At 37.2% G+C, this 60,948-nt stretch overlaps 4 protein-coding genes across 4 annotated transcripts; 3 read left to right on the plus strand and 1 right to left on the minus strand.

Moving 5' to 3' along the window:
* Nucleotides 1-13,543: 13,543 nt before the first annotated feature.
* LOC137725760 (uncharacterized) lies at nt 13,544-15,278 on the minus strand. The gene has a single exon (XM_068464541.1). It carries the CDS (start codon nt 15,104-15,106, stop codon nt 13,826-13,828), a length of 1,281 nt encoding a protein of 426 aa, XP_068320642.1. The 5' UTR covers nt 15,107-15,278; the 3' UTR covers nt 13,544-13,825.
* Nucleotides 15,279-16,932: 1,654 nt separating this feature from the next.
* Nucleotides 16,933-23,298, plus strand: LOC137725795 (uncharacterized). The gene is made up of 13 exons (XM_068464588.1): nt 16,933-17,096; nt 17,224-17,319; nt 17,417-17,500; nt 17,785-17,859; nt 18,069-18,149; nt 18,422-18,561; nt 18,980-19,180; nt 19,909-20,083; nt 20,460-20,543; nt 20,737-20,917; nt 21,044-21,249; nt 22,071-22,282; nt 22,623-23,298. Exons 1-12 carry the CDS (start codon nt 16,968-16,970, stop codon nt 22,263-22,265), a joined length of 1,647 nt encoding a protein of 548 aa, XP_068320689.1. The 5' UTR covers nt 16,933-16,967; the 3' UTR covers nt 22,266-22,282; nt 22,623-23,298.
* A 959-nt stretch (nt 23,299-24,257) lies between these two features.
* LOC137724713 (uncharacterized) lies at nt 24,258-26,495 on the plus strand. The gene has a single exon (XM_068463431.1). The coding sequence runs from the start codon at nt 24,258-24,260 to the stop codon at nt 26,493-26,495; it is 2,238 nt and encodes a 745-aa protein (XP_068319532.1).
* A 17,545-nt stretch (nt 26,496-44,040) lies between these two features.
* Nucleotides 44,041-49,284, plus strand: LOC137722237 (NAC domain-containing protein 21/22-like). Its single transcript, XM_068461195.1, has 3 exons — nt 44,041-44,292; nt 47,439-47,713; nt 48,663-49,284. Exons 1-3 carry the CDS (start codon nt 44,127-44,129, stop codon nt 49,176-49,178), a joined length of 957 nt encoding a protein of 318 aa, XP_068317296.1. The 5' UTR covers nt 44,041-44,126; the 3' UTR covers nt 49,179-49,284.
* The last annotated feature ends 11,664 nt before the right edge of the window (nt 49,285-60,948 follow it).

Genomic DNA, 60,948 nt, shown 5'->3' on the forward strand with positions numbered 1-60,948 from the left:
GATGAGATAAATAGAAATGCCAGGAGACCCTCTTAAAGTAGAATTTTTCATAGATTTTTTGTTACCTCACAATTTAACGTTAATTTCCGTGTCATCATTATAAAACATGAGAAATACTAAAGAGTCTTGATAGGATTTTTACCATTTGCACAAATAAAGATAAAAATACTTGTAAGAGAACAAGGTAATTGTAGTACAAACGGTTCAAGCAATATCTTTTTCACATGGATTGAATGAAAAATTTGTATTTAAAACCAACTCTTAATCAATTATTTAAAACAAAGTTCGAAAAATGTTGATTTTAGAATTTAAAATAATAAAAACGAATTTAATAAAAAAAATCAATTTAAAGAAAATCAATTCAAAGAGACACTATTTCTAAAAGCACTAGGGTTCCGCCATCACCTTAACAATCCTACGTAGTTCTTCCAATTACTTATAAATTACCCATGCATATTTTGAAGGTTAGATTTTCCTAATATATATCTAACATACAACCTGTTCGGACGTTCAGATCAAATATAAACATGAAAAACTCATTAAGTTTTATGAAAAACACTTTAAAAAACAATGCAACCCTTAAGACGTGGTGTTCATTCTAAGTGAAATTACAATTATTAACCATAAGCAACCAGCGCCAATTTTAGGAACCTTCCAACCAAAATTGCATCAAATTACTTTTTTAAATATCCTAATGGTCGCAAATCACTTAGATACTTAGATAGTTTAAAACTGTAAATTGAAAAGAAACTATATATTCTTGCTAAGGTTTCTCCCTAGCAAAAGAAATTAGTTACGAACAATCATAAAACATAATATTATTAAGAACATGGAAAGAAAACACCTTAAAAATAAACTTCAAAAGCTCTCTAAAGTAGTGCGCGTGTTCTCCTCCTTTCTTTCTAAAACCCTAATGGCTAAACAACCTTATTTATACTACTGCAAAATAAAACCCTACCTAGTAAATGTCTTAGAATAAAGTTAGGAAACATAATAAAATATTAAAACAGCAAATAAAAGGTTTCCAATTTGAACTGAAATTTGGACTTCTCAGAAAATCAGACTTTTGACTGACCAAATCAACTCCGATTTGGTCCTAAAAGGTCTCTTTTGAAAGCTTAACTCATCCCCTACAAATCTTCAAAATGAATCTTCCTCAAAATAGCCATCTTGACCTCCAAAATACCCAAAATGTCCAGAAACATCAATCTGTAAAAGATGCACGCTGAGCCTTTATTTCATTGCCACGGTCAAACGGCTCAGTAGAAAAATCTGAAACTTTGATACAATCATCTTGAAAGACTCATGAACATCCTCCAATTGGAATTGCTCCAAAATTCGTTCGTTTGATTACTTTATGCTCAAGAGGAAGTCGAATCTCTTACATTAGAAATATAATTCAAAGTATCAAAATTCACCAAAATAAACAATAAATTATAACTCAGAATAAGGTCAAATACATAATATAAAATCGATTCATTAAGTCTCTCTCAGAGCGGACTCTGCATGGACTATCTGCCACCTCATCTTTTTGGCACAATGCTGTATAATGTTGGCATGAAAATTGTGCCAAAAATATGAGGTGATGGAGAGTCTCACTTTTAAGAGAATCTCCTTATCATTTCTCATAAAATGTTGTGGTAAAAACATGAGTGGCAGCGAGAATCACTTTTAAGAGTGTTCCTTAGCATTTCTCATGATGATAAAATGAATGAACATTTCCAATGAAAAATAAAGTTCATATTGTAAAAGTTAACCAAACTCGTTCTTCATTCGATATCTGACAATTAATAACAATTTTATTGTAATTCAACTTATAGGAGTACGTTTTTTTGTTTCATGCGCACTCTAATTCCTTCATAACCCTGTTAATTGCTCAGTCCAATTTCTTCTTATGTCAATTCCATGTACGTAAATCTAACAAGGATTATATATTATGACATATAAGACAATCTTTGAACCTCATTGTCACATTAGAAAAGAAACGCCACTACACCAAACTCTTATTAGAATTTAAATATGTGTTGGCTCGAAGCCTCGAGCACTCAAACGACAGGACAACACAACTTAACAAGAGTAATGTCATTTTTGTTGTTTCTATATAGGAGGCAGATTGTCTGCCCTCCTAATATGGCGCCCTTCTCATGCTTTTCTATTTTGTGCGGTCATAGTTAAGCCATGTCAACATTTTATATTTATTTTTTTATAGAGATAATAAGACAAAAAAACAATAGGAATATAAAATATTGACGTGGCTTAACCGTGACCGCACGAATAGGAGGGCATGAAGAGGGCACCATAACAGGAGGGCAGACAATCTGCCTCCTTCTATATATCCTCGTGCATGAAATTAAATCGGGTCCTATGCACGTTGGATTTTAAACATTATTATACAAGTAGAAATACTCCCGATCCAAGCCAAACCAAGCCAAGGGCTGCAAGTGCACCTGCTATTGCTAGTGCTTGCTTACCTAGGAGTCATCCCCCAGCTGGAGGGTGATCCCTACAAACCCTTTGGGTCGAGCAGCAGTCCTTGGTACCATCTCAGAGCTGAAACATATACGTAGTCCTACCACTGTTGCCCATAGTCATCAATCGGGGAATACCTAATCTATAGATACACACCTCTTGAGAGAAATAGAGATACTTAACAGAAACCATGTGGTTCACTGAATATGTAGGCGAGGATGAGTATTAACAAATGTGTGCAAACTTTGCTATATATCCAACATCACCCAATCATTGTTCAATTTGTATGATCTCTCCACCATGTATTTAACTAGCTAGCTACGTACGTGTTTTTGGTTCTAAAAAGTTTTATTTTTTTTTCTCAAAAGTATGTTATCATATGAGTTCAAATCTCATGAATGATATTGTTGATTGATAAATAAAATATGGAAAATATGCTAGATAGACCATATTTTTTTATCATGTTTTGTAAAAAAACATGATGTGATGGTTGATAATTGAATTCCTTATATTTAACCATTAACCGTCGTATCATGTGGGCTAAAAAATATGATTCAAGTAATGAAATAGCACACTTCTTCTCAGTTTCCTACATCTGTTAAGCTGGTTGTTAAGTCAGTCGTTAACTGGTAACGTGGCGCCTATGTAAACAATGATTGGGTGCCACGTGTCATTAAGGGCTCACATGGAAATTAAAAAATTAAAAAATGAACAAATATGCGGCCGTTTCTGGGGACGAAGGTGAATGCCATATACAGTGCATCGCCTCTTCCTTTCCTCCCGTTTGCAGCATCTCCCCCTGCGTTAACCAGCTCACACGCACATCCCAATAAAACCTGATCGCAAACTTCCTTTGAAACCCACTCGCAACTCACAGTTCTCTTCCTGTCTACAACATCTCCCTCGCCGTCGTTCGCAGCTCATGTGAAATTGGGTACTAGGCGGAATATCCGGCAAATAAAAATTTAACTTTACACATTAGACTAGTCAAATGAGTTAGTCAACTAGTTATAAGTTAGTTAGTGATATAAAGTGCAGTTGCAAGAACAAATCCTAATTGACCAATATGTTCAACTATTCAGAGTTTGCCCAGATTAGTTACAACAATAATTCCTAAATTTGAACATGTTTACATATCGGTTAATTATGCAAATAGCAATGACAAAGCAATTGTGAATTAAATTATGCTGGATTGACTAGTCAAGCTCACAAATCAACTAAGTACAGATTTGTCAGTTAATTAAATGCAAACCTACAAATCAAACTTGGTTCACTACAAGTTATCATAGTCAACAACAATTCAGTTCATTGCTTATAATATGTAGTGTAGTCTCTAGTACATATCAAATAACAATTCATAGGATGCATGAAGCATGTGCAAGTAAATAAAATATGTGGATAAGTTTAAGAGACAAAGAATGCAAGAAGTCTTTGGCCGGAAAAACCCACCTCTAGGTTAAAAATTGGGGGACTCACCACTTAGTCCAATCCATAAGTGTAAACAAGATTCTTACACAGCACCACACAAAGCTCAATTCCTAGACCTAGTCTATAGAGTAGCTTTACCTCTGTGCAACATTGTCTTACACGAGACAGATTCCTTCAGTCTTCATGAAGTGGCAGCTTCTCCTGAGCTTTTCACCTTATGGCACTGAAAAATGTGTTGTCTCTAGTCTTCACAGAAATGGCAACTCCTCCTGAACTCTTCACCTTGTGGCACCGAGACCACCACCAACAAATGCACATGATATGGAAATGATGATAGTGTGCAATCTAGATTCAATGACTAGTCAATTTCTTCAGTCCAACAATTGAAAGAAGAAATTGACAAGAATCCGAAAATGGGGTCAGTTTAAATATTTGAAACTTGAAGAACTTGACCACCAAATTAAAACAAAACCATGAAGACAACCTAATATGCAGTAATTGGGTGTTTGATGCATGAACATGGTTTTGTGGCTAGGGTTTCAATGAAGAACACAATAGGTAGCTCAAAACTAAATCAACTTTTTTCTGATGTAGAAATATTTGATGAAGAACATTACCCATAAAATATGCTTAATACTCCTAGGGTGCGTTTGTTGCATCAAACTATCTCGGACTGGACTAACTTCAGGGACTAAGTTAGACTGGCTTAGACTAGACTAAGCTGGACTGATTTAGTGAAATGTTTGGTGCAGCGTCGGACTAAGAAGCAGGACTGCAATATTATATTATTTTCATATTAAATTAATATATATAATTAATATTTTACTATTACTTTATCTTTTTCCTTTTTTTTTTTTTTTTAGAATCCTATTCTTCTTACTTCTACAATCTTTGTAACCATTTTTCACCCCACCTCTCCATCCCGTCAAACCTCTCTTCCTTCACCCTCTACCTCTTTTCCTGTAAAACCCCACCTCCGCTTCTGACGAATCACAAAACATAAGGCCCAAATTTTACAAGTTTCTCACAGATCACAAAATTCAAATACCAAATTTCATAAGTTTCTCAGCTTATTCCCCACCATCGACGAAAACCCCAATTGGTACTTAGGCATTTGGTATGCTTTTGGTCCCGACTTGCATCTGGGTCACGTAAGAATGTGGAGATCGATGGCGAGCTTATGGTGATGGTCGTCTGGTGATTGCAACCATGACGATTTTGCTGAGAAAGAGAGTGAATTGAACGAAAAAGAAAGGAAGAGAATCAGTGGATTGTTTTTCAGTTTTTGTTTGAGGTCTGGGTTTAGGTTTTTGGGTGGGATAATGAAGGCCCAAGGGAGTGGGTGAAGGTGCAAATCAGAAGGGAGTGGGGGAAGGAGAAGGGTGACAACTAGGGATCAGTGGCGAGGGAGAGAACGGGACTAGCAGTCCACTTGAAATCGAGGGGTCTCCTTAAGAACGTTTAGCGAAACGTTTAGTCGGGGCGAGTCCTCTTTAGTCCCATTAAACCTAATCCTTGTCCAGACCAAACAAGAAACTACAGTCTAGTCTAATCCAGTTCCTCCTAATCCGGTCAAACAAACGCCCCCTAGGAGATTTGAGATGAAAATGAAAAATAAAGCTTTCAAAAATTTTCCAATCTCAAACCCCCAAAAACCAAATGGACCCTAGATTGGTCTTTATAAAGAGGGTTGAGTTTCAGATAAGAAATGGGACAAGAAAAGCCACATGTCATGTGTGAAAGCAATCTGGAAAGATCTAGGGTTGAAAACGTATTTTTGGGAAAAAGCTGTCAGATGGCCCATGTGGGTTATCTTAAAAGTGTGTGCCCAACTCATGTGAAAGCAGTGAAAAATTTTGACGTGATAGAACCACTAGACATAATGTATTGGAAATAATGGCATGAAATGCATATGAATGAATAAACTTTTGACGAGAGAAGTTAAGCTCTTGAGATGATATTTCCAGCAACCATATCCCAAAGTAGCATTTTAACCATAAATCTAACTGGAGCATGATGGTACAATTTACAACATTTGACAAGGGAAGCCAAACAATAATCTAGACTTCACATCTTGTCTCCTCTTCCTCTTCCGATTTTGTCAAGACCTGCTGCACTGGCCTAAGAGTTGGCATGTTTGCCAACAAATTCCCCTGCGAATTCGCCGCCACTTATTTCACCCCCTCTGACACCCAGAACTCCTGCTCCACCAACAACTCCAACGTCCTCATCGAGTCCGTCGTCAAGATCCTTGACACTTGGCTTAACACCCTTTTCAAATCCCCCTGCCCCGCCTCCGATTCCAAACTCTGACCGCCCGAAATCAAGTCCTTTCGCGACAACTCGATCCAAGAAATGACCAAAAATAGGAATAAAATTTGTGGGGAACAAAATTTTGGGGATTAGGGTTGGGTGTAGGTTGATGTAGGGAGAGAGAAGGGAAATGAGGTGAAGATGGTGGAGGAGAGAGAGGAGATAGGTCGGGGAGGTGAAGAGGGAGGGGGAGGGATCAGAAATCAGCATCAAGAAGACGAAGAGAAAAGTTTTTTTTTTTTTTTTTTTAAATTTTTAAATTTTTAATATCCACGTGGGCCCAAATTGACACGTGATGTTCAATCATTGTCGAGCACCGCATCATCAATTAACAAAGATTTTGACAGAAAACTTAACAGATGTATGAAAATGTCTCATAATTATGACTTTATATACCAAACTAGGACAAAAAAAACTTCATGTATCAAATGTTGAAAATCACAAAAATTTAGAGTAGTGAATTGACATTAACCCTAAAATATGATAACAAACCATCCATCCATCCAAATGAGGATCCCTTCCGAATCCTCTTTGTGAGGATCCTAGGGATCCTTCAATCACGTCTGTTCATCGTACATCGTGCGACTAATTTTCATTATGTATTGTTTATATTCAATTTTAAATAAAAAAAAGTTTATAATGATTTCTGACTGCAAGATATATAATAAACGGACGTAATTAAAGAATCTCCGAAATTCTCACAAAAATAATCCGGAAAGGATGCTCATTCCATCCATCCATCTGAAGTCTAAAGTGAAGTGGAGTAGCTAAGATAGATACGATGATGTGACCTCAAGTAGTTCACTTGCCCCCACACTGTGTACCAACTTGTGTGATCAACTTAAAATATATATGGTTGTCAAGCTTAACGATAAGGGCAGGAATATATCCAAGTCACCCAACAACAAATGTTGGCCCTCCATCCCCAAACCCTACCCTACACTTTCCCCAGCCCTACCCTATACATTTGTACACACTTTGCCTTCTCTCATCCTCTCTTTCTCATCTCTCGTCCAACGATTCACATGGAACGAATTCATTGTGAGTTTTACGTTATATGATATTACATTATTTGTTTGAAATATTCGTGTACTAGCAACCCGTTGTACGTAAATTGTTCTATTTTACGAGAGAGCAGCTCAGCAGCATGCGAAACAGAAGAGGGTGAATTGGACTGGGAGATGGGGAATCTATTCAGAGGTATGACTGTCCATTAGCACGCTCTTTCTTTGATTCTCCATTTCCAGCCTTTTTTTCTTCATTTTCCAATGGCACGTTCTTTTTAATTATTCACTTTCTTATCCCGCACAACTTTAACTTTGGGATATTTGTCAATCTTAAGAATTTAAAGAAAAATTTTGGGACATTTTTTCACTAAAGAGTAAAAAGGTGAATGATAAGAATAGTGAAAGTAAATTTTAGCAGCAAACCATCACTTGGCAAATGCAATTTCCATTCCATGGGTTTCATCAAATTAACCTATATATCCCATCCTGGGAAATTTTTTCAATATACCAGTAATATAGCACGGTGCACAAATTGTAACAAAAATAATTGGTTCAAAGTTTTTTTTAAGTATCCAGTGTATTCCGATACACAAAAAATTTCTCCATTGACGTTGTCTGAGTTAAATGGGCAAGAGTGAAGGACTTGTCCAACCGTCAAGATTTAGTCGATTCAAATTTTGCTACAAAACCCTACGACATTATGAATACATGTCATTAATGTGGTTATTAGATCGTTAAAATGAAACAAAATCTCGTATTCTCTTTTTTTTTTATCATTGGAAAATGGAAGATTTAAATCATTTCAACATTAAAAAGAAAAATATAATAGCTGAGTCTGCTAAACGAACTTATTTGGTTGGTTATGATTTGAGAAAGTTCTTGTCGAACCTAATCGATTTGGGCCCACCCCTAGTCTGCACTCTACAAAGATAGGCAAAATATCGACACGGGAATAATTTATCATTTTCTACGTCAATTTTGTATATTCTTAAAAATATGCAATTTTGAACATCTTTGTAATTATCTATTGAACATAAATAACACTTATTTTTTATCCATGCCTCCTGAACTTCACTTCAATCTTTACTTTGATCTCTAAAATTAAATTAAGCCACTTTCCCCCTAAAACTAAGTTTTTGCATCACTTTGCCACATTCTCCTGTTCCGTCACAATGTCTGTTATGTCCACTAACATGACATGATTAAGTCCCATCTATTTATAATTACAATTGACCACAACAAGTAGCCTAACGTTAAGGGCGCAGACTGCAGATTCCCAAAAAGATAGAAAATGTGGGAGGTTCCAGATTCGATGCTCCGAGATAGTAAGTTTGCTTGACTGTGGTCTGGAGGCAGGGTGGAATTCCTCAAAGCCTCTACAAACCCAAAAATGGTAGATAACCGTAGTTTGCCATATTTACAATTACACTGCCATGTGTGCAAAAATAATATTAAAAAGTACTCTGTTGTTTTGGGCCTAAAATACTTTTGTGAAGTGGTTTTATTTTGGGTTGTTTGATTGAGTTTAGTACAAGTAATAGTTTGTGTTCAAAACTGGGAAGAATGCTGGAGCCTGAGTTCTGTGCATGTCGGATGCTATCGCCTTTTCGCCGCGAAAGCGAGGATGAGGAACTTTCAATTCCACCCAGGCACTCCAAGGTCATTGTACTGGAAACAAGGAAACAATAAAACAAAGTCTGGTTTGGTGGCTCTTTACGATCCTATGAAACTTTGGTTTCTTGATTCAAATTTTCAAATGGGTTTAACAGAGAACGAATTTTTCTGGAAGTTGTTAGAAAGAAGTTTGATTTCGGTGAGTGGGTGGGTCGTTTGGATCATGGCAAGTTTAGGTAAGGAGGTGCGGAGGTGAAGGGGAAGAAGGAAGGAGGATTTTGATTTTTTTTTTTTTTTTTTTCCTTTTAGTTTCAAAATATTAAATATTTTCAATATTATTTTGTACACTTCAAATCTCAACAGAGATAAGTGGGTCCAAGTCATGCCACATCATTAAGTTTGTTTGAACGATGCAAAAATTGAGTTTTAAGAGCAAAGTGGTATAATTTTAATTTCATGGACAAAGTGAGACTGAAATAAAATTATAAGGGACGAGATAAAAAATAAGGTTATAAATAACTACAAATTTGAATTGCATAACAATTTTTTTTTTTTATGCAATTATATTGTACTTTAAGGTAGATTTGTGTCACCTATACAATATACTATTCATAGTCATTATCAAACTCATCATTTTTAATCGAACTCGATATCTATTTAGTTAGAATAGAGAGTCAAGTAGATTAAAAAGGGGGTGGCAAAAATACACTCTTTAAAGATCGACTTAACAAAAACCAACCAATTCAATTTCGTTTGATTTGTTCAATTTTCAATCATTGGATAACTGTTAAGTGACTGTACGATTTATATTTAATTAATTGTTTGTAATGAGTATTAATAAAGCTCAATATATGATTTGAATCATTATGGCAGTGTTATACAATGATAACGAGAAAAGAAGAAGTTGAAGTAAAACGTCCAAGAGAAATGCTAATGAGACTCTCTCAAAATTGGAACTCTCCATAAATTTCTACCACTTCATGTTGTTGGCACAATGTTTATAATATTGTCATCAGAACTGACGTTAAATTATGAGGTGACAGAGAGTCCCACTTTGAGATAGTACACTTAGGATTTCTCAAAGCTCCAATAAAAAGTTGCTACAATTGCTTGAAACGAAAAATTGAGGAAATTGTAGCAATGATCATTTAACTTTAACTGAATTGGAGTAATGATCCATAGACTAAAAATATGTGATCATTGGTCCCTCAACTCATCAAAACGTGTAGTTATAGTCATTTTCGTCCACTCTGTTAGAGCTTCCTTCAAAACGAGTCGTGTGCCACACATGTGAGACTGAATCAATGGGTAAATATGAAAGGCCAAATGAGAAAAACTATAACAACTGTCTCTCAACTTTAACCTAATTAATGCAATGATCCCTCATCCTTAGTCCAATTAAAGCAATGATCCCTCATCTCTAGTCTAATTGTAGAAATAGTCCTTTCAATATGACTCATTTTAATTGAATTTTGATGGAATTAACGAAAAGAACTATAGTTGCACGCTTTGATGAGTTAAGGAACTAATAGTTGTGAATTTTTAGTTGATGAATCATTACTTCAATTAAGTTGAAATAAAAAGACTTTTTCTATAATTTCTCTTAAAAATGAAGTAGAAATTTTTTTATTTCCATGGAGATGTCGAATAATAAAATGCAAGTGGGTTTTGTCACAGGAGGAAGAGGGGAGGGAGGAAGGAAGCAGGAAGGTAGTCGACCCAGACAGGACATAAAAGATAGGTCCCAAGAAGGCCGGCGAATCCTGGTCAAACACCCACATCATTCGAAATCTAAAATTCCGGGAACGGCACCAAATAAAGTATAACAATAAAATCCAAGAAAATAATATAAAATACTATGAAATCCTAGCTAGGTACTTTTGAATAGGGTTTAGGCCGTAGGGGTGTTGGCGTTGGTGGGCGGGTGGAGATCCAAAGTGCCGAGACAAAAACCAGCCTCTGATCTGAACCCAAAAAAGATTCCGAGCAGGCCTATGACCGCCTTCAACGTCCTCTGCGCCGCCCTGCCGTGGGAGGCGAGCTATGATGAGTTTTTATGAGACGTGACTGCCTAACTAAAGAGACGTGGAAACCAAAACCTCTCCTCCTCCTCCACGCTACCACTTTCTTTCTCCCTAGTCTTCTCTACCACTGACTCCATAATTCCATATACAAGCCCTCTGGACTAGAATTACAATTTAGGCTCTCGTTTCTTAGGCTTCTTGCTTGCACCATTTGGTTGTTAGAATTTTGTTATAGCACAAAAGTGTGACTAATACATTTTTATTTTTTGCGTAACAAAAAATTTAAGGGGAGATTGATTTATGCATGACATCTAACTGTTAACTGATGTTATCGGTATGAATTTACGTAAGAATTTAGAAATCTCGCATCAACGAGAACGGCTGACAACATGAATTAAACTTTGCTTGAGAATTAGACACAAGCATGCTCTTACCAACTGAACCAACCCTCTTGACATGTGTGACTAATACTTTGGTTGCCCTAGATGTTAAAACTTTTTTTACTTAATCCCAAATTAACATCTAAACTTTATCACTTAGTACTACGGTATAATGATATTCCTCTTTACTTATAAGTGAGTGGTTTTATATTCAATTTTCACCAAAGGTGAATTTGAACCACATTATTACTAGTCAATTGTGAGGCTAAGCCTACCCTTTATCCTTTAGTGTAAATCATATTGTTTGTTTCATATTGTTTGTTCAAAAAAAAAAAAAAATTGAGGAGGGTGTATCCGATTAAGATTTTGATGAATTTTGAAAGAATTCATAAATCTAGGTGTATTCAATTCAAATTTTAAATGAATCTGTTAAATTCTAGTGGTATTCAATCTTGATTTTTGAAGAGTATCAAAATCTGATGGTATTCAATCTTGAGTTTTTTAAAATGTTGCAAAATATGGATGTATTCAAAATTCAATGAATTTGTAGGAATTTATGAGTTGAAGGATTTTGGTGGATTCTAGAGCGGAAAATATCAATACCAAAAGCTCTCACAAATCATGCCTCTACCCCTAACACTATATTTGGATGAAAAAATTTAAGATTACTAAGAAATTTTAAAATTATAAAAATTGAATTGAAGGGATTTTATTTTCTAGAATTTGTGAAATTTCTTGTTTGGTTAACCTAAAAGAACAATAGAATTGATATGAATTTTGTTATTTTTAAGCTCTCAATCATAGAAATTAGGAAATGACATCTATTTACATGAAATTAAAACTTGGGAATTGGAGATCCCAAATTCCAAGTTTTTTTCCACACAAAAATTCTAAATTCCTATGCTTATGAATTCAAACAAGTGAATTGGTGTATGTCAAATTACAAATACAGATTCTGTCTTTTATCCAAATTCTAAGTTTATTTCCCTCATCCAAACATGGTGTAAGATTTCATTGTGATTCCTCAATATACAAAATATGAGCAGATATGGATATGAACGAACTCTTCTTCTAAGCAAACATGTAAAGGTAACATGCAAAGAAATCTACAAACTTCTTTTTTGATTTTTTTTGTCTTCTTTGTATGGCCAAATCTGTATCTTGTTTCTTTTCAAGGAAGACAACTTGTAATCAACAATGTTCTTGTCTTCTCCTTATGGCCAATTTTGTTTATTATTTGTTTTAGAGAACCTTAAATCTTGATTCAACTCGATCGAATTCTAAGCATCAATTTCCTTGCTTGATCCATTTTTTATTTGTTCAATTTCCTTGCATAATTGGTATCTCATAATCACCCAATGTACGTTGTACTTGCCAACACTACTCCCTTTCATCACCGTAGAAATCTTCCTTTCTTTTCTACTTTTATTTTGGCATCCTTGTTGTGACCTTTGACATCTTTTGTAAATGTTATAAAAGCTCCATTAATATTCATTAAACTCCATAAAAAAAATTCGTATAAAATTCCTTTTAAATCCACGTGAAGTCTATCTGAATCCATTAAAATTCATGTCTAGTTTATATGAATCTATTAAAATTCATAGACTCCTTGCAAGTCTGTAAGAATTCATTAAATTCTTAATTGAATACATCCCCTAAATAAACTTTTATAATGTGTCAAATTATGGCAACAAACAAGATGAGGGATTAAGAGTTACAACTTCAGAAGATGAAAAGCCTCGATTACCTCACATTTAAGAGAAAAACACTTTATAAATGAAGGCTCGAAAGAATTAGAAACATTGCGTAAGAGCTTTTTTTTGGTTTTTCATGTTGAAGCCTCCCACAAAAAAAAAAAAAAAAAAGAGAATTGTACCATTTTTTATCCGTTGGGGTCCCCATGTAAACCGGAGTCTAAATAATATGGTTTTTAATTTCAGTTTAGCTTCTAATAAAGCATAAAGTGCCCATTTAAGACGTGCCTAACCTCAACCTCTTGCCTAATTTCATGTTACATGCGGTATCTTCAATTGTTTAAGGCCTTAAAATCCTCTAATTATACGAAATCTTAGATGTCACATGTGGGTCTCCACCGACCCATTAAAACACTGCCATAAAACTAATTAAATCCCCAACATTAACATCGCACATTATAAAAGCCTAAAAAAACAAAAAGGAGCTGGCGCCTCTTTTGAATATTTGGCATCATTTCCCAAATTCCGCAAATAATATATATATATATATATATAGCACTTTTAATGAAAATTAGATTAATTAAAAGCCCAAAAAGAAAATGAAAAATAATGCATGGATAAGCTCAACATGTTGATTCTAGCAGCACCAGTCCGCACAGCCTATTGGCAAGTCCTACGTACATCCGACACGCGTGATCTTCACGCACCACAGTCACAGTCAGAAATAGTCTTCCACTAACGAAGATGGTCGGTTTGATGGATTAAACGACACCATCTAAACTCTAACGACATAGCTAACATCTGGGATCAGAATATCAGAATCTGCCTCGTATTTACATACAACAAAACACGATGAATCAAACGACGCCTCCAAAACGGGTTCCCCCAATTGGGATTCAGGCGGTTCGGTCGGTGCGGTTCTTACTTTGACTATGATGGCCATAATGGCCGTGCTGGCCGCGGTTGTGGCCGGAAACGGTGCCGTTTCCTTCCTTCTTCTGGGGGACCGAACCGGAAAATAGCTGCCCGAACCCGAAAACAGACCCGGACTTTGAAGAACCGCGAAGAGAACAAACCGGAACGTTGAGAACCGGAGTCACTCTGACATTGGCCGAGTAGGACCGCTCCATTCCTCTGTGCTTCAACCTGGGCCCACCGTTGAAGCTGCTTGGACTACTCGAGCTACGCTCCAAGCTCTGGAAGATTATTTTCCCCGACGAGTTCATTCTCGGCGAGTCCACTGATACTCCTCTGGTCGCCACTGTACCCGATTCCTCCGTAGCCCTCCGCATCGGGCTCCGTCCCACCCTCGCCTGATCCGCCGCCGATCTCTGCTTCGTGGCCTCCCGAGGCTTCACCGTCCGTACCCGCGCTTGTCTCGGGTTGGTCCGGTGGATAGAAATGGTCGGGTTCGGGTTTGGCTTGTCCGAATCGAGCGAGAGCCTTGGAAGGTCCTCGTGCTCGTGGCCGGAAGACGAGGAGGAGAGCGAGAGGCGCGACGAAATCGAGACCGATTCGTAGTCCAAGTCTCTAAGCAACGGCAAGCTCAGGGAAGCGTCGGAGGCGGAGGGGGAGGAGGACAGAGATTTCGAGCTCCGGTGAAGGAAATGCTTCAGAGATTTAGGCGCGCTTGTGCTTACAGTCGCTGCCGTTTTGTGGCTCTCGCTCTTCGAGTTACCGTTGGTGGTGGTGGCGGTGCTGCTCTGGTAGAGCTTCTTTAGGCCTAAGAGCTCCCTCCACCGACTCGTACACCTCGGGGCCTTGGGAGAGAACAGGTACGGGTCCGCACCGATTATTTCGGTTCTCCGGCGGTACTTGGGCGTGTCCGGCGATCTGATCTCCGTCGAAGTCGGATCGTTGACCGTAGCTTTGACCGAGGAGAACTGAAGCGGCATGAGCTTCCCGCCTGAAAAGAGCTCGTCGGCGGGAAGCATCGCCACCGGATCTTCCAACCGGAACTCAAACTCGGCGCAGGAGACCTCCGGATCTGGACCGTCCGGCTGGTTCTTCGCCGGAGACGAGGCTTTGGCCCCGGCTCCCAGCTTCGAAGCGTTGTCTTCGTTGGGAAACTCGTGGCTGAAGGAGATTCTAGGACTCAGCCATCCGTACGACGGGAAAGTCGCTGGAGGGAACTTCTCCGGCGACACCCCGATGTTGTTGACGCAAGCGGAGGCCATCTCAAAAACGACAATGCGGTTGTGCGTTTGGGGTCGGAATCACATTGCCGGGGAAAATGGGTTGTGGTGGGAGGAGAGATCTAGGGAGGTGTGAGTTGGCGGTTTAGGGTTTGGGAGTTACAAGTGAGATAAGGGGAGAGTTGCTCGGTGTACTTGAATACGGAGCATGCAAAAGATGTGTGCATATATATATATATATATCGCACAAGTGGAAACGCTCCATTTTATTTGAGGCCACGTCGCTCTCTATCATTTCATCTTTTGCTGTACCTGTCTTGTTTTTTGGTGTTTTTCCTTCATCTCTAATTAATGATCAAATCTTGCTCCATTTTTGTGCTTTAGCTTTTTAGTGGTGTTAATTTATTGGAAGTAGGATTCTCTTTTCTTTTGTTACTATCTTCTCCTCTTATTTTTCTTTTTGTTTTATTTTTTATATAAAAATTTCAAAATAAGATGTAAACGTGACGTAATCGCAACAATATAAATAGAAGAGGATGAAAGAGGAGAGAAAAAAGGGAGAGAATCATACTTCCAATTTATTGAAGTTAAAGAGGAGAGATTTGGTCATAGATTTGCTTTTGGAGTGAGATGTAACCAATTTTTATTTCAATTTGGTCAAAATTGGAGGTGAACTATTGGTATTTATCTTTTCCGAATCTAGAGAAAGCAATTTGAGAAGGGTATTTTATATGTGATCACGATCAAACAGATTTACAATCTACAAAGTATCGAACTCAGAGCCTCTCATTATTTTCTTTAAAAAACTGTTACTCGTACTTTTTCACTATGCCACTAGACTCACCCAACTTGGGTTGGCGTCAGGGTAACATCACAAGTATTTATACGCTTAATAGCAATTGAGTAAATATATGACTTACACTTAAAAGAGTAATTGGCGGTCACCATTTTCAAGTGCCATTTCACGTCACTATTGTAGAGCACACCAAACAAAGAGTTAGGGGTTGGACATAATTAAACCTTCAAGCCCAGCAATTGCACCTCTATTTGGGCTCGGACGAACTTAACCCCTTTTACAAATTTGCTTTCCACGTGAGGCATTTCTGATAATGTTTTCGTCACTTTACGCCATATAAACTACTTGGAAAAAAGAATTTGACCAACTGGCGCATTAGTCATGTTATAAAAGATATTTTAGAGGTCCATAAAAGCTCATTTATTGGCCAGGGCCGTAAGGCTATATGAGATCCTAACAACGTCATGACATACTCAATTATCTATTAATCTAGCTATGTTAGGATTTTTAACCATTGTTGTAGCTCACCATATGTACTAATGCTCAACCACAGAGTCAAATTGAGTTTAGTTTGTTTAGCATTTCATTATTGCTCTCAAGCTTAGTAAACGTAATTTTTATTGCCAAGTCGTTTAGATTATGAATGACGAATTGCTTTTGAGAGGAGTTATGCACCAAGTACGTAGCGTGTTTTGACAAAATTCTTAATGGATGGAACATGTACATTTACACCTAAACGCCTATTCAATAATTATTTATTTTTAATTTTTAGTTTTCACTTTTAATTCATCATTTTCCCTAGGTATTTTCACACCGTAACTGAAGTGAAAACCAAAAATAAAATACAAAATGTTTAAACAAAAAGCCCTACAAAAATGAATCTTTTTCCGGTTTAATTAGTTATTCAGATACTGATAGAGGAGTCTGGATCCTCGCCGAATCCTTTTTATGAGGATTCTAAAAATTTATAAATCGTGTTTGTTCATCGTATATTGTGTGATTAGAAATAATTTTATTTAAAATTAAAAAATTATTATTAACGCCCAAAAATCTTGTTGGCCGATAGAGGGAGAGAGAGAGTCGAGTCCGCTTTAGACGTTGAGGAGAATGTCCAGCAATGGCCGCAAGTACACGTGCGAAACGGCGAGCCAGACCCTGGAATGGATCAACGCCATCGTCGACTTCGTAAGACCCTACACTTTCTTAACCAACGCCCACGTCGTCAATTTCTTCAAGGTTCGTTCTTCTAAATCTCCCTACGCCTCCTCCTCAGTCCCCTCAATAATCTGTTTGGATGCTGAGAAAATACCAGACCGGAAAATCAAAATTCATATCCCCGGATAAAAAGTATATTGCTTTTCAGGACCGGCTGTGGGAAGCTGTCGACGAGGAATGGATGGATTGCTTGCGCAAAGAAGCAGTGGAGAATCTCCTGCAGATTCCTTGTGGAGTGATCCAGGTACTCTTTTTCTTGTTTTCTGTGTGGATTGAATTGAATCGTTGGCCATTGTTTGTAGCTTGATGCGGACTATTTGTGTTTGTGCTTGTGTTGTTAGGATCATTGGCCTGCTTCGCTTAAGAATTTTATTGTTACTTTGAGCTCTCTTGTGCTTCCTCGACAACAAGCAGACTTGCAGACGGTATGCATTCATTTCTCAGTTTCGGTTTTGCATTTGCATTCAAATTTGAAGTTCGATAATCAGATGTTGTGGTAAGAAAACCTGAAAAATTCAACATCTCATAATAACAATCATGTGAAAATGTGGGATAGGAAGTCATGGATTAAGATGATGACAAACTAATAAACTATTGTGGTATAGTCAAAATAAAACTGAATCATCGGAATAATTGAAAGTCAGAAGAGCAAATTTGTATCAGTACAAGATACTATTTCCTTATGGTACTTTCATCTCTGTCATTGCAGGTATTACCTAGCATGGACATGACTTCGCTCAATAGCGTTCTCTCCACAGGCATGAATGCGAAGAAAAAACATGAAGTAAGTTGTTGACTTGTTTAAAGAATTGGATAGCGATGACTCTGTTGGTTTGACCGTCTTCCTGTTGTGAAACATTGGGGGTCAGAGAGATGTGTCTATATGGTCTTTGATTTCTAGATAGGAGTTTCTGATTCCAAACTTCCTTTTTGCATATTTGAACAATGAATGCATATCGTTATTCTATTAAAAACATGATCTTGTATCTGCAGGTAGAAGTCCTTTCTGCGGTTGTTAATTCGATTGCTAGCAGTGTCAGGGCTAATGCAATAATTGATGTTGGCTCTGGTCAGGTAGTCCTGCAATCTTCTGTCTGCATTCATTGGTCCGCAGTATCTGCTCCTTTGTCTATTGTTTTGTTTGATTCACATTCACTTTCTTTCACTTATAACCAAATTGCTAAATGTATTTCCTTTTGCCTAGATTAAAATTGCATTATTCAGAAAATATTGGAAGGCAATGACTTTTCGTTTCTTTTCTTTTTCCTCTTATAGTATGATGGTAGCAATTAGTCTTAAAGATTAGTTTTTTTAGTTTTCCATTCTCTTAAAAACTACTTTTTCAGGGGTATCTTGCACAAGTACTTTCCTTTCACTACCAACATGCAGTATTTGCAATTGATGCATGTTCTCATCATGGAAGGGTTACTGATGCACGTGCAGAACAAATCAAGAAATATTATGCTTCTCAAATCCGTAAATCTGTGTACGATTCCTTCTTGTTTTGTTTTCTTGTTGCAGTAGTTCCTTCTTGAACATTATTTGATGTTTTCACTGGCAATTTTGCTAATTTTATCATTCGACCTAAAATTTCCAATAAGGCATATTATTATTGGAATTACCCATTTCTCAGCTCCATTTCCCATATGTAGACTATTTTATTTTTGAAAAGCCCAAGGTAGACATTTTTAGTTTGGAAAGCCTAAGTCAGATATTTTTTTCTTTTGAAAAGCCTAAGTTAGACTTATTGATTACTTGCTGTTGTTTTTTTGCGTTATTGTCACACATCCTATGATCTAATTATTACATTTAAGCAATTTCATTGCTGACTTGGATTGAGTAATTATTTTTGAGTCACTTTTTGCACGCACTGGACTTATAGTTTACTTTTGTTTTGGGGTTAGATCAGGAAACAGGAATTTGACTGTGCCTAAGACAATCACATGCAATGTGATGTCTATTGACACGTTGAAAGCTTTGGCTGACATACCACTGGATAAAGATAATGTTTCTTCATTACAAACTTCCTGCAAGGGAGACAGTGGAACTTCACTGGTTCTTGCTGGCCTTCATGCTTGCGGAGATCTTTCAGTAACAATGCTCAAGTGAGTTCTTCAGTGTGCTTTACACTTTATATTTCTATCTTTCAGAAATGAGGTTCCTTCCATATAATCTTGAGGATAGAGTGATTTATACCCATAAACCCCGATAGAAGTTCCTTATGATTGATTGAATTCTCTAGCCTGTATAAGTCTTTTATGTATTCCACCAATAAGAAGAGTTGCGAGTCGTGTCATATTAGTGATGTATTGGTGATGTATATGAAGCAGTGTCCAAGTTGCTTTCATACCATACAAGAATTTGATTTAAGTGAAAAAATGAATAGCTGATAAGATTAAAGGGGGATACAAAATGGTTGCGTACAATGGTTTCATAACCAGGTTATCCATGGTATTTGATATTTCATAAGTCTCAATCAGTTCTATATTACAATTGGGCCTTTACTCATCTTTTCTCTGTTTGTCAAATAACTCTATTGCATTAATAGATTCTTTGATGCAGTCTGCATATTTTAAATGGGTGCCATCCTTATCCTTCATTGACTGCAAATATTTTTTTACCATCAGTTAACCGTCTTCCCAGATTTTAATTATACTAAGTTTGATTGGCACTTGCTTGGGGTTCTACATGATCCATAAATTGGTCTTACTGTTTTCAGTAGTCTATAGAGCCAATAAAAGAATGTATTTGTTTGGTTATATGTATCTTACAGCGTCATATGTTTTTATCTGTCAGTATTTTTATGAAAGTGATGCTTAACTTTATGAATCAGGACCTTTATGGAGTGCAAAGAAGTTAAAGCAGTTGTTAGCGTTGGCTGCTGTTACAACCTATTATCTGAAGAGGGTTCCAACCATGTGGGTTCTCAATGTGGTTTTCCAATGAGTCATGGTGTTAAATCTGCTGGTTTGTCACTTGGAAAAAGTTCGCGTGACCTTGCATGTCAGGTAAGTCTTGCTTCTCTCGAAAGAGAAAAGTACAGGAAATAGAAAAGTAAGAGGATAAAACGAGTTTTAAAATTTTTTCTTATGGTTAAAAACATGCAGATAATGACTAATTGTCAAAGGGACATCAAGTTAACTGAGGATTCTTAGAAAATCTATAAAGTTTACCCAAGAGGATATGCAAGTTTATTCTTCATTTAATAATTGGTATAGATCTAAAGTCCGTGGGAGTCTGGGACTGATGACAACAAAGTGGGGTGAGGTTAACTAGAAGGATTGTAGATCATTCTGTATGCTGGGGAGAGGCGTTAAGTTAATTTTTTTTCAAGGATGTTTATTCTAGATTGCTTTATCTTGTGTTCTTGCTTTACTTTCCCAGAGTGCGGAGAGGTGGAGATGCTTGGAAAATGATGCTGGCGTCCATAACTTTGAGCTGCATGCTTTCCGTGCTGCTTTTCAGATGGTATGCATTACTTACACCATTGCAGTTAGCCAGCAATTTAAGTTTTTTAAATGCATGGGCATTTGTTAAATTTATTTCAATCATTCCTCTGCTGCCTTCATCTCTCTCTGATTCTGAGTTCCGCTCAACCTCCTTGTTTGATGTTACCCTTAAAGTCCTGTGTGGTATAAATAACATACTCTGACTTCTGCAGGTTCTCAGTGTATATTATCCCAAAGTGATGACTACAAGTCCATCAATTGGGCGTCAAGGAAAGGCTTTGCGTCGCCGACAGCAGAGGGTCGCCCCAGACTCCTCGCCGCATCATAAAGAAAACACATGTTCATCCTTGTCCCAAATAAACTCTGCTATGAAAGGAAGCTGGTCTCACACAGGTAACAAAACATTATTGTAATCTGAATGGAACTTTCTATTCTGTTTAATTATTATTGTTTTGCTGCTGCAGCAACCTTATGAACTAATTAGAGTGAAACACATAACTAGATAAACATATGACACAGATGGCAGTTTTGATGTGGTGTTAGAGAGAACGACCATAACTAATGAAAATTCCTTCAACAAGGCCACCCAATGTGGGAGGAGCAAGTCCATCGGCAAGTATCCACTTTTCCAGAAATATTGCTTATCTGGTTTATCTCGCCTTGGTCTTGAGCCTCTGAAGGAAATGGATGTTCATGGAATATGGAAGGAAGTTGAATCATCTGCTGTATGTTACCTTCACCCATATAATAAGCTGTACTGAAACTTTGCTGCTTATTCACATCCCATATGACATATCACCTAAACTGCTTGCTCCAACTAGTTTTTGAGTCTCTGTTTCTGAACCAACGTGACATCCCTTCTGTTTATAAAGTTACACGGAAGCAGATGCAATTATTTTGCATTTTATATGGATGATGAAAGAATCAAGATTAATGTAGTTTTATTTTTTCTGATGACGTAAAATTAGGATAGCTCTGATGCAGATATTACTGGGGCTTCTGATTAAATATGGAGGGCTAGGCTCCAAGAGAGCCAGTTAATACTGTCGTAGCAGGGTCGGATGGGCTTTTGGCTCTTAGGGTGCATAGCAATAGGAAGGACCAATTGGCTTTAGGATTAGTTTTAGTTGTGGGAAGGAGAATCATATTTTAAGCTGCAGAATTTCCTTCCACATCATTGTATAGGGATGGAAATTTTATAGAGATTTTGTTGTATGCCTCTGTTAGGTTAGTATTCAAAATGATGAAAGAAAATAATGTTGGTTCTTAGCATTGAAGATTCAAAAGAAAGTGAAATTTTGGGAGAAATGTGCGTAAAATAAATTACATATGCCAAGTCCTGTATTTCGTTGTTTGGATTAAGTGTATAGTAATTAGTAAATGCTATCTGAATAATTTATTGTGTTGACACATTGCAGGACTGCGTAATTGAAATTTGTATTAGGTTTCCTCATCCTGCTAATTTCTTTTCTGGTTCCTCTTTAGTTGGTGAAAGATATATATATATATATATGGTTACTTGCTGACCAATTATTTGTATGAACAGGAACTTATTGGACCTTATTGGTCTCTTCGAGCTGCTTTCGGGCCTCTTTTAGAAACTTTCCTTTTGCTTGATAGATTGTTGTTCCTCCAAGAGCAAGGGAGTTCAATTGAAGCAGAAATGCAACCAATTTTTAATCCTGCGTTGTCCCCAAGGAATGTGGCCATTATTGCTAAAAAGTTGACGACACAGATGTGATTGTGGCATGAAATACGGTAAGTCATCAAACATCAAGTCTTTTTCAATCCGTCCTCCCCTGCCGCCTTGGCTTTTTGTGCGCATCATGCATGTTTGCGTCAAGAATGCTATATTGTACCTGTTAAAAGTAGTCAGAAACTGATAGCTGCTTGTGAATGTAGTTCTCCTCCATATCTCATACGGATATTTGGTTTAAATACAAAAAAGAGAGGCTTTCAGTGCCACAGATTGTGTTTTTGAATCTGAACCTTTCATGTGAGGAGCCAGAGATCATTAAGAGCCCAGTGGTGAACGCTGGTGATGCCATGGGTTTGATCATTACTGGTTCTACTGACAATCTTCTAAGTTTGTTTTCAGGAGATCTAGATCCAACAACTTATGCAACGAAGTTGCAAGAACATGTGATGCATCATCAGTACTGAAATTATTGCCAAAGGCAGAAGATGTGTTGAAATGTGCAGTCTCAGGAGAAGAACTCAAGGACTTGCTTGTACTGGATGGATGTAATCAAATTGATTAAATGAGATAAAACATTGATCTAATAGATGTATTAAGCCCATTACACAAAATTGAAGAAAAACTAAACTCCCAAATCCTAATTAATCTCAATTTAAACTTGATCCTTTTCTTGGTAGTGTTCTATTGCCTCCTAACTTCACTTTGTATCCCTTTTAGAAGTATTTGATCAAATCACGTTTTGTCGCAGAGGATGCTTTAGAGCCATCTCCATTACTACGAGGTCCGGGCCTTTTTGGAGCTGGCGGGCACGGTACATCTTCTGGTCGCGTCAGTTTGGTTCCTTTACCTGTTGGGGTTGTTGAGTTTGCTCCTGACATCTCGGATCACCGAAATTTGCTAAAACGTACGTACACTACAGCAAACAAACACAAGACGTATTGCAAACGTTCAAACTCAAGTAAATCAAAGGTGTGTGATTGTTGAGAATACTAAGGCATGTATTTATACTGCGTTGTAGGTTTGTTTCGTTTCCCAAAACCAAAGGAAATCCTAACTAGGCTGAGACAAGTTTAAACTAAAGCTTCCTAACCATAACAGGAATATAGCTTAATCCTAGAGAGAAGGGGAGAGAAAAGTTTTAAGATGTAAAATACCTAGAGGGCAATGAAAAAACCTAGCAAAGAAAGAAAAAAAAAACTTTATTCATTAAATTCAAGACTAACCAAGGTCACAATATTCCGTTACGGCCTTTTTTTTTCTTTAATCCCAAGTTAATTTGGAAAAAAAAAAATGTTAAATAATTTGGGAAAAAAATTGAATATGTTCAAAAAACAGAGAGAGAGAGAGTAATTTCACCCTGTAATTGCATATGCCCAAATATTCAAAACCTAACCCTGGTTTTGTCTCCATAGTCCATACCCAAACATGGCTCCTCCTCCAGGGCCTAGAGTATCAACGTTTACACAATTTTTCTACTTTTTCATCGGTAATTCAAACAATCACTGTGTGAGTGGACTAGTGGTTGGGGACAAATTCTATGACATGTTATGGGTTCGATTGGTGAATCACACGATGATGGTTAGAGGGTGACTATGCTTTTGTGAGTCTTTCTAGCTCATGCTGGTGAATCACACTATGATAGCCTCTGTGAATTTTTCCGACCTCCGAAAGAATGAACTGTCATGTCAAAGTCACTAACTACTCATCTTTAAGAATAAAAATAAAAATCAATAATTTAAACAAATCTATTAACAGTGTATTAACGTCTAAACAAATTTTCTAGTCTTCATAGTAAAAAAATCTTTTCTGTTACTCTGCATCTCCCTTTGTGAAATAATTAATCATAGAAAAATAAAAAACAGAAACCGATACACAAAAAAAAGTTGATAATAAAAGTTAAAGACTTGTTGCCCAAGAAATCTGATCCTATAATCCAGCCACAAACAAAGCCAAAATCTCTCACCCAACGGGTCCTCATCTTCCGACTCTTATCTCTTAAAAACTAATTCTGCAAACCCTCATCACAACTCAAACATGACTTCTCCAGAAACATTACTGGGTCCACCGGAGCTCTACCGGCCTAATTCCGCCATAGACCGCCGCGAAACACCCACCATCACAACCTTCAAACAAGGCCCTCAACTGGGTCAAAAACGGTCTAAGCATTCTTCCACATTCCCACGCTTCTTGAACCCATGCCTAAAATTATTCTTCAATGCCGGCACGAGGATTAATAGTGACACCCCAACGCCAGCCACGACCCCTTCCAGTTACAGCTACTATGGCCGGCACGAGCAGGGGCGGAAGGATCTGATCCACTATGTAGAGAGGGCATGGAATTTTGACCCTCTCACCACTCTCAGACTTACTTTTACCCTAAGAATGGCGGGGAAGCTCGACAAAGAAGGGTTTTACAAATCCATGTTGTGGGTGCACGAAAACCACCCTTTAACCCTTTCTTTGAATGTCATGGTTTTTGTGGAATTAGGGTTAATCAAAGATCTTTTGGGGATCCTTTATATGGTTTTGAACGACTCCATAACAAAAGAAAACCAACCGTTGAATACGGTGAACACTGTGGTTACGAATACGATGGGTGCTATGGCTATGAATAAAATGGACGCTATGCCATACTATGGCTATGAATTATACGATGGATACTATTCTTGTGAATACAATGGATTATACTATGGCTACGATGGATTCCATGGCTGTGGATATGAGGGATACTGTGGCTATGGCTACAACGGACGCTATGGCTATGGCTGCAACGGATGCTATGGCTATGGCAGGGACGCATTCTATGGCTATGGATACCGTGGATACTATGTTTATGACCCATATGGCTATTATTGGTTAGGGGAGGAAGAATGTGTCTATGAGGAAGAGAATAGAAAAGAGATAGATGGAATAGATATTCAAATTGACAGCGCCAAAATCGCGGTTGAGAGGTACCAAAATGACCGTGATTTTCGAAACTTGCACGATCGAATATCAGGTATGTTTGTTGAGCTATTGATATCAGATCTCGTGTTTATGGAGGCTGGTGAGATTGGAAAGATCAGTTTTGCTTCTAAATTATGTCCTTCAATTTTTTCTAAATTCGATAGAGCAACCCTGCTCTGTGAAAACATAGCAAAGAGAGTTTTCCCACGCCACAGCTATGAGGAGTACAAATATGTTGAAGAAGCTCATTACACTTACAGTGTTCGTTATCGTTTGCACAAACAAGTGCTTGTTCCTCTGCGCAAAGCCTTAAAGTCATTGTCAGTGAAGACAACTGCAGCTGTTGTGCGAAAGAACGAGAATGCTGCTACCGAAACAAAGAAGTGCTCGTCTTCCCCAAATCTTGAGGCCCTGATTTCCATGCAAGGGTACTGGAAGATCCTTAAGAAAGAAAGGGAAAGCAAAATACCCTTTGAGCTTCACATGAAGATAGATGCAATTTTTGGGATAAGCATTGGAAACTGGCTAAAACTTCCTCACCAAGTCACAGCTTACTTAGATAAGGAAAAGGGTAGTGATGAAATTGCTGAGCTTCAATGGCGGCAACTAGTCCAAGAGTTGTCAAGCAAAGGGAAGCTCAGGAACTGTATTGCAACATGTGACGTCACAGGCATGAGAGGGACAAGCAAGGAAATGGAGTGCATTGCAATGGGCTTATTAATTTCAGAACTGAGTGAAAATCCATGGAAAGGAATGGTTTTCTCATTCAGTGATACTCCCAAGCTTCATAAGATTGAAGGAGACAATCTTTGGTCCAAATGCGAGTTAATGAGGCAGATAGAATGTGCTGAGAAATTGGATTTCTTAGAGATTTACAAGAGAGTTTTGGACATTGCAGTCCCACAAAAGCTAAGCCATGACAAGATGCCCCGGCGGATTTTTGTGTTCACCTGTAGGGATTTCAATGAGGCCTTCAAATATGATTGGTGGGATGACTATAAGGAGGCTTCGAGTCGTTACAGAAGAAAAGGGTATAATCTGACTGTGCCAGATATGGTGTTTTGGAATCTTAAGGGAGAGATTGCTGAGCCAGAGGTCATTTATAGCCCAGTGAAGGAGAACCATAAAGTGGGGTTAATTATAAGTGGGTTTTCAGACAATCTGCTTAACATGTTCTTCAATGGAGAGTCGGATTCAAGAACATATGCAGCTCAGTTCCAAGCACCTTACGGTATTGATGTACCGGATTTCATTCCTAAAGCTGAGGATATGATGAAATGTGTAGTTTCAAGAGAAGAACTCGATAACTTGCTCGTATTAGATTGATGAAAACTACAACTTTATAAGGTGCATTTTGTTGGGATGCACAATGAGGAGACCTTGTTATAAATTTTGTTCAATCATAGCTCTGTCATGAGGAACAGATGATCTGGTCTTGAAATAGAAGAGCTTCAATGGCGGTAACCTTAAGTGCATACATGTTGAAACTACAATTAAGCACCTTCGACCTAACTTGTGTTGGATAGAAATTGCTTTTCACTCTTTTGTGCTCAGAGAAAGAAATTCTTTTTCCATCCTAACTTGAATCTTCTTGTCTAGAAGAACGCAATTGTTATGGAAACCAAACCACATTCAAAAGATAAAGGAAACTTATGTCTTTCTGAATAGATGTTATTCTGATCGAAATGCATAAATTCCTCGATTATGTACTTTTTAAATCCTTACTGTTGCAAGCATTTCTCATTTGGATTCTGATTCGATCTCTCTTACTCAGACAAGAATGACTAACTAGTTATACAAGTCTGAATTTTTTGGTAAAAAGTTCGTTTCAACAAGCACGACTCCTATTTAACGAAGTTGCAATGTATATTAGTTCCCTTCTACTCCCCTCTCCGTATGTTTCTTCAACGATGTGAAACAATTTTGTACAGAAAATCAATAAAGTCCTTGATTGAAATTGACAATGAAAATAATAGAGGTTCATCCTTTATTACATTATATACATTCATGATCATAATTCAATCCATTGCAACCAGGCTCTTGAACTCTTCTAATTCAACCGCCCATTTTATCATGTCATCTGCCTTTGGAGCAAGTTTCATCAGAGGCGGCACGTCAATACCATAAACTGGTTGAAACTGAGCTGCATATGATGTCGAATCCGCCTCGCCTTTGAAGAAAAGGCTGAGCAGATTGTTGGAAAACCCAATAATAATCATCCTCCCTTCTGATTCTTCACCACTGGGCTATTAAACACCTCTGGCTAAGCAATTGGGTCCTTCAGATTCACAAAACACCAACTCTCCAAAGGTGATTGTTTTAATCTCTGAAATCCTTGAATTTTATGCTCTGTTATTCAATATCCTTCGAGTTTCCACCAACAGCCACCACAGCCAATGCAGCCAACTCACAACTACAAAACGCTAAAGGGTAGTTCTATCCACAATCCTATTTTCATTTCACATACTTATCTCAATTTTCAGCCGTCGAATCAAATGAATTGAAGAAGATCAATGACAAAAAAGTTAACAAGAATGTGTAGTAGGTAAAAAAAGTACGTGAATGGCACTATTCAACTCTACACATTACTTACTTTTTGGCGATGATAGTCTTTTGTTCTGTCGTGCTACTGAGATAGAGTGCTGCCATATCATGAAAATTCTTGAGTTGTATGAAAATGCATCAGGGCAAAAGATCAATCTTGAGAAAGTGGGTGGAGCGACATGAAAAATATTTGGGTTTGCCAAAGCTGATTGGAAGAAACAAAAGCCAATGTTTTGGGTACTTGAAGGAACGAATATAGAAAAGACTACAAGGGTGGAAAGGAAAATTACTAAGTGCAGCAGGAAAAGAGATATTGGCCAAGACGGTGGCCCAGGCAATCCCAAACTATACCATGAGCTGCTTCCTTCTCCCAAAGTTCTTCTGTGAAGATCTAAATAGGATGCTGGCGTCTTTTTGGTGGAATGGAGATGAAGGGGAACGGAAAATGCATTGGTGCTCGTGGGAGAGATTGTGCATACCAAAGGAGGAGGGAGGACTTGGGTTTCGAAATCTTTATGCATTCAACCTTGGAATGCTAGCAAAGCAAGGGTGGAGGCTGATTTGTAACCCCCACTCGTTGGTTGCAACAATACTAAAGGCCAAATACTTCCCACATGAGCAGTTTTTGGAAGCACCTTTACATCCTAGCTCTTCATATGTTTGGAAGAGCATATGTGCAGCAGGAATTGTACTTAAAATGGGATCACGTTGGTAGGTGGGAAATGGCACCACCATCCGTATTTGGGAGGACCCTTGGCTGCCGTTCCCTTCATCGTTTCGACCCTTCTCCCCCAAGCCACCGGGATGTACTTTGAGGACAGTAAATGAACCCATCAATCCCCTCACACATCGGTGGAAGATTGATTTGTTACCATCGCTGTTTTCAAAGGAAGAAGAAACCTCAATTTGTTCCATCCCGTTAAGTATCCGCTCACCACCGGACAAATTAATGTCGTATTACGAGAAAAGTGGGAGGTTTACAGTACGTAGTGCATACCATCTTGCTTGGCGATGGCTACAACCACCTACCCATGAGGCCTCTTCATCAACACAGTAGAGTGCAAACAAGCTATGGTCCAGGCTGTGGAATGCAAATGTTCCACCAAAAGTGAAGGTGTGTTTATGGAGGGTTACCAATGACTTCATACCTGCCCGGGTACTCTTGGCAAAATGACATATAGCTACGGATTTAGCTTGTGTCTGATGCAACGCCCACGGGGAGACCATCATCCACCTTATGAAGGAATGTCCATTTGCAAAGTGTGCTTGGATAGCTTCAAGTCTTGGACCATTGCTGAGAAATGTACATCACCAAAATTTTCTGTCATGGATAGATGATGTGGCTAGTTTAATTTCAAAGCAAAACTTTGAGATTTTCCCTATGATCTGCTGGTCGTTGTGGAGTGAAAGAAATGGCAAGCAATGGGATGATAGGACAGACCCTCCTGATGTTTGTGTCAACCGGGCTATACTGTGGTGGCAGGAATTCACTCGAACCTCGGTGCTAGGTCAAGGTCCTCGGGTACAAATCCCCTCCAAATGGGTTGCGCCACCATCGGGGGGTCTCAAAATGAATATAGATGAGGCCTAGAACGGGGAACGTAATGTGGGTGGTTTTGGTGCTATTGTCCGCGATGAAACAGGAAACTTTGTGTCAGCAAAATGTGGCAGGGAGGAGGATGTATTTTCTCCTCTCCAAGCAGAAGCAGTGGCCTTGAGGGTAGGTTTGTCTTGGGCGGTTCACAGGGGTTTTCAACATATTTCTTTCAAAAGCGATTCACTTCAGATTGTGGAGGCGTTGTGCGATTCCTCTCCAGATTTGTCGTTGATTGGGCAAATTGTAGAAGATATCAAGGCGCTCCTCCATTCAATCACTGAAGGTAAAATTACCCACACTTGTCGCCAAGCAAACTCGGTTGCTCATCGCCTTACATAGGTTGGTCTCTTGGTGCAACAAGATTGTATATGGGATGTTACTCCCCCAAGTATTGTCACCGACTTACTTGTGGAGGACAATGTACTGCCATACTTGGCTCTGGATGTAATTTTCTTGTACCGCACCTTTTTGAAGTAAATGAATCTACTACCGTATCTTCTCAAAAAAAAAAAAAAGGAGAAATTGCACTATACAAATGAATAGTGATTTGGGATGAATTTCAGTTTATTTACAAGATTGCTACTAGGCTTATTTTACAAATTTGCCACTAGGCTTAAGAACTGGTATGTGAGCTGCATTTGAGCTTTGACTCGGGGAGAGAGAAGGAAAGGGGACAAAAGGGCTGATAGATTGGAGAGAGAGGCGCTACGATTCTTTACTCGGAGATAGGTGGGTGTGACTTTGGTTGTTACATCGGTTGGAGGGTCGTTAGGGGGAGGAGAAGAGGGAGACAGAGGGACTGACAGATTGGAGAAAGATGGGAGCTACTGGTTTCAACTGAGTGAGAGAGAGATTTAGCTAGGTCCTCTGCCAGGACCTATGGGATTTTCTCCAATTTTAGATAGAGAGATGGACAGGGGGAGAGAGAGAAAGAGGAGAAAGCAGGGCTGTGTGCATTTTTTGGGGTTAATGGGTTACCACATAGAGTCGGTGAGGAGATGATGGCTGAGGAAGTCTCTGTTTTTTAAATTAGGGGGTTGCACTTATTTAATTTATTTGTTTCTTGATTAGTTTTTGTCCTTTGCTTATGAGAAAGCCAAATTCAGCTTTGTTTTTGAGTTTATTGTTTTTGGTTCATTCATTACTGTTTTATAGATCATTTGCTTTTTTAAAGTTGTTATAGATATTTTGTTCCTTCATTAAAATTGTCATAGACCTTTGTAGGTTGTTTAGTTCACCTCTAGGGTTAGCTGTATGTTATTGTAAATTAGGGGGTTGTGCTATGTTAATTGCTTTGTTTCTTGGTTGTTTTTTGTCCCTTGCTCCTAAGAAAACCAAATTCAATCTTCTTTTTCAATTTATTGTTTTTAATTTGTTGTTCACTTTTGATTTACCATTCCATTTATTAAAACTGTCATAGATATTATTACCTTCATTAAAGTTGTCATATATATTTTTATATTGTTTAATTAGCTATTAGGGTTTGCTCTTAGTCTTTGTAAAATATAGGGCTGCACTGTGTTGATATTTATGTCTTTTGGTTTTTTTTTTTTTTTTTTTTTTTTTGTTTTTTTTTTAGGTCCTTTGCTTATGAGAACCAAATTTAGACCCCTTTTTAAGTTTATTGTTTTTAAATTAGGGAGTTTAGGCTGTTTAGTTCACTGTTACGGTGAGGTTTTTGTCTTTATAAATTAGGGGGTTGCACTGTGCTCATTTATGTGTTTCTTCATACTTTCCTGCTGTTTTCTTCTCAACAAATCACATTAAGGTTCCTTTTCCACTTCACATCATTTGAATATCCTTCTGTTGCTAGATTGTTTTTCCATTTCTTGGTTGCTTCTGTATTTCTGTGATGCACTTTTTTATTTGATTCTTGACATGCATGTAGATCAAACACAAGCATACAGATCAAAGCATGCATTCACAGAGTAGGCACCAAAGAGACCATTACTGAGGTATTTGTCTATCCATTCTTAATTTTGTTAGATGCCAGACAAAGTAATTTCTAATACAAATCTCTTTATTGTGTTCGAATACAAACTCAATTTTTTGCTATGTGATGTATCTTTACAGCTCAACCATATGCACTTTTTTGAGAAACAGAGAGTTTCATCCAGAATGTGTAATTGATAACAGCAGGTTCATCCTAACCCTTTCACTATCATCTCTTTCAACCATGAGAATTTTTTTTCTTCTATTTTTTTGTTGAACAACAGTGAATTATTATGAATGGTTTGGTAAATCTTTATGAATGGTTTAGGGTTATGTTTGGATTCTTAAACTGTGGTGGTTAATGTGGTTTTTAGGTGAATTTTTCAAGTGAGGGAGAATGGGTGGGTGGTGGCTTTAAAATTGTTATTCTCAATTGGTATATAAATATTTGGGTAAAGTACAAAAAACTACTTCAACTATTGATGTTACGATACTTTCATACCTCATCTTTTAAAATTGACAATGTCATATCTCATCTTTAGAATTTAGTCCAATGTTATACCTTTCGTTACTTGGCCGTTTACTTTTCAGTTAAATGCTGACGTGGCTTGATTCAGGGCCCACTTTCTGTTAAAAAATTAATAAAATATTATTAAAAACTAAAAAAGGAGGAGGAAGAGGAAGAAGAAGGAGGAGAAGAAGGAGGTCACGAAGGTTTCCTGATTCCACCTTAATGGGATCTAGGTTTTTTTTTTTTTTTTTTTTTTCCTCCTCCTTCTTTTGCATATTCGGGTATTTTATTTTTCTTCTTCTTATTCTTCCTCCTCCTTCCTCCTCTTCCTCCTCCTTCTTCCTCCTTCTTCCTCTTCTTCTGGGTTGCAGATTTGGATTATTTTTCTTCTTCTTCTTTCTTTTGGGTTGCATATTCGGTTTTTTTTTTTTTTTTTTTTTTTCCTTCTTCTTTTTTTCTGGGTTGCAAGAAGGGGATTGGAAGGGAGAAAAAGATGAAGATGGGGGAGAAGAGAGAGAAGAGGGGCCAGGGGGGAAGGGTGCAAACATAATGTTTTTTTTTTTTTTTTAATAACTTTTCTTTATTATTTTAATATTTAAAAATTATTAAATGAGTTTTTTTTTTTTAGTTTTTACTAATATTTATTAGTTTTTTAATAGAAAGTGAGACCTGGATCAAGTCACATCAGCATTTAACTGAAAAGTAAACGGCTAAGTAACGGAATGTATAACATTGGACCAAATTCTAAAAATGAGGTATGACATTGTCAATTTTAAAAGATGAGGTATAAAAGTGTCGTGACACCAATAATTGAGGTAGTTTTTTGTACTTTAGCTTAAATATTTAAATGTGCAGAACATGGATATCATACAAGAAATACAAGAATTGAAATTAGGAGGGTTGAGGGCAGTTTGCAAGAGGTGGGTTCAGGGATGTTGAAATTCGCCTAGGTGCCGAGATTAAATGTTGCCGTTTCGTTGTCACATGGACCACCGTGAAAAAGGCCGGCAATAGTTGCCTTGGTGTTTCTGTGCACCGAGCGCAGCGTCGAGAGATAAATGTGAGAGAAATAGTGAGTGGTAGAGAGCGGATGGGACATGATGGTGTGGCGGGTTGGTGGCTCGCCAAAATAGCAGGTCAAGTGCTAATAGCTACTCGAATAGGATGTTGGTGTTGACCGTTCTCTTAGTATGCTCTTTCGAAAGGAAAAAAACAAAACAAAACAAAGCTATGCATTACCGAAGTTTGAAATTAGGGTATTTAATCTTTGGCATGCCATTGTCTTTATTTAATCATTCTTTGAATGAAATTCCGATGGACAATTGAAATAAAATGAACAAAAACTTGGAGGAGAAGTTCTGATCCTTCTCCAAACTGTTAGTAAAGCGATGGTTAGATTAGGATGTTTTTTTTTCTTCTGCATCTTGTGATTGGAATCAAATTGCAGCTCGTACTTGACCTGATTGGAGTCTAAGGTTAACAACTATATTATATTTTCTTCGTTTATGTAGTTTCATGGCCAAAAAGCCAATATATGCAGCAGGGCTGCTAAAATTCAGCGGATATGTTTTCAAATTGCAATTTTAGTTGGTTTCTGAAGATTCTAATGGTTTTCTGTTTTTAAACTCTGAAAATTTTACTTGGTTTCTTCGAAATTTTTAGTTAGTTTCTCTAAAAAATATGTCTCTCAATGTGTGTGATGTGATTGTTGTTAGTTTGGGCTATGTCTGGATTTTTAAACTCTGGTGGTTAATGTAGTTTTTAGGTTAATTTTTCAAGTTGGGGAGAAGGGGTGGGTGGGGGCTTTAAATTGTTATTCTTGGTATATAAATATTTAAATGTGCAAAACATGGATATCATACAAGAATTCAAATGTTCTTCCTGCATTAGTATGGAGAGCATGATCATTTTCTGTTTGCACATCACTTTGTTTTGATTACTTCTCACGCCATTGAGGCACAAATGTTCTTCCTGGATTAGTTAATTTTCTTTATATCAAAATTGAATAAATTCAATTTTCCTTTGTATCCAAATGTATTAAAGTAATTGTGATTGAAGTGGTACCCAGTTTTTATTGAAGCCCTATTTTAAATGTATGATTGGTTTATGTGAAATGAATGAAAAAGAGAGTTACAATACCTTGTAAAATTCAAAATGAGAAATCGCGAAAGAGAGCAAATGAAAGTACGAAATCAAATTAAATTTACTCAAAACATTAAAAAAAATGATAAATCCCATTGGAATCCAAACATCTGATTTATGTTGGGTTTTCCACTATATGCACTCGACCTACAAACCCATTCCCCTCATTTCTAGCAACCCCCTCCAAGCTTCTTCTTGGTTGAACAATCCCAAAGCTTTGAACAAAAGAGATGATGATGTCGACCAGAAGATTTCCTAAAAACTATGAATTTAAGATAAATAATTTAAAGCGATGGTGATGTCGACGAGAAAATTTCAGAACGAAAGAGGTGGTGATATCGTTAACGGCGTTGCAAAACATGACCGAAGACGGTAGAAGAGAACTGACGGTGCTCCAAGTTTCGTGAAGAAAATCGATTCTTTTTCGTCTTCTTCTAGTCCGTTTAATCTCTTAGTACAACTTAAAGCTATTGGACAGCATAGTATCTTATTTGTTCTTTTTAAGACAGACTAAATTAAGATTCATAAACTTATTTGTTACAAAATGGACGATTGCACATTCTGAGCTAATTTGAGAATACTTTGAAACTACATGTGTAGATAATATTCTGTAGCAACATAGATGTTGGAAACCGCACGTTGGGAGTTTGACAAAACAATTTACAAATTATAATTACATGGTTTCATTTGTGATCATACCGAAACATTTTAGGATAAAACATGACTCCTGCAGTCCTACTTGGCTAGTAGGTGGATAAGTTTAAAACAAATATTGGTGTTGGGTCATAGACGTCTCTCTAAAAACTTTAACAATAGGAAGGCACCCACTGAATACAGTGGCCTCATCGAATCACTGTTAGCTAAGCATGCGGATGCGGGAATTGAGAAAGACGGATTATTTGTCGGCTTTCATTAATTATGCCACCTTTCCCTCCCAAATGATTAGTTCTCTTAAAAGATCTATAACACTAAGAAACAACACTACGCATATTCTTTGAAGAAGCTTTTTCGGCAGCATTGCATGGGAAAAATAAAGATCTGAAGCCTGTGTGGAAAGTGGAGAGCCTCTCATCTCATTTAAGGCAGGTTTAGTTTTAATGGAATAAGCAAGCTTGGCTTGCCTTGGTTAATTTGTCTATTCAGGTACAACTGTTTGTGTCGTAACACTTGGATGGTCTCGAGAGAGGACATGTGTAAGTTCACGTTTGACTGGTTTTCCTCGTTTACGGTCCTTAGACCGGATGGTCACAGCCCACTCCACCACTCATAACGGCATGGGGTTTTCCTTATCTGAAAACGGCACTGTATGATGCTTCCTTCCTTTTGTTGCAGGTAAAACAACAAAAGAAGTAGACATCAGCGGAACTAATAATTTATATACCTTCGGATAGACATGCACAATGACTAGCTCTCATGTGGTTGTCGAAAGTTAACTACTCACAACTCTTTTGGAACTGAAAAGGATGTTTTCTGCTTCCTTCTTATCCAGGAAGATGTTCTCATCTTCAAAACGGCATCGTCTTAGTTAGGTTTAGAGTTTGTTCTAGCCTTCCAGGAAGATTAAATCCATGTTTAAAAGTATGTTTTCTTCTGTTATGCACAATATATTATCAGCAAACAAAGAATACCAAGTCAGCTTTTCCCATCAAAAGCCGTAGCCAAATTTTTTATCACGTCTCCTTTAATCACGTCTTTCTGAAAGCTAGTTTTTGTAGTGGACTGTGGATGCCTTGGCTTCTCAAGGTCATTTCGTACAGTTGGGTGAAAATTTGGTTTCATTCTCTTCCTGGTTCTACCGAACGGCCGGGTTTGTAGCAGTTTGGGTGTTGGAATCTCCAGTTGTCCCACATCGGCCAGGGCCAAAGAGAAAGCAATTTAAATAGAATTACCCCATTCTAACTAACACCAAAATTTTTTGTGATAAAATCCCACACCTGAGGATTGGGCAGGTGATAAAGTGGAGACAGTATCGGTATTGTTAGACACTGCCCATCAACCTGAAAAATTCTAAATTGAGTGACCTAGGGCTCTTTTAATGTTTTTCTTCTTTAAAAACGAGGGAGCTCCTAACATGAGGGGCCCGCCCGGCCGGGTTTTCTAAGGAGTTGTAGGCTGCGTTTGAATAAAATCAGACGGCTAAAATGTTAAAATGCACGTCGGCCTGTTCTCTAAAGGAGCCAACCGGTAGAATATCAATTTCTTGTCCAAATTTTATAACGTCAGTCTCTTTCATGGCTTTTAGCATTTTTTTTCTTTTTGACAACAAAATAAAATGAAAAAGAAAAGAAACATTTTTGCCTTTGTAGATAGTTATGTTGTGATCAACAGTTGATCTACGGAAACCCACCATAAAATGCTTTATGCTACCTTTATTAGCCTTGAATTGGTCATTCAAATCTGCTGTTTTGCTAAAGAAAATGGTCGACGAACTGGGCATTTTGTCCATTGATGTTATTTTCACCCCAAAGAAAGTTGCACTACTCCAAAAGGAGTGACATTTTATTTTGGCGCCAATCCAAAGACTCCATGCCATAATTCAATTTCATCGGGGCATGAATATGTGCAAAAGTTGCTAAATGGACATCCTGATAAAGTGTTTGACCAAGGGCCCATTCAGTGGGCAATGAGTTGTGACCAATTAAATGTGTATTTCAACAGTTGTACATGTCAAACCTGGAAACTGTAGAGCTAATTCAATTTACAACATAATATTAGGCATGTGGGTGCTCAAGAAAGCGGTGGAAATTATGAGTTAGGGTTAAGGTTTATTTAGCGTTTTGGCTCTTTTTGTGGTTCGTTTATCTTTATACATATCACATCTTTGACGACTCATGAAGTTTTATTAATGACTCTTTTTCCATTTTGGTTTAAAAAAAAAAAAATTGAATCACCTATTTCTTAAATGTAATCACACTCGTAAAGTTTGGCAATTACTTAATCAATTTAGCGATGACATTCCTCATCCATATTTAAACCTTGTTACTTGGCAACAACATAAATAGAGTACTTGAGAAAATTCTTCATAGAAAATATCTTCATTACCTGTTAAAAAATATAAAAAAGAAACAAAGTTTAGTATTCCAATCTAATGATATTCTTTTTCATTTGTAAGTGAGATATTTCATGTTCGATTCTAGGCAAAACGAATTTGAACTAATTTATCATGGCTAGCTCATTTTGAGGTTTACCCCACTCCACCACCCCTTAAGATGGATAAATATCGAATGTCTTAAAAAAAAGAAGGAAATAAAGCTTTCTCTGAACAAAAAATACATAATACACTAGAAGCATTCTTACATATTAAGAAATAGGATTAAGTACCTAAACTCTCCTAACTTTTTAGTGTCATTCCAAATTGGTTTCAACCTTTTTAAACATTTTAAACAAGCACCCAACCTATTGAAAATGTCATATTCGTTAAGTCCCTGTTAAATTTCTCTTAAATTAACCAAGGCTCACTTTGTGTATAAAATCAATAGAAGGGCATAGAAGCATGACCTCCACCAACTAATGGTTACCACCACCCCCACCAGACCATCACCTCCAAACCCAACGCACAACCACTAACTCCACCCTACAACTCAAGCCACCAACATCAAGAAGAAGGTCATGGAGGTTGCTAAAATGCTATGGAATGTCATGATGTAGTCACCACTATCTTCACTGTGCGCACACACACACACACACACACACACACAGACAGAAAGAGGAAGTTCTACGAGCCAAGAATCGGCGAAAGGGGAAACCACATGAGCAAAAACAAGCTCCTTCTTAAGCTATCTGAATTCTTAACCCTCTTCTTTATTAGAGATTGCTTTTCTGATGTAATTTCAATTTGGTGTGTCCATTTTCGATTCAATTTAACACATGTTTGATCATTGGGTTCCATATTATATAATCTATGTTTGAAATTTAGATTTTGAGGCAACTATATTAATGTTGACCATGATATACCGACTTGGTGGGTTTTGACTATAAAGATTGGGATGGGGTATCGGTGGTCATAGGTTGAGCTTGGAGGTGGCGGGGCTTTGATATTTTTTTATCTTCATTTTTGTTTTCCATTTGATTTGAATTTGTTTATTTATTTTGATTTTATCTTTATGTCTTTTTTGAAGTTAGTTTTATTATTATTTAGTATCCATGTAAGTTAAAAGGTGAGACCCATGGTTACCACATGTACATTTAATGCAGAATTAAGTGGATTTTAACGAATGTGACATTTTTAATAAGTTAGATACTCATTTGGAATGTTTAAAAATGTTCAAACCAATTTGAAATAACACTAGTACTTAATCCTAAGAAAATTTTAACCGATTTCTGAAAAGCTAACAAATATTCAAACTCGAAAGATGAAGCAAAAGGATACCCGTCAAATTGGTAGGATTCCTCCTCGTCCAAATTGGCACAAAAATTAAATTTTGATGGTTTTGTCAAACCCAATGGGATTAGGTCTGTTGGATTTGTCACCATATTTGATATGTGTTGTTCATGCGTTTGACTTTAGTTTCACCACACATGAGGAAAATGTATGAAGACATAGAATGATGTTCCAAATAAAATGTTAAAAGACTTTACATATACTTATAAGAAATTAGACTATTTACCTTATTACCAATTTATTTTAGGTTTTATTTGGTTTCTCAAATATGTCAACTATATGGCTAGGTTTGGTATTGGGTTTAAAAAAGGAAAAGTGAAAATTCTTCCACCATAGATTCATGGGAAATAAATAAAAAATGACCCGTTTTCTTAATTGGGACAAAATTGGGACAAAAATAGGACAAACCGGCCATGCACACCATGCACAAAACCGAAATTACTAAAATACCCACATATAAATACTAAAAACCCTCAGCTCATTGCATAATTTTTCTCATTTGGAAGAGATGTCGTGAGAGCTCTGTGAGCTCTGAGTTTCTGAGTTGAGCTCAGATTTTGAAGTGAGGGAAGTCGATAGTGAAGCTTCAAAGTGAAGGTTTCTAGTTTGCATCAGTGTTTGATTCTTAAAGATATGACCTTTGCACTAGATTTTTCTGGTGAGTGAAGCTTTGGCAGCCATATTTCCACAACCATCTAGTTTGTCTCTCTCTCTCTCTCTCTCTCTAACTCGGTCATCGTCTCCATTTCTGCATCTAATTACTTGTTTTTTCTATTGGTTTTTTTATTTGTAGAGATGGGAAGTCGAAGAAAAGAGGGATAGGGAATAGAGGGCTCAGAATGTGTTCTGGAAATTTTCATTTGTTTGTGGGTTTTGTTATTTTAGTTCCAAGTTTCTACATCAATGATTTATGGAATAAATGGGTTGCTTGTAAGATGAATTAATACTTAGAAGTTAAATTAGGGTTTGTGTTTCATGATGGGGCCTATGGATTGTGGAATAAACTTTACTTTTTGACGTACTACAAAACTGGAATGGAACAATTTCTGGTTCAAGTGTTCAACTACAAAAATTTGTGAATTTTTTTCCATAATGTGCATGTGGTGTACATATGGTATGCATGGATACAATTTAATATGAGAAGTAGGAATGTTCACTAGTTATAATGCACGTATGTTGGGCCCCGAAATTTAGCGAGTATGACGACAACCTAGTTGGTCTCGACGAAAAACAAAATTGAGGAAAAACTTAGAGGACGTTAAGGGTCATGCATGTCCATGAGATAATGACAACGAGTATCATGTTTTTCCACGTGCATGGTTAAGCGGTGGTTGATATACTTAACAAGACTTTTCAAACTACCACAGTAACCTTTTATACGTAACAATTATGTTTTAATTGTATCCACTATACCAATAGGTCCCCGTTAAAGTTTCTTATTAATGCGAAAAACAGCTTGTTGCTCGATCTTCAATTATGTGCATATGATGTGCATGTATTGTACATATGATGTGCATGTGGAGTGCATATAGTGTATATGGTGGTGACGTCACAGGTGATGACATCATTTTTTCTGATTCGGAAGATAGAGTTTGTGAGCTCTGGATTTTTGGGTTGGCTCAGATATGTGAGCATATCATGTGCATGTCATTAGAAATAGATGATTTTTAATGGGATTTCCAAAATCTAGGTTTTGGTCAAAGATTTGTAAACTAAAGATCTTCAAGGGATTTCCAAAATCTAGGCCCCATATATTCCCGTTAATTACACGATGCACGTCCACAACAAAACTGACATCATTGCACGTATTGTTACAGATAACAAATTTGGGAATTTTTTTTTTTTTTTTTTTTAACTTAAAGGAAGCAGGCATGCATCGGCGGAGGAGAGAGAGATTGCAACAAAAAAAAGGGTGTCTTTAGTTTTTCATAATGGATTTTCTTCGACATCTGAAAAAAAATTGGACTGCAAATTGGTTTTGACCCATATGGGTTTTGAATGGGATTTCAAATTTAGGGAAGAAGATGATGATTTGAGGAAGAAATCCCTAATCTGCAATCTACAAGCACATAAATCTATTCATTTCCCAAAAGGGCCAATCAACAAAAGCAAACAATCTCCAAATAAATCTTTCACTAATCTAAAACAGCCCATAAATATCAATTTTAGAGAGAGAATGATTGACACGGCCCGACCCTGATATCTCAAATATCAGGGTAGACACATGTTGGCCGACGCCCGAAGGTGATGAAGCCATTTTAAACATGCATGCAAACAAAATATGTAATTAGAAAAAATTATGCTAATGTGGAAACGTATTCAGAGCATACAACTAATCAAAATATGTGAAAGGATTATTATGAAATAACTGAGATTACAAAGATTACATTGAGAAGACTTGAAGATACCTATGTAGAGGTGTCCTGACGCTGGGATAGTGTGCCTCGATTCTAACTCCTGAAGGGGGCGCAAAACAAAGGGTGAGTGGACCAAAGTTTACAATAATAATACTAATAATAAGAAAACCATTTTCTTTCTGAAAATACTAACCCCTTGTTTTGAAAACACATATATAGTACGACATAGTAGGTTTTCTGAAAACTCTAGCATGCCATAAAAAGACATTCGTAAAACATGTACGTGTAAATCGATGCTCAATAATGGCAATATCGTCATCCGAAGGCAAATCCATAAACATCCGTAAATCACATTCATGATGTACTTAACTAGGGGTATCATAGTGGCTCGAAGGCATAACCATCACCAAAGGTGAAGTTGTACGACACCGGGTTACGCTAGTGAAGAAAATAGGGGTCCGTCACCCGAAGGTGAAACTATATGACTCTGGGTTACGCCAAAGAAGAAATATACAAACACATACATATATATATACACACACACAAACACATAACACACCGACACTAGCCCTGGGCTAGTGAAGCTGGGAGTATGTCATAGATCTCATCAACTGTGTTCTATGGCCATAGACGTCTACATACTCGGTTGTGTGTATGTGTTGTATGATAAGCCACTAGATAAGCACCGAAAACATATTTCAAAATCTCATATCAAATCACCAGAGCTCAAAAGCTCAAAGCATCATCTCATTAATCCATAATGAAACATATTCGTAAATCCGTAGAATTTCATATACGAAAATCGTAAAACGTAAATTCCATATATCATAAATAATGCATAAAACGTTAGATCATGAAATCATGCTTTTCGTGAATGCAAGCGTAATATTTTATAAAAACATGCAAGTTAAGAAGGGGTCCACTCATAAATTTTCCATTGCCCATGAGCCATTTAAACTAGCGAGGATGGATCACTTCCCATCGACGCACCTAAACACAATTTGAGACCATTTAGTAAAACTCTACTAAAACGATTGAATTTGAGAAAACGGACAGCGGATTTGGATTTGGCACATTGGAAAACCTAAGGAGGGACTTCGGGTTCCTTCACGCGCCGAGATGGGTTGTCAGAAAATTCGTTGGTGTCGCTGTGGACGGCGGCGAAGCATAATACCTCTGGCAGAGGCTCGTGGGCTCCACACACCTACCATGATGCACACCAATGTGCCGGCCCAGGGAACTAGGATTAGGTCCGGGTCGGGTCGAATATGGACTTTGGGTTGTTGGGTTAGGCCTGGGTTAATGAATTACATGGCCCAAAGGTTTGGGCCGGGTTTTGGGTTGTGGGTCGAGTCGACCTGATTTCAGATCGTGGATTGGCCGGACTCCACAAATAAGAAAGCTAGAGCTTTCCAAGCTCTGATCATCCCTAAAACTTAACTAAAGCTAGTCATGTAATATACCAAATTGAATCCTATTGTGAGGTTTTGCACATTCTCCAACCCTTTAGCGGGATGCATTTTTGCTCACCCCCTCAAATAGTGGTAATACTCACCACACCATTCTATTTATCACACTTGAATGAGTTTAAATTTTGAAATTTGTGTTTATCCACTACATAGATCTCAAAATTTAGACTCATTTAACTATGACTAATAGGGTGGTGAGCATTATCATCACTTGAGGGTTGTGAGCAAAAATATTCCCTTTAGTAAAGATAATATATATCGAATATATAAAAAATCATAAAAAATGAAGCAAACAAGTATTGGTACTCTTAAAGCCTAATTGTGCACTTCGTATATGAAGATTTTTTTTTTTGGGTAAATAACAAAAAACTACCTCAACTATTGGTCTCACAATATTTTCATACCGCATCTTTTAAAATTGACAATGTCATACCTCATCTTTAAAATTTGGTCCAATATTATACCTCTGTTAGATTATCCGTGAATTTCTCAGTTAAATGCTGACATGCCTTGATTCGGAGCCCACTTTCTATTAAAAAATTAATACAATATTAAAAAAAAAAATTTACCCTTAAAAAAAAAAAAAAAAAAAAAAAAAACCTAAACGCCCATCTTCCCCTTCCCTGCATCCAAAACACAGATCCTTTTCCCTACAACCCCCAACCCCTTCCCTACCCACGCCAACATCTCCCCCCGCCAGTCGATAATCAAAACTACTGCCTTCTTTCTCATCACACATTTCTCGCTCATCCATTTATCTCATCCCCTCCTCATCCACTCCACCACCACATTTCTCACTCTCCAAAAACTCCTCCTTCTTTCTCATCACACTTTCTCTCTCTAAACTCATCCCCCCCCACATTTCTCACTCTGTTTCCTGTAATGGCTCACGCCGATTGCTCAGCTCCTTCACTGCTCCAGCAATGGCCACTCCTTCGCCACCCGGCCGCTCCAAAACAGACTCTTCGTCGTCGATTTCGTCAGCTTGTACGGTAAATCAAAGCAGACTCGCAGGGAATTCGGAGCCTCCTCTGACCATCGCACCTTCCCTCATTTCGTCTCCAGGAACTACCACTCGATCGCCGTTGCCTCAGATCAATCAACTCCGATGACTCCGATGAGTAAAGGCAGTAGTTTTGATTATTGATTTTGGGGGGGGGGGGGATGTTGGCGTGGGTGGGGAAAGGGTTGGGGGTTGCAGGGAAAGGGAAGAGGAAGGGATCTGGGTTTTGGATTTTGGTTAGAGGGAAAGGAAAAGGGTCGGGGAAGATGGGTGTTTTTCTTTTTTATTTTTTATTTTATTTTTTTAATGGTAAATTATTATTTTTTTTAATATTTTATTAAATTTTTAATAGAAAGTGGGCCCCGGATCAAGCCATGTCAGCATTTAACTGAGAAATTCACGGCCAAGCTAACGGAAGGTATAACATTGGACCAAAATCTAAAGATGAGGTATGACATTGTCAATTTTAAAAGATGAGGTATGATAGTGTCGTAAGACCAATAGTTGAAGTAGTTTTGTGTAATTTACCCCTTTTTTTTTCCTTAATTGAGAGAGTTTAAAGTGCACAATTAAAATTTTAAAATATCAATCACAATTCTGAAAATAAACAAAATAATAATAATAAAGTAATTCCATAGAAGATGGAAAGGGGAGAAGACCAAAAACTACTCTACTGAATTTCCCCCAACCCCACCCCCATTATAAATGTGCACATCAGCAGGTTGGCACTGATATGTACGTAGGCAATATTAAATTAGTCCCCTCTACCCCTAAAGGATGGATTGTGCTATTCAAACCCTAATAATTTTAATTTTTACACGGAATTACTATTTGACTTAACCCCCGCTTTGCCTTCCCCTCTTATTAGTTTTCATATATATACACCTCCCACTTGGCCTTCTTCGTCTGAGAATTGGGATCTCTCCCAACAAAATATTCTCCCTGCTTTGTCCTCCCTCTCCCTCTCTCTCTCTCTCTCTCTCTCTCTCTCTCTCTCTCTCTCTCTCTCTGTGTGGAGAAAATGAGCAACATAAGCATGGTGGAGGCAAATTTGCCACCAGGGTTCAGGTTCCATCCAAGAGATGAAGAGCTTGTGTGTGACTATTTGATGAAGAAGGTGACTCAGTCTGATTCAACCCTTATGATTGAAGTTGACCTCAACAAGTGTGAGCCTTGGGATATTCCTGGTAAGTTTGATTGTCACTTATACACATATATACATATATACATATATGATCACATGTTATGTTCATTTCTTCTGCGTGAAGTTATATATATATATATATATATAGCGATCATGCAAAACTTCAATTGCCATTTAAGTTTTTAAGTTCAGTAATTCCCATATGCATAAATATTAACAACCTCATTATAAGTTTATAATTGTTAATAACCAGGAAAAGGAGAGTTAAAATGGATTATACATGTGTATTGCTGTTTTCAGCTCTCTTTCTGTTTGAAAATGTTTTTCTAGAAAATATCTATACTTATAGCTATTTGGCAACTCAAAAATACTATTTTCTTTGCTGTGTTTGTGCCCAAATTTGTGGGTGAGGTAGTGATAGCAACCGGACTGGCTAGAATTGTTCAAAGTGTTGTGTTCTTGCAGCTGGTCTGCCACAATTTTGTAATTGATAAAACCAAATGCGACTTGTGTTTAGTCAGTAAAAAATGGTTGATTTTTGTGTCATGGCCTCTACCAATATAGTGATATAGGAGTGGACCAATGATATGTGACGGATTGGAAAGTGATGCTGATATATTAGCATGCTCTCGCAATTATTGTGATTAATTAGCATACAATTAATACTACAAGTTGCTTAACGAATTCTAGGCATTATTTTCCTATTCTTTTCTTTTTTTCCTTAGTCTTATATATAATTATTGACTTTTAGCTTTCCATTTTCTTTTAGGGTTTGCTGGATTAAGAAAACATTAATTTTAGATTTATATAATTAGTTATCGTTCATGCTATGTAAGCCGCTTTTAATCTTCGGATAGAACAATAGATTTAAGATTAAAAAAAAAAAAAAATTAAAAGATGTCCTGATAATAAACCTTATGTGTGCTAAGGTATCACTCGTTTTTGTAGTATCCTGATCTAGTTAGGTAGCAAATCACATTTGTAGTGAATCATTATAAACTATGCTTTAGTTAATTATGGCAATAATTTGACTATCTTTTTTTTTTTTTTTTTTTTTTTTTTTTGTTACGTATAATGGAGGAAATCAAATTTTGACATAGCCTAATCCTAACTCATTTCAATATCCATCCTCATCATTGAAGCTAATTCACCAAGTTTAACAATTTGATCTTCTTTTGTACCACTACAAAAAAAATTTCTACAATTGTAGAAATGATTTTATTTTCAGGAAAAATTATATAAAATGATGATTAGTGAAAACATTAGAGAAAGTGATGATTAATGAAAAACATTTGAATAATTACTTTAGTAATGGGGTTTTGTAGAACTGAGTCCTATCTTTCACGAAGACTTACGATGTATGGTTCATCTGTCAAACTTTAGCACACTTTGGTCATTCAAATGCGGGCAGACAACTTAATTTGAACCATGCTTGAGATGTATGGCCCACTTTTAAAATTCACACTTATCGACATCTGTCAGCCGTCTACGTGCGTATACAACAAACATTTTTAACATCTCTCCCTCTCTCTCTCTCTCTCTCTCTCTCTCTCGCAAGTTACAGAATAGGCTGATTTGAATCGTCCGGAAGCTCCCAAATAGGTTGGTTTGGATCGGCCGGAAGCTCCCAAATGTATAGGCAAATTCATTTCCCATGGTCCTATCTTTACTTATTTTGTGTGTAATACAAAAATTTCTTAATCATTTCTTTTGAAGAAATGGACGTTCTTGGTATTTCCTAACCAAAAGTTATGATAGTGATTGTGATATATAACAAAGCAAACCCCAAAGTCTAGTTTTCATCCCGTTGTATCCACACACGTGTATTCAACCAGGTTGGAAGGAATTAAACTTTCGTTTTCTCATCCTCACCGAAACCATTTGAATGCTTAAGGCTCACCATCTTCCTCTAGTCATATCTCCTTTTATTTTTCAAACATATTCTTCTTCAAACTTCTATTTATTTTATAACTTTAATTATAACAAAACAGTTATGTGATAGAAGTTCTCTTAGTAACAGTTTTCAATTCATATTTATTGGTCGTTCCACTTTATATACATGCATCAACAATTAACGATTGCTTATATATATGTAAAAATTTGTTGTACACATATTCGCTCATATATGTAAAGGTGGTTTTTATTTTAAGTTCTCAAGAACAAAACGCCAATACATATATAAAAAAAAGAATTATAATTCTTACCCATGCATGATTCACGATCAACTTACACTTAACTCACACTTTAAAGCAAAGAAACCTTTTGTGAATTACACAAAAGAGAAAAAGAAAAAACCTTGCGGTGACTTGGTCAATTGCCATTTTATGTTCAATAATTTTCTCTTAAGACTTAGATACCGACCCCTCATCAACTGCATAATAGTTGGATGTAGTTCAGCTATTTTGGCCATGGATGATGATGAGTCACCACCATTTGCTTTTTTGTCGCCATGTGCTGGCTATCAAGAAGTCTTCGGTTGACATCACTGCATATAATGCATATTAATTTAATTGAAACTGGAATAAACCAGATTTGATCTGAAAAATATACCAATATATGGTAAGAATGTATACATACAAAAATACATACAGATATAAATAAATATCATATATATTATTTGAAAATTTATTGATGCATGGCAAGGACAAATTCAGTGCATGTTTGAATTGGTAATATTAGGTATACCAAGTTTTTAAACTAAATTTTTTAAAATATATTATGTAGTTGTTGATGATTGAATTATTATTTAAGTGTTAATTAATGTGTTGCTTATTTCCTACTGATAATACATCATTTAGTTTCAAAATTTGGTTTACATAACGTTACCCATTATGAAAACCCTCTAGCTATGTTTTATAATTGTTCCCTCAACTATTATACTCTTTAAGTTTTAACCCATTAATAAAATAATACATGTGGCATGTTGTTGTTTGTCTTAGAGTTCTGCGTTTAGGGTTATGGTCTCTTTGTTGCATGATGCCGTTTGTCTCAGAGCTTAGGATTTTGAGGTTGTTTTACCGCTTGTGCGTTCTATCACATTTACAATCATATATAACTTATCTAATAAAGGGGATTCTCACCCATGTGATCCGTTACGTCGATCTCTCTTAGAAATGTGGTCAGCAAAGTAATTTGCAAATATGGTTCAAATAACAATGTTGGTGACTCACTAAGCGACAATTTTTGCAGAAAGTGCTTGTGTGGGAGGAAAAGAATGGTACTTCTACAGTCAGCGTGATCGTAAATATGCAACAGGGCTTCGAACAAACCGTGCAACTGCAACGGGGTATTGGAAGGCCACAGGAAAAGATAGACCGATCCTTCGCAGAGGAAGCCTTGTGGGGATGAGAAAAACCTTGGTCTTCTACCAGGGTCGAGCTCCCAAAGGCAGAAAATCCGATTGGGTCATGCATGAGTTTCGGGTTGAAGGTCCCCTAGGTCCTCCTAAAATCTCTTCGCTCAAGGTATACTACATCGATCCGTCATTTCATTTTTCTTCTCAAATTTTGACCATTATAATCAAAATACTCGGAGATGTTATTGGCATTTTAGGAGTCATCGTACACTTCTTGAATTTTTGCCTTGTGTTTTTATAAACAATTAGTGCTAATAACAACTTTCTTATACTTCATGCGTCATTTTCAATCATATTACGAAAACCCTAATATTACAAGAATTAAATGCATATCAACTCCAATAGTAGGTCAGCTAATATAATCAGAGAATGTAGTCTTTTTTTTTTTTTTTTCCAAACAGCATTCTGCTAGAATTTTAAAAGGTAATTGGGTGGCAACTAGCAAGTGGGATCTTACAAAACAATTTCCATTTTGTAATAAGATCTTTGACTTTTTTGAAAATATTTGTTTTTCCTCTTCATATATACAACCAAAACCCATATTTCTCCACTTGTCACGACTCGAAAATTAGATGCAAGATTTAATCTTGATGGTAGCTGACCTAAGCAGATCCTTCTTCATATATTATATGTAGGCTTCTTACATCTTAGGAAAGTCAATTTATATAGTTAATTCACATCAGCTGTAATGCATTCTAATTTCATCTATGTTCAACTTTCATGCAATTTAAAGTCCAAGGACTAATTTGTCCCTTCGCCTAAAGTATTGTAACTGTGGCTGCTACAGATTGTTAATTGACAAGTATTAATCATGCCCTTGTCATCTATTCTAAAGAAATTTTATGATACCGAAACACAAGTTGTATGGTGTATTATTTTCTATATTAGGGCTGGTGAGCGACAATTTTGATATATATGTCCTACTTACAATTATTCGTATTATAACTCGAGTTGAATATATAACATTATCCGGCCACAGATAGAAAAGTTGCTCCTACTTCGGGGTTTTTTTTTTTTTTTATGCTTCGAATATACTAACAAAATAATTTCCTATGCAGGAAGATTGGGCTTTGTGCAGAGTGTTTTATAAAAACCGAGAGATAGCCGCCAAACCCAGCATGGGAATTAGCTGTTACGATGACACAAGCACTTCAACTCTGCCTGCCTTGATGGACTCTTACATCAGTTTTGATGGCCAAACTCAATCTCAGACACAAACTCAGACTCAGCCCCAAGAGTCTGAGCAAGTGCCCTGCTTCTCCATGTTCTCCCAGAACCAAAACCCATTTTTCACACACACTGACATCACTAGTTCTCAACCAAACATGCCCACCAAGCACAATAATAACAATGACACAACTACATTTGGAGGGTTGCCAAATATGACCAATTTTCTTGATCCTTTTTCATGTGACAAAATTGTGCTAAAAACTGTTTTGAGTCACCTTACCAAGATGGAAAGTACTACTTATCCTACTTTGAATGGCTCATCACCAAGCTTTGGCGAAGGAAGTAGCTCAGAAAACTACCTATCTGATGTCGGTATGCCCAACAATATTTGGAGCCACTACTGATCTCATCATTTCATGTAGAATTCAAACAGAAAGAAGAAAAAAAGGATAAGCGATTGTTGTCAAAAATTAAAAATTATATAGAAAATAATATATGTACGTGCTTGTATTTTCCTCCATGCTATAGTAATTAAATCTCGCATCTGGTTAAGTATAGTGCTTTTTTTGTTGCCAATTGTAGTTTAACATTTTCATTGTACGTGTAACCCTTGCCTCCATTGCGGAATCTTAAGGTTAATTAGATCATAAAACCATGGATGGGATTGGAAGCTAGTTTCTTGTTGTTGGATAAGATGATTGAATTTATTCAAACATCATGAGATCACACCAATGACATTTCATAACTGTCCATCCAAAATTCAAGTATGAAAACCAGGGACGAAAGATGCATCTTTGGTTTGAAAGCTAGTTAGGAATTTGAATGTGTTTTTCTTTTCAGGGTTAGATTTTAATAACGAATTTTGGTTTGTCGTCATTTTGTTTCTAGTGGTTCGTATTTAAATTTATCATGTATATATAAAAGCTTTGCAATCAACATTGTTGTATTAATGAGTAATGCTAAAGAGATTACCTACTTAAACCAATTTTGTAGACCAAATAGTGTGACAATTGATGGTAATTAGATTTAAATAAAGAATTCAATTATCAACTGTCACATGGTGTAATTTACAAAATATAGTCTATAAATATGACCTCCCTAGCTAGCATCTTCTTGTCTTAATTAGTAGGTAATGATGGTACCCAGTAATTGTGAATTGGGGTTTCCATCTACTCTATGACAAAATAGTCGTCATCATCTTAAGAGATTTAAATTTTCTTAAACTAAAAATTAATTTTTTTAAAAGATGAAATGTACACTTGGAACACTTTAATCTTCCTTTGGATTTTTCTTTTTTTTTTCCTTATATTTTTGTTATCTTTTACAAGAAAGAATTGCCTCTTTAGCTTAGCTAAGTGTGTTGACAAACATAGCATAACAGTTAACAACCAAAAGATTCGGTCTTATTTTAGATTTTATTACTGTCTCTTTCCTATCTGTAAAACCAATGAGGATTAAAAACAGTACGTGTGCGTGTGCGTGTGTGTGTGTGTGTGAGAGAGAGAGAGAGAGAACAAAATCCTTGCGAGCTCCGCACAAGGATTCGCTGACAAAAATTCTTAAGGCAGCGTTGGACATTTTTCTCCTCGCGAGGAAGATTATGACTGACTGTGGGCTCTGGTAATAAAAACGTCAGGAATCTGAGCGAGGAAGATGATGATACATATAAAAACACTAGCTTTGTGTTGAGTTATAAGAGATACATGCACGATGCATGTACCATTACTTATTAGTTTTTTGTTTTATTTTTTATAATTAACTTAATATGCATGTTTGTTGTTATTGTCAAAGACCTATTTCGTCCTTTAAAAAGATGTTTATAATTAATTTCAACCCTTGATATCAAATTTAAGAATGGACTGGTGATCACTATGAATCTCTAATCGTTAAATGACCAAAAAGATTGGACTCTTGGCTCGCATTGATTATTTAATGACCGGAAGTTTATGTACACTAAATAATTTTGGGTATTTACAGTGTATTTTCAGAAGTATAATTAAAGTTCAAAGCAAAAATATGCATGATAAACTAAAAGCTAAACAACTTAACACAAATTGTTCAACTTTGAAGGTTAATTAGCTTCCAAAAAGATTTGTACTATCTATTTGTTCTTGGTCAAATGAAGTACTGTGTATCGAGCTAAACAACTTTAACACAAATTTGCATTGTAAACCAAAGAAGAACAGAAAAACAAACACAGATTGACAAATCTAATTATTATAAAAACAATTTCTTACACAATGTGGTCGTTGGGTTTGGTCTGTAGGGCATAAAACTAATTATAATATTAGTTCTCCATATTGGAGTACTTTTTTTTTTTTTTTTTAAACAGAAGCGAGAGTATTTTATTACAAGTAACAATCAACTATAAGATTTGTTAGATGGGTATATTTTTTCATAAATTAATTATAATATTAGTTCTCCATATTTGAGTACTTTTTTTTTTTAACAAAAGCGAGAGTATTTTATTACGAGTAACAATCAACTATAAGATTTGTCAAATGTGTACATTTTTTCAATGATCAATTTTTTGATCTAGAGATGATTCACACAAGAAAACAAAACATTTTAAACTCCTATATGGCCACCATGAAAGATCACTAGAACTAAGAGGAGTTTCAACATAAATCTGCCTCAAAAACGGCAGATGCAACAAACCTAGAACAAGTGCCTCACATAAAGCCACTGCAAACAACGAGGCCACACAAATTGCCGAAGCAACACAAACAAATTGACCAAGCGACACTTAATCTACTACTAGCAGCTGTATAGGAAAGTATCATTGTAATATTTAGTTTCTATTCTTGTAAGTCAACTTATTCTTACCTATTTTAGCATGCACTCATGTATATAAGTGTGTGTTGTAAACCTCATTAAGAAATCAATATAGAAAACCTAATTGGATTTTCTACATGGTACCGGAGCACTAATCTTGGGACCAAAGAAAATAACAAACCCTAGCCGCCTATCATGGCAGAAAACGATGACAAACTCAAGCCCTCTGGTTCAACGAAGGGAACCACGTTTGACGTTAATCACTCTTATTACCTGCATCATTCCAATCAGCCGGGAATGATGCTCGTTTCTCAGCCGCTCACTCCAGACAACTACAACACTTGGAGCAGGGCGATGATCGATGCATTGAAAGCCAAAAAAAACTTAGTTTTGTTGATGGAACCTTCAAGAAACCAGAACAAAAGGTTGCTACAGCAGACTTGCATCAGTGGGATCGATGTAACAGCCTGGTTAAAACATGGTTGGTAAATTCAATATCACCAGAACTTCAATCAAGCGTCATTTACTATGACCGTGCATACCAAGTTTGGGAAGACTTGAAAGAACGGTTTTCTCAAACAAACAATATGCAGTTATACCATATTGAAAGTGCAATTCATGATTGTGTCCAATAAGCAATAACCGTAAGTTCCTACTTCACCAAACTCAAGGCGTTGTGGGATGAGAGAGATGCTGTGATTAGCCTACCCGATTGCGACTACAACACTTTGCAACATGTGTTGGCATTCCAGCAAAATCAAAAGGCAATTAAATTTCTTATGGGACTTAATGAAACATTCAGTACAGTAAAGGATCAAATTCTGTTGATGGATCCACTTCCTCCCGTCAACAAAGTATACTCCCTTGTGCTGCGACATGAGAAGCAGCACAACACCACCACAGGCAAAATGCCAGTTCAGGAAGCTGCTGCCTTTGCTGCAAAAGGACCAGATTCTAGCAAGAAGGGTGCTGATATGAAATGTACTCGTTGCAACAAAGATAATCACACCTCTGAAGATTGTCGTGCCCATTTAAAGTGTGATTATTGTGGATGGAAGGGTCATACGATAGATTATTGTCGAAAGCTTAAAAGGACAAATTCGGAGCAACAAAGAAGTCATTCTAAACAGCAGCGACCGAGAGGAAATAACGTTTCAAGCAACCTTGAAAGGCAAGATTTGGGAAATTCTTTCCCTTTTACACCTGACCAATGCAAGCAGATCTTGACCATGCTCAATGGCAATAAAGCCAAGGCAAACAACGGTGGTAAAATTTCCTCTCTAAATGATCTCTCAAGTAAAGCTTTTTCTTTCACTTCTCATGATCAGAAGTCATCATGGATCTTGGATAGCGGTGCCACAGACCACATAATTTCCTCACACACTTTGCTGACCTCTTTTATGCCTGTTAAAATTAAAACCGTAAAACTACCAGATGGTTCTTATGCTACTGTGACACATATAGGAACCATGCAGTTTTCCCCAGATTTTATCTTACATGATGTCCTTTGTGTCCCCACGTTCCAACTCAACCTCATCTCTATCAGTAAACTTGCCTATCAGTCCTCGTGCATCACCATTTTTCTAAGTTACTTTTGTGTGATTCAGGACCTTCTTTCGGGGAAGATGATTGGGACGGGGACTGAGCGAGAAGGCCTATATTTCTTGGATGACACCAACGGGAGACCCACCTTGTCCACTTGTCATGCTGTTACGAAAGATTCATCCCAACTCTGGCATCAACGCCTAGGGCATCTCTCTGACAAAGCCCTTCATCATACTTCACTTCCTAAAAATATTATTGGTTCTTTTGTTTCGAATAATTGTCTTGTGTGTCCTCTTGCCAAACAAACAAGATCTCAGTTTTCACTAAGTTCAATTTCAACTAGTAAGCCTTTTGAACTATTACATATGGATTTTTTTTTGGGGGGGGGGGGGGGTGTGGTTTCGTGTTGCTTTACTCACTGGAGCACATTATTTCCTCACAATTGTTGATGACTACACTCGTTCCACTTGGATTTACTTAATGAAACACAAATCTGACACACGACATTATTTGACAAGCTTTATCAATCTCGTTGAAAACCAGTTTTCTCACAAAGTGAAGACCATTAGGAGTGACAATGGTCTCGAATTTAATCTTGCTGCATTCTACTCGACCAAGGGTATTATCCATCAAACCACTTGTGTTGCCACTCCACAACAAAATGGAGTGGCTGAACGTAAACATCGTCACCTCCTCAACGTTGCCCGGGCCTTACTTATTCAAGCAAACTTACCTACCAATTTCTGGGGAGAAGCCATACTCACTGCAGCTTATCTCATCAATCGTACGCCCACCATCGTCTTGCATGGTAAAACACCTCACGACCTTTTGTTCCATAAACCACCTAAATACTCCCATTTGAAAGTTTTTGGCTGTTTATGTTTTGCATCCACGCACCCATATCATCCGTCCAAATTTGATGCGAGGTCTACCCCATGCATATTTCTTGGTTACCCCTATGGCAAGAAAGGGTACAAAGTCTATGATCTTAACACACGTCAAATTTTTGTCTCACGTGATGTACTTTTTCGTGAACATATATTTCCCTCTACTCATTCTTCCGCACAACACTCTGATACCAACCCTCAACCAACCTTACCATATCTATCTCTTATGGATGATCTCTCTTTTGATCCGCCTAGTACCACACCTCCCCCTCCCATCGTAGATGACCCTTCTTCTCCCAGAAACACCATTCCCGACCCTCTTGTACCCACACCTGCTACCATACCTCCACCTCCAAACCCCATTCCTTCTCCAGCTGACATACCACCAACCCTACCACCCCAACTCTCCCAACATTCGTCTTCCCGCATCACTCGACCACCTTCTTACCTTCAACAATTTCATGTTGGTGTCCCGCTGCCTTCTCGTCCTCACCAATCATCTGCCTCTACCGTTAGCTCACATAAAGGTAGCACCTCTCACCCTCTTTCTCACTCTTTAACTTATGCTCGCTTGTCTCCCACTCACTGTGCCTTCACCACATCTTTTTCCCTTATCAAAGAGCCCCACACTTACCTGCATGCTATCCAGGATCCTAAATGGTGTCAAGCCATGCGCGATGAGGTTACTGCTCTTGAAGCCAACCACACCTGGACCCTTCAACCTCTTCCTCCTGGGAAGAAACCCATCGGCTGCAAATGGGTCTACAAAGTCAAACTCAATCCCGATGGCTCAGTGGAACGCTATAAAGCACGCTTGGTTGCCAAAGGTTATACACAGGTCGAAGGCCTCGATTACACCGAGACATTTGCTCCTGTTGCTAAATTAGCCACGGTTCGATTATTGCTTGTTGTTGCTGCTGCCAAAGGTTGGCATTTGTATCAACTTGACGTTAATAATGCTTTCCTCCATGGTGATTTACTTGAGGATGTTTACATGCGACTTCCACATGGATACGGACGAAAGGGGGAGAAACGAGTATGCAAACTTCAGAAGTCTCTCTATGGGCTTAAACAGGCTTCGAGATAGTGGTTCCTTAAGCTTTCTTCTGCACTCAAGGGCGCAGGTTATCGCCAGTCCAATGCGGATTATTCTTTGTTCGTTCGATCCAAAGGTACCAGCCTTACTACTATTCTAGTGTATGTTGATGATGTGATATTGGCAGGCAACGATTTACCATTTATTGAGAAGACAAAGGAGTTATTGGCTAACAAATTCAAACTCAAAGACCTAGGAAAATTGAAGTATTTTCTGGGCATCGAAGTTGAAGGTCATCTCAAGGTATCTCATTATCACAATGAAAGTATGCCTTAGATATATTGGACGATACTGGTTTTCTTGGAGCAAGGCCGACACGGTTTCCCATGGATCAAAACTTGACACTCACACAAACAGATGAAGAGTTACTGGAAGACCCATCTGCATATAGAAGACTTGTTGGACGTCTAATTTATTTGGCAATAACACGGCCAGATCTTGTTTACTCTGTCCACATTTTAAGTCAATTCATGGACAAGCCTAGGCTGCCGCATTTAGATGCAGCGCACCAAGTTTTGAGGTACATAAAAGGGTCACTAGGGCAAGGCATCATGTGTCACTCAACAAGCTCACTTTAGTTGAAAGTATATTGCGACGCAAATTGGGCAAAATGCAAAGACACAAGAAGGTCAGTTTCGGGGTATTGCATCATGCTTGGATATTCACTCATATCTTGGAAAACAAAGAAACAAACCACAGTAGCGAGATCAACAGCGGAGGCAGAATATAGAGCCATGGCGTCTACATGTTGCGAGATAACTTGGTTGAAGTATGTGCTTAGTGATTTATGTATCGATCACTCACAACCAGTTATTTTGTTTTGTGATAACCAAGTTGCACTTCATATTGCATCCAACCCCGTGTTCCATGAAAGGACAAAACACATCGAAATCGATTGTCATTTGGTTCGAGAAAAGATACAAGAAGGAGTTGTCCAAACTGCTCATGTACGAACTCTACAACAATTGGCAGATTTATTCACCAAGGCACTGAGTACCTCCCAGTTTGAAAGTCTTCTTAGCAAGTTGAGTGTAATCAACATACACTCCAACTTGAGGGGGAGTGTTAAAGATTGCAAGAATCAAGGATGAAGATTTGGTCATATAGCAGCTGTATAGGAAAGTATCATTGTAATGTTTAGTTTCTGTTCTTGTAAGTCAACTTATTCTTACCTATTTTAGCATGCACTCATGTATATAAGTGTGCGTTGTAAACCTCATTAAGAAATCAATATAGAAAACCTAATTGGATTTTCTACAGATGGGTATATTTTTTCATAAATTAATTATAATATTAGTTCTCCATATTGGAGTACTTTTTTTTTTTATAACAAAAGCGAGAGTATTTTATTACGAGTAACAATCAACTATAAGATTTGTCAAATGTGTACATTTTTTCAATGATCAATTTTTTGATCTAGAGATGATTCACACAAGAAAAAAAAACATTTTAAACTCCTATATGGCCACCATGAAAGACCACTAGAACTAAGAGGAGTTTCAACATAAATCTGCCTCAAAAACGGCAGATGCAACAAACCTAGAACAAGTGCCTCACATAAAGCCACTGCAAACAACGAGGCCACACAAATTGCCGAAGCAACACAAACAAATCGACCAAGCGACACTTAATCTACTAGCCTAATCCACTCTAACAGCTACAAACAAAACATAATAACAAATTACAAATAAAAGATTAAAGCCGATAAACGTCCACAATTTTGACAAGGACAACATAGGCGTGGGTGGCCCAAGCCAGAACCCCTGTCGTTGCGGCCGTCGACCACCACGAAACCAAAGCAACCTTCATAAAATCGTCACGTTAGCATCAGAAGCCACTGAAGTTGTGTGGGTCGCAGCTTCGCGAGGACCGCAAGCGTTGGCATCCTTGAAAGTAGAAAGATCAATATCAACTAAATTCTAATATGTTGCTACTTAGTACTACGGTCTGGTGGTATTCCTCTTCACTTATAAGTAAGAAGTCTTAGATTCGATTCTCGACAAAGACGAAATTGAACTATACCATTGAAATCTATTATGAGGTTAAACCCACCATCTTCTCCTTATTAGAATATGTTGTGGTCAGATGCATAAAGCATTTTCTTAATTATTTAAAAATACTAAAATGAAAATTAATATCTGAAAAATACCATCTCATGCATGTACATTTTTACATTAAGCGACTAGATTCGTATGACGTAATCATTTACTTTTTATATAATAAAAAAATTTCGAAGATTTAATACATACCACACGTATGCACCCTTTAAATCGGGATCCTCTAAAAAATCAAATCCATTATCTTCACTAATACTTTGGGAAAAAAAAAAATATCTTCATTAATACGAGGAAAAGTCAGCACACTATTTTATAAGGTCCCTTCATCTTTCTCTACTCTGAACCATGATTTAGATCTATAAGTATTGGGCTCTATCTTGAATCAAGGCCTAACCCACACAGCCCACTGTCGATTCGGTTTACCTAAAAAATTGGGTGAAATGTGGAACGATTCACGTCGGAACAAGGGTGTTTTACACACCCCCTTCACCCTCCCCCTGTTACGTTTGATGACTTTTCTTGCAGGTGTGGCTATGGTGGCTTTGGCTCTTGGTGGATTGATTTTGTGCAATACTTTCAGATGTGGGTTTGGTTCGTTTGCATTTTTCTGTTTGGTGCGATGTCTTTCTTCGCAGAGGTAACAGCGGATGTGGCAATGGTGACCCGTTTTTGGCTTCGAGATTTTAGGGTTTTTACTGTTTAGTGTTTCTTTTGTAGCCAACAGGCTAAATCAGCGTGGGCCTCTCTTTGTAGCTGAAGTTGTAGCTCTCATTGTTTGGGCTTGTACTTTGTTTAGGTTTAGACCTTTCTAGCACAAATTGTATCTTCCTTTCATTAATGAAGCTTCATTTTCGACCAAAAGAAAAAATCAATGAATTTCTCAATATGAATAATTATACAACTTCCTTCTTACAATATGCATACGAGTTCTGATGCGAGATTTATACGCACACAAATTAAACCCTCTTTTTGACAATTGTAGTAATGATGTAAGTAGGGATCGTTCTGGACCGGGGATTAGGAGGGATTGTTAATCACTTGGATTTGACTCAAAAACGTAAAAACACAATATAAAACACTATACTAGACTCAAAGAATGCAAAACTAAACAACGTCAAATAAAGTATAAAACATTAAACTAAACTCAAAGAATGCAAAACTAAACAAACGTAAAATACTAAAACAAATCAAATGACTAAGACTTAACAAATAAGGGGGGGGGGAGTTTGATTTGACGAAAATTGAAATAACAAAACAAGTTAATAAACTAAGCAAATTGTAAAACGAATAAACGTAAATATGAATGTGATGAAAATATGGATGATGGAATAGCCAAGGGGTTCTTCTCCACACATGTTACACTTGCATACAAGATTGATTCTCAGTTGGTCTTTCGATAAATTATGAAACTCAACACCCCGGGTTAATTAGTTCCGCTTAAATTAACCGTCAAGTTCTCCTTTAAGTTAATGAATTGGATGGGTTTGCGCAACGCAATTCACAACATTCTCCAAAAGTCCTTTACGTGAAAAGCACAATAAAGATACAATCAAAGATCATTAAGCATTATGAAAACTATAAGTGTTGACGAGGCATTCGTTACTATGATGAGCATGAAACTCGTGCCAAGAATTCATTTAACGCGATTGTTTATAAGCAACCTCCACTACTTGTGAATATAAGTTCATAACGATTAGGTGAAACTCACTTATATTCTAGCGTCATATTCATGCATGAAAATTAAGCGCGCATTCTCAATAAACATACATAAATAAGTTATCAATCAAACGGTTAAACAAATTGAATCACAACTTATGAAATTCCAACGAAAGTTAATCAATTCATATTGCAAATATAAACATAGTTTCGAATCACCCCCTAGCTAAAGGGGGTTTAGTTCCTCATAACTTTGAAATCAAAGAAACACCTAAACATTCCAACAACTCAAACTTGAATTGTATGAACGTTTAGGTACTCTTCTCTTCCATTCCTCATACGTACAAAACAAAGAGAATTGAATTTAAACTTTGAAATCAAAGAAACACCTAAACATTCCAACAACTCAAACTTGAATTGTATGAACGTTTAGGCACTCTTCTCTTCCTCGTTGTTGTAGCACAAGGTCTAAGGTGAGTTTTGGGGATTATGAATGATGTAGAATGATAGGTTTTGTGGAAGAAAGAAGGAAGTGATGGTGTTTGGATTGGTAGGGAAGGCACGGCACAAGGGTTGGTGTTTGTGTTGTGTGTTGTGTTGTGAATGGAATGAATGAATTGTGGCTGCAATGGATGCTTATTTATAGGTAAATAAGAGGGAACATGACAGCTAGGAATAGGTGGAAATGTGGCTGCAAGTTTGGTGAATGATTATGAGTGAATGCATGTGAATGTGGTTAGGTTGGAAAGCTGGAATTGTATGTGGAGTGTGCTGAAATGGAGATGTTTTGCACGGCAAAGGGTGAATGTGCATGTGGCTGTTTTGTTTGAAGATGCATGTTCAATGACAACTTGGTTGAATGATTAAATGCATGTGGATTACAGCTATGGTGGGGAAGATATGTGAATGTGGCTGATGAGAAGAATAGGGTGAATGATATGCACGGTTTTGGGAGAAAGGTGGATGAATGTGCATGTGAATTAGGTTGTGAAAGCATGTGGAATGTGGCTGTAATTGATGGAGTAATGCACGGCAAAGGGGATTGTGGTGGAATGATAGTGTTTTGCACGGCAAAGGGGAGTGTTGGGTGATGGGTGCATGTGTTGGCTCAATTATATTGTTGGGAAAACATGTGGATTAGGTGGAAAGAGGTGGGTGTGCATGTGAGATGAAATGCATGTGTTTAAATGGTTGAAATGTGTTGATATTTATGGGTATGATAATTGATAAGTGAATGATTATCATAAGTGATAAGTGAATGATATGATAAGTGATAAGTGAATGATATGTTAAGTGATAAGTGAATGATATGTGGTGATGATAAGTGTATAATTGTATGATAGGTGGTGATGATAATTTGGTCTTCAATTTCGTCCATCTACTTGGCGTTAAGCATATGCAATCCATTTAATGCCCCAAACTACTCCAAAATGCATCCTTTCGACAAACACATCTTATGATCCTGAAAACACACAAAAGAAGCATAAAGGACTAAAATAACTAAAGAAACATAACGTAAATGTACGAGAACAAGCCATTTAAGTCGCATGAATATGCTCCAATCAAGTTCAGCTCATGATAGTAAAACTTTTGTATGTGTCTATATATAATGTTCGTATAGCTTGGGTTAGAGACTGGAAGTATATATGAATTGAAACAGACTCCACGTTGGTTCTTCATTACTTTTTTAAGTCTCCTAATGCAATTGTTTGGTTTCTTATGATGGATTAGAACAAATCATCTTTGGCAACTTCGCCATATATGATTTATTTGTACACACATATATAAGAAGGCAATCAAGTCGCAAATGCTTTAGCTTCATTCGGGGTGAAGAGTTATGCTTGTCATTGGTGGTCTACAGTTTCGTCATTTGTTGCTTCTACTCATACTCGTGACATTTCGTTTTGTCCTTAATATCGTTTTTGTTGATACTTCTCTTTGTGGGTTTTGGCTTAGTCCCCCCACTTGTATCTTTTCTTTTATTATTTCTTCTTTTCTATTAATAAAATTGTATAAGCGTTGAGGAGAGACGAGTGGGGGCTTCGGGGTGTAGTAGTCCTCTTCCCCTCAGCTAAAGGATAGGTGTCTTGCACGCGATAATTGCCGAAGAGCTAATCTCGTATAATCTTTCTCTACTTAAAATTTAATTTTAACCAAT

This window comes from Pyrus communis, chromosome 2 (assembly GCF_963583255.1).
Source record: "Pyrus communis chromosome 2, drPyrComm1.1, whole genome shotgun sequence".
NCBI classification, from domain to species: Eukaryota; Viridiplantae; Streptophyta; class Magnoliopsida; order Rosales; family Rosaceae; genus Pyrus; species Pyrus communis.

Coding starts and splice junctions, on each gene's coding strand:
- LOC137725760 (XM_068464541.1), bottom strand. CDS start 15,106: ATGGCCTCCGCTTGCGTCAACAACATCGGGGTGTCGCCGGAGAAGTTC.
- LOC137725795 (XM_068464588.1), top strand. CDS start 16,968: ATGTCCAGCAATGGCCGCAAGTACACGTGCGAAACGGCGAGCCAGACC. Junction 17,860..18,068: donor ATGCGAAGAAAAAACATGAA/GTAAGTTGTTGA, acceptor TTGTATCTGCAG/GTAGAAGTCCTTTCTGCGGT. Junction 18,150..18,421: donor TTGATGTTGGCTCTGGTCAG/GTAGTCCTGCAA, acceptor CTACTTTTTCAG/GGGTATCTTGCACAAGTACT.
- LOC137724713 (XM_068463431.1), top strand. CDS start 24,258: ATGACTTCTCCAGAAACATTACTGGGTCCACCGGAGCTCTACCGGCCT.
- LOC137722237 (XM_068461195.1), top strand. CDS start 44,127: ATGAGCAACATAAGCATGGTGGAGGCAAATTTGCCACCAGGGTTCAGG. Junction 44,293..47,438: donor TGAGCCTTGGGATATTCCTG/GTAAGTTTGATT, acceptor CAATTTTTGCAG/AAAGTGCTTGTGTGGGAGGA. Junction 47,714..48,662: donor CTAAAATCTCTTCGCTCAAG/GTATACTACATC, acceptor TTTCCTATGCAG/GAAGATTGGGCTTTGTGCAG.